Source organism: Grus americana, chromosome 6 (assembly GCF_028858705.1).
Source record: "Grus americana isolate bGruAme1 chromosome 6, bGruAme1.mat, whole genome shotgun sequence".
Classification (NCBI taxonomy): domain Eukaryota; kingdom Metazoa; phylum Chordata; class Aves; order Gruiformes; family Gruidae; genus Grus; species Grus americana.
The window spans coordinates 17,085,224-17,157,312 of record NC_072857.1 but is presented as its reverse complement, the minus strand read 5'-3'; positions in this window follow the sequence as shown (position 1 = coordinate 17,157,312).

Here is a 72,089-nt window from a genome sequence, read left to right as displayed (position 1 = left end):
CCCATCCAACAGTTCATGTCAGCTTGAAGTGACAAGCTGAAATTGAAAAACAGCATATGGAAGACCTTAATGTGTGGAGATTTATGGAGCTGCCTCGGAAACAAAGAAAGAAACACATCCCCCTCACCCACCTCTTCCTTTCAACAGTTTCCCTCTTGCGTGGTCTGAAGGTCTGATCCAGCCAGGAGACAGGTTCTTGGGAGGCAAGCTAATTGGGACTCGGCCCCTGCAGCACCCTCAGCACCTACCAGGATGTGCTCACTGCCTCTTCCTCAATCTAGGAATAAGATAAATGATCCATCTCATGGGGCAACTTTGAGACACTTGTTGCTTCCATGGGAAACATTTCACTTGCTTCTTTCTCTCATAGGCCTCCAATGAAAAGCAAAGCAATAAAGTGTAATTAATGAACAACAAAGAAGTATGGGACAGGTGTAGAAAAGGGCGGGCTTTGAAGACGTTCAGTATAAATCACATGGGGCCAACTTTCCTGACCTTACAAGCCACGTACTAAAACACTCACACACATAGGAGCCCCAAGGCATGCACAACTTGGATCAGAAAGCTGGAGGCTGCGGAGCATCACTGATGGTGAGGCTGGTGAGACATGACCAGAGTTCCACAGGGATCCATCATTCCTTGGAGAAGCAAGACCATGGACCCAGAGAGCTAAGATGTTGTGGGCCAGGATCAGCAGCTCATTTCCTTTATTGGCTGGAGGATCCCATTACCCAATAGCACCAGCACAGCCATATCACGAGAATGTTAGCTCCCACACAGGAGCTGCTCAGATATGTGTGTCCTGGTAAGAAAAGGTTTCCCTTCCTTTTCTATCCGCCCCCTGCCTGCCACACACCCATTTCATAGAGTCTTGATTAGACAGAGTTTAGTTTCCATCTTCCACTTAGGTACCAGGAGTCATTCTTTTCAATTTCTCCAGTAGCTTCTTTCATTTAAAAAAACACACACATATCAAGAAAGCAAAGCATATGTTTTCTGTCTTTTCAGGGCTCCAGTTGCATAAGAGAGACCTCAGCCTCTAACTTTCTCCATATTTTTTTTTTTAGAGCACTGATATGTAATGCTTTTTTTTTTGGTGTGGAGCAGCTCTAACTGTCTAAGGACCCTAATGTTGAAGGAGATGAGCAGGCATTTCAGTTGTAATGTTTTGCTTTTCTGCTCTCATATTTTCCCAGTTCTTTTTGGGAAGGGGAGTATTGACTTCTTGTTCATTTAAAATCAAACTTATTCAAGTTGAAACTGTCTCTTCTGTTTGCAAAAGAAAGATAGGAAGCATTTGCATCCCGCTATGAAAGAGGAAGACTGCTCACATATACATGTCTGAATGCTCTATAATCTGATCATTTGGTCTTTTTTCTGAAATACGTTTTTGTCTTAGCCAAAACCATCCCTGCCTCATAATTTTTCCTCCTTAAGCTTTGACTATTTTCAGCCTCATCTGTGTTTACTCTTGTAGCCTGAACTGAGCCCTTTCCACTAATTACTCATAGTGATTAAGGTTAAATTTCAGCTGATTTGCACCCCAGGATGTGCCACTGAATAATCCTGAGCTCTTTTAAAGTGCAGCCACCGCCTCTATGCAGTACAAGTGGGATTTGAAGCTTGCAGGTCTTTTGTAGGTGTTTTTAGTTTGCAACAAAGACATCTGGAACAATTACAGGAGAACAAACGATGCTGAAGCACAATCCTACCTGTCTGGTTTAACTGTGCAGTAAGTCTTTAAACTTCTGCTTCTTCCCTGTGTTTATCCTCCTTCCCCATCCCCCCATTAGGTCTGTGCTAGTCAGAATTAACCCCATGAATGAATTTCCAGCACTCCACACTTTCCACTGAAAAAGCCCTTGAGACTTAGTGACAGAACAGTCAACAACACTATTAAAACATATAAAATATCTGTAAAACTTTGTCCTCCTAGGAGCTGACAAGGTGAGCTCTCCTCATCTTACTCTATTTGAGGCCATGTTGCAGTACTATATTAGCCTGGGAAAGTGGGTGTCTCCATGCACTTGAAACTTAATTTCTAACCCATTTGTGCTCAGGTATACCCTTGGAGATATATATAGATATATATATATATAGAGAGAGAGAGAGAGAGATAACACACACCCTGGGGTGGGGCCAATACTCAGCATAACTAGGAAATGTGTTCACTCCTTACCTTCAGGATTTTGGTGGTCTCAGTTAACCAAGTTGTCAGTACTTTGTGATATTTAACGCATTTTCTTGCTCATTAAGTAGCTTTTGTGGGTGAGAAAATTATAGGCAGCTCCTTATGCCTGCTGTTGGAGGCAAGATCCTTTCCTGGATGGGCCTTTGATCTTTCATTAATCCTGATGCTGAGAGCTCACAGTATGCGGTGGTGGCAGGTGAGGTCAAACAAGGCTGAGGACACTGAGTGAGCGGTGGGATACTTGGATGGGTCTGTCTTGTGGGACTGCAGCCTTCTCTTTTCTCCCCCATCCCACCAAGGCAGTGATCCTTTCTTAGTGTCGTTTTTCCAATGGCTCCAGTTGCTGCAGCCTCAAGAATAGAGGGGAGCTAATTCTGGGTGCTGAAGAGTGGAAAGAGAAACAAGCACTGGACAAAGGTGCCTCTATTAAGAGAAGACCCATAGGTGATAGGGAAACTTGAATATGGCAGGAGATACTTGTATACACTGGTGTATCTCCTCTGATTTCTGTGTATAACTTACATCAGGAGAGGACCAGGGCAAAGACTAGGGGGGAGAGGGAAGGTAGGGGCAGACATGATTGAGTCCATATTCATAGCTGAGAGGCAGAAGTAGAACCCAGGGCTCCCAATCGTGACAGCCCCCCGCTGCCTTCCCTTGAGTTATTGCCTTGATTAGCATGATGTCTTGCCCCTTGGCAACCATGTGGCACTGAGTCTATGGAGGAAAATATATGAGTGTTGAGAATAATTGGTTCTTTGATATTAGATTGCACAAAGGTCAAAGTGTACTGGGGAGAGTGAGACAGCTGAAAAGTCACATTCCCTGCAGGCGCTGTGGCACTGACCTCTTGTGCCTGCAAAAGCCGGGAATCACAGATAATCTGTTGCGAAGCCATGGCTTCTTGTGCTGGGGGACTGCGAGATCTCAGTGCAAACACTGTGGTTTGTCAGCTGGCAACACTGGAGCTCTTTGTAGTGCCAGCTCAGGTTGTGTACCGGGGGCAGTTAGATAAGGTTTTCATGTTATGCGATCTGTCTTGTTGCATTATTCTAACAAATTAGACACTAGAAAGCCATGCTGTTGTCTGTCTGTCTATGCACCACCCTGAGGACATCCCTCTCTTCCCCTGAACTCTGGCAGCTCTGATTTACTTGGGAAAAACCTGGTAGCTGTGAAGGATCTTGCTGTTTATGTTTGTGGGCTCTGTGGAAACCCTGTGGTTCAGTGCCCCTTGCTCATGTCTCCATCAGCCATGATAGAATTTCTTAAAAATCTGAAGACCTTTTCAAACTGCTGACCCCAAGCCTCCCAGCCTGGAGCTTCATCCAACATGAAGTGATTTGCATCCACAATTTCCCTCTTTTCTTAACACCTCCCATCCTCAGAAGGGCTCAGGACCCTTTCCAGAGGGTCCTACAGTAACAAAAGTAACAAAACAATGAGAATTCAGAATTGTGCCCAGAAGACTCTGAATTTACATGAAAAGTGGGCAGCAGAGGTATGCAGAATCCATCCATCCAGAAGGAGGTGTTGCTACATGCAGTACCTGACATACTGCAGCCAGTAGCTAATCATAAGTAACTGAGGTCCTTTCTAATAAGAGGACTTGCTGGCAAAAGCCTTACTGTGGGCTGTAGGCAGGTTGTTGCATCTCAGCAAGCTCCTCCCTGATACACTAAGAAGCTAAATGACTTACCCAATGTATTTGCCCCATTTGTGCTGTGGTGATGGTGAAGTGGAAGATGGATGGTGAAGATGCATTGCTTCTGCATCGAAGTGACAAGGAGAATTAATGTTCAGGCACTCAGATCCTACAAAGCAATGGCTAAAAAGCAGCCAGATGTTCTAGTGTGAGATAGAGCCTCTCCAGTGCCACTTCTCTTGTGCAGACCTGTTATGTCCCAAAGCCTCCATACAATTATTGTAGCACTTTCCTTCACAGACAAGCTCAGAGATCATGGATTTACAGCACTGTTTCACAACACTTATCAATTGGCCCTGGCTCACTGGACTCAGCTTTAAGATGCTAACCTGCAGTGAAAGTCAGATAGGATCTCAAAGCAGTGGGGAGATTGGAGAATTTATTGACAATTCTTATCCTATCCTATCCTATCCTATCCTATCCTATCCTATCCTATCCTCATTCCTTTATCATGCTCTTTCCCTCATGAATCAATGTTTAGGTATATTGGAGAACAGATAACCTTCATGGTGAAGTGGGTTAAGACCAAGGTCTGCAGTGAGAAAGTGTCCTTATTTCCCTCCTCCTTTCCTTGACTGTCCTCTTGCCCTGCTGGAGTACTGACCTCATCTCATCTCTTCTTGAGGTGCTACAGGTCATTCTTGGCAGTGTTTTAATTGAAGCTGAAATTTTCCAAATAATTCTTTAGGGAAAAGACTGGGGTTTGAAATGAAAATGCTCTTCACTGAAAGAGAAATCCTTGGCCTGGCTGCACCTAGCCATGGGGCTCAGGTTGTCATTACCCATCTCCCAGTCACCACAGGGTGTTATGAGGAGGTATCAAGGCTATGACTTCCTGGCTGTAGTTATTTCTTCAGAAAAAAAATCACGTGAAGAGGAAAGCAAAGGCATCCTGGCTGTTCAGCTGCTTCCCAAGTCAATGCCACACAGCACTCCAGGGAACACTGCCTTGCAAGGTTCCCTTCCCAAGGCCATCGGTTGATGGCTGAATGAGAAGCCTGGACATGAAGAGCCATTTCCTCCTGCTGCAGTGATCTCTGTTCAGGTCCGCTGGCCACCAACGCATTACAGTCAAGATCGTGCAAAACTTCGCCCGGTGTAGTGTGAAATTTGCTCCAGAAGAGCAGAAACATCTGGTTAGAGCCAGGAAGTGGTTGCTGGCTGGGTTTGGCAACAAGGGAACATGTAGTTAATACACTCTTACCTCATCAGTAGGTGTCACTGCAGCAAAAGACAGGGTCCAGTGGAAAGTTTCAGAGGGGAATAGAGAGGGGTACTTCAGCCAACCAACCAGATGCAGAGTCAGTTCAGTGCTTCCTGACTACAGCCAGAGAACAGCTATGGATCTGGGTTTATGAATTGCTTGTAATAAGGCTATAGGAAATGAGAGATTAAGGAAATGAGTCATTAAGTGATTACAAAGACATGTGGAGCGCACGCAGTTGTGGCCGCCAGTAACAGAGCGTTGAGCAACCGTAAATTTCTTCTACGGGGGTTTTGGGAATGTTCCTGCTGAACTTGTATGCAGTAGTGAGTTACGGTTCGGTGGATGTAGTTGAAATGAACCGGTAGCAAGTTTCAGTCACTCTTAGCACAAAACCCGCAAAAGAGTTTTCTACAACTCAAAATCACCCTTTTGATGCCAGGCCTGGTGACCAGTCCCAGAAGAAATATTGCAACAATTAAGAAACAGTCACTCTCTGACATGGTAGGATTTAGGTCTGGACTTCAGTACGGATACAGAAACTTTAACCAAGGCTCAGTTAAAACCTCTTTGTCAGGGTCAACATCTGAAAGCTGACAATGTAGCCCTGTGCTAGAACAAGCTTCTGAGTTGATTTCCATACAGAACCCCCCAAGCAGCTGCTGTTCCTCCTGCAAGGTGTTTCTCCGGTGTGCTGGGACTGGCATTCAGCAACGGCACACAGGGAAGCGTGGATAACCAGGTCTTGGGGCTGCAGAAAGCATGGTGGGGAGGGGAGCAGCACGGCTGCACTTGTTCAGCAGGTGCACTACCCTCAGCTGGTGAGCAGATGCTCTCTGGTGTGCCTGGAGGCCTTTGTTCACACCACGGTGAACGTGCTTCCGTTCCCAGTCTCTTGGACAGCAACCTTTCTGGAGGGGCAGGCCCCCTCCCTCTTCCCCTGCAAAGCCAGCGCTGAAGATGCGTAAACGAGCTCTGCTCATGTTAAGAGTCCAGCACTTCAGAGGTAATATAGGAAGCAGGATTCAGAAGCCGTCACTCCAGGCAGCTGTGATAAGTCAGAATGCATCGAAATGAACCCTCCATGTGGTTTGGCATCAAAACCCATCTTTTTAATCCTGTTTCCTGGGAAGCACAGTCAGGAAAAAAGGACCTGAAACACAAGGCAGGTCAGGCCTTCTGCCTGCTATCAAACCCAGATTCTCCTGATCTGCATGACCTTCCTTCAGGTTCTTGCTAAGACATCCTGCTCCAGAGCACATTACACAGCAGGTCCAAACCCTTCCACAAACATGTTGCCAAGCAGTCAAATACTACGGAAGGAGGAAATGAGGCAGTCGAGTATCATTGATGCTATCCTAATGGCTTTACTAAGGACATACATAAAGTCCTGGTGCTCCAGATGCAGAAGAAAATTAAACCATATGAGGCAGGTTCTTTGAGTCCTTTCTGAGACTTTTTCCACATCATTTTGCCTCCAAACTATGTTGGTTCTCTACCAGCACCTCTGCAGGCTGCAAGTCCTGCTTTCAAACTGGCTCTAATGCTCTGTGCCTTGTTTACTGCTGGTTCCCTCTCCCACATATCTGACTCCCCAACCTTCTCCCTAGTCAGGAACATAGTGATAGTTGCAGGGAAAAAAAGTGCAGGTGGTCCTTCCGTCTACCCCAGTAATAGGCTGTCATGTAATAAGGCCTCTCAAAACAGGCATCCCGGTTTAAAAAAAAAAAAAAGGCCCCATTTTCATTTCCCTTCTCTCAGTTTTATTTCATATTTACATTCAGCCTCCTCAGATCCTTGCTGGTCTTCCCTGTAAACAGTATTTTGGGTGTATACTATATTGTTTCACACAGAAGTTAATCACACCTGAACAAAGATTGGCTGCAGTTCTTATAGTCACAGTTTGGTTTCACTCTCTCCCCAAACTAACAACTCAATCTCTGCATATAGAATGCAAACAAAAAACATTTCCTATTTGATTTTGCTCCCTCAGTTTCCCTTCTGTTGTGGACCTAGCTGTCTTAGGAGGCTGAGACACTTTCAAATTCTCTGTAATTGGCTGGTAGATGGGAGAGGATGGAGCAGAAAATCCACCATTCATGCTACTGCAGCAGAAGCAGCAATCCAAGCATCTGTGTGTACATAAGAGGGTCAGTATATGAGAGTTCCCGACCCTATGACTTTAAATCTGACGCGATAAGAGCCAAAGAGTGGGAGGTGAAACAGAAGCCCAGAGAGTTGAAAAGATTTGTCATAGCAGATCTGGGACTGGTGCCCAGGCCTTCTAAGCACAGCTGGGTGATGATATTATGGTTAATAATAATAATAATAATAATGATAATAGTTAATGTGCCAAAAACTAGTGTTAGGGTAGGACTAAAAGTGATCACCAAACTTAGCAGAGTGTGGTGAATATTTTTGGCCAAGGAACATATCGGTGTTGAGATCTTTCAAAATCTCTCAGGCATTTTCAAAACAAAACTTTTAAAGAAGTTTTGAAATGGTACTTTACAATTAAAAATAGGCATTGCATTTAAAAGCAACAAAAGAAAATAAATGGTGAAAGTAACTAATAAGTGTAAAAAGCCTTTTCATTTCAGTCCAATGAAATAGTTCATTCAGATCCAAAATCAACCTTTTCTTTTCATCCAAAAACTCAAAAGATTATCATGTTGGTTGAGCCTTTTTTTCCCTTCTGATTTTCCATTTTGGTGACCAGACCAAAATATGTATCACTCACCAAGCTCCACTCATAAATCCTAAGAAAAAAATGTGTCCCATGGACTACATTAAACTTTATTATGTAGACTTTTCAACAATGAAAATCTCTCTCCCAGGCATTTTAACTACATCACCACAGTAACTATCCTACCATGCTACAACTTCTACTACAATATTTCTTTGTTGCACAGATAACTGTGACCAAGCCCTTGCTAACGTAATTCATGAGAGGGAGCAGCATGATTGAAACAATACTCACGCTTCAGGGTTGACCTCTAAACCTATCATAAGTCACAAGTGTCAAAATCAAGCAAGGTTATACAGGGGAGGTTATGAAATTTCATCACTTATACAGATGTTGGATTTTCTGTGCCATAATGACAGAGTCTGGCAACTTACTTGATTGTGTATGTCCCAATGAAAAGAACAAATTGACTTTATTTTGACTGTTTTTCACTTTTAGATGATGCTCGCTATTTCTACAGCAGTTTATTTTCTGTACTGTCTTTAGAGAAGTTCCTTTTTGTTTCATTTGTTAGTATTGCTTGGTATGAGACAATGCATCAACACCTTTCATTCTGAGCAAATCCAGCCAAGAGACATATTGGGGAGATATTTGCTCCCTGATGAAATGTAGAGAGGAGTGGAAGTAGCTGTTTCACAGCACAATGTTTACAAAACCTCAGGAAAGGAAGGAGAAAAGGCATGTGCCTGCAGCTGACAGTGAAAGCAGAAAATTAAAGCAGAAGCAAAGTAACTGATCTAACAAGAATCCTAAGCAGACATCGGTCATCTACTCTTATTGCAGAAGTGCCAAGGGATCTTAAATGATCAGGAGCAACTGGAGCTCTCTGCTGAACATCCCCCCGTCCTGGGAATACTTTCTGTTCTCACAAACACATCAAGATCCACAGGCAGGACAGCGTAACACCCTGTTGTGTCTGATGTTGTCTGAGGGAAAAGTAATCCCCGCTAATGACTAAGCCTCTTCTGTTGGTCCTTTCCTTCCCTCCAAACACTCACTGTACTCAAACCCCTAGATCTGTAGAGAAGAGAGGTCGGTATGAATTTTTGGATATATCCAAGCCCAGGTTAGAAGAACATGCCTGGACAGCCCCAACAGAGTTCTCTAACTCCTTGGATTTTCCTGGAGTCACCTAATTACTTCCAGGGTTTCTCAGAAATAGCTGGAGTTTCCCAGACAAAGTGGCCTTTGAGAAGCTGCATTGTGACTCTACCAGGAGCCCATTAATTGTGCCCTGTATGAAGTCATGTTGTCCAGAGAGTGATAACACGCTGAAGATATAAATCAGTTTGGCAGAGCCTTGCCTTCAGCTTGCACACACAACAGTGTAATCCTGGGAGCCCTCCGAAAAACACATGTGTATATTGAAAGCAGGATTTTCTTTTTCCTTTCTTTCCTTCAAGGAGAACTAAAATGAGCATCAATAAATTTGGGTGTCAGAGCACAAAGAGGAAGAGAAAGCAATAATGCTAGAAACAGCATCAGCAGGAGACCTAACTATGGCTCAGGAGACCTACCAGAGGAATAAAGATCAAGAGCTATCTCCAGACTGGCTACAATAGATGCCCTAACATATAGGCAGCAGCTACTGTTCTCCACTGATTCCAGAGGGAGCCAGGCTCTGACAGTCCATCACTGTAACTCGCTAAATATGATCCCAAACTGACTGATGACAAAGCTGCCTGCAATGTTTGCCATCTGAGAGCAGCAGCATGGCATGTATGAGATAAGATGGATGGTCAGTCTTACAGTACTTTGATCTTGAGATGCCAATAAGACCTCTGAAGATTGACTACCCTCTGCAGTGCATGCAGTTCCCATCAGGACAGTGTAGGACCGCACTAGGGTGGCAGAGGAAGGGAACCAGTGTTCACCAGCTTAAGTGGAATAAAGCACCACACAAAGCACTTCATTTCCCATCTCCCGGCTGCTTTTCCAGAATAAAATATTCGGGCTCAGTAGAGAAGTAATAAGCTGAAATTTGATGGCCTGTGTTTGTACAGGAGGTGAAACATGATATTTGGATGTCCTCTTCTGCCTTTACAAATCTGGATGATCTGCAGAAGATTTCTATGCACAAGGTTGATGTTCGAACAAATGACAGAAATTTGCTTTGAAAGTTACTAACTTTGGTACATCAAAAATAAAAATACGCAAGTAACCCCATCATGCAAATGAGTGCCTGTGTTTGGAGGCATTCAGGCAAGAGGAGAAAGGGTGAGTGGCCAGTGGTGTGGAGGAACAAAGAAAAACCTCTGGCCGTTGCCAGGATTAATGAAAGACCAGTCCTAGGAGTTTGCTCCGGCAGTTTTAGAAACAATATTAACAGTCCTCCCCCTCCCAACATGCTAAATCTGATCCTTGCTAATGTGAATTAATACCAGGTTTCAGTGCAGCCACTGGGGTAATGTGATGCTCTGGAGTGCTGTAATCCTAAACAGAGCATTAGGAGAGCAGCTCGCACCACAGCTGTGGCTCCTTGCAGGTGTTTCTTCCCCAGGCAGCCCCTTCAGCAGCAAGTCTCTGGCTCTGCACGAGAGGCATAGGGGGAACTCTGTCGCGGTCGGACAATAGGCTTCCCTGGAAGAAACGGGCTGGTCCAGTGCTGACAGTACCAGGAGGGGTGAGGAGGGGGAAATCTGAAGTGATATGGGTCTCTGTTTACTGTGCACAAAAGGAGAGAGAAGCAGGTGAATGAACGAAACAGATACCTCCGCGTGACCCCCTTCCCCTGTGGACTGGGCACACAGTGCCTGGGTACACATGTGCTCTTTGTTCCTGCGAGTGGTGTCCCCATTGCCCCTGTCCTTGCCCCACCGCTTTCCCTTATCCTCCCCCTTAAACAAGCCCTGGCTCACACATTTCATCAACAATCCCCACTATTCATTTTTCAGGGGCGCCAAAGGGAAACCGAAGTCTCCTAAGTGAGGTTCTGCCTCCTTTGGGACTGCCCTGCTTTCCCCCGACCCATCCTTCAGCACCCTCCTCCCCCAAAGCTTGCATCATGCCTGTCTGTAGTCACAACTCGATATTGGGTTACAGCAGGCCTCCAGCTGACCTGGTGGGTTCATCCTGTAAAAATACCGCTTGTGCCATTCGTCTCTCTGATTACTCCTGGCTCATAACAGGTGGGGCTGCCAGCTCAAAGGGGGAGGGCAGGATGGAAAGCCGCTCTTTAGCTGCGTGCCCCCCTCCTCGGAGGGGACAAAAAAGCCCTATTTGTTCACTCCCCCAGCTTTGTCTCCAAGGTCTTGGGTTTTTCAGAAAAGAGTTTTGTGTAAGTGCATTTTTTTAAGTTCAGTATTACTGGAGTCAATGGAGGGACACCAACAGCACTTGCCTAGCTTAATTTCCAGCACAGCCTCTTTCTGTTTAGATGCAGGTCCCTGTCAAATTCCCAGCTGGCTTCTGTGATCCTCTCACCACTGTAGAAACAGGTTGGAAATTTAATTAGTCTCACAACAAATTCAGTGCTTCCTGATTGTCACTTGGGCCAAGAACTGCCCCTTTTGGCTGTTGGCTCTTGGGCTTTCAGTCTTTGTTGCACTCGGGGAGTGGAGAAAGAGGATGGAAACAAATACAAACTAATAAAATAATTTGAGTTCCAGAAATAGATATTGGAGGGAAGGACTTCAATTTAACTCAAAAAGTAGGTCAGATTTGAACAGTTTGCAGTGTAGGTGTGTTTTAGTTGTAGATCTTAACTCAATGGCTTGTTCCACTTCTGTGGTGATGTAACCCAGGGAGCATTGTTCGAAAGTGCAAAGAGTTTCCTCTTGCTCTTGATAACAACTTCACATTCCTCCTAGAATCAGGTGGTCGTGGACTGCTTGGTGGCCCAGGGTTGCCTAGGTAAATAAGGAAATGCATAAAATGTTTCTACAAAAAACAGGAGGGATTTAATGGCACAAAGCTCATAGAAGTTCTTGAAGAAACAAGAATGAAGCAGCTCCAGGGATGGAAAATGGTCACAATCTTTCTGAAGAGCAGTCAGTAGCACAAGAATTAATTTTAGAGTTACATTGGAGAACAGCTGAACAAAAAACTACATTTGGAAGTAGAACACTTATTTCCAACCCCTCTTCCCATCCATCAAAAAAAAAGACTATGAAAAAAAGCATGCATACAAGAAAAGTGAATGTTTCAGGGGGAGGTGGGGGTGGTGGTGGTGCCTTCATCAGCCTGTAAATCTCTAATCAATATCCAGAGAGGAAAAGAGACTTTGTATAGCAGGTTATGCCGACTGAAAGTAGCCTGACTCTTCTTTGTTGCCTTCCACATACTTGTCATTTCCTGATGCATTGTTCCAGCTGAGACTTATCCAGTGTAGAAACACTGGGTTCATTAAAATGATCAGAGATGACCAGGTACTTGGCTGGTGATTTCCTAACCCCATAATAGCCAGCACTATATCTGATCTATGAAATCCAAGAGACCTGGGATGGAGACACTGAGAGCTGGGTTTTTCTCCTTCTTCCTTGCAAAGCTGTAATGAGGAATAATTTAAGGATGCTCCCACCAAGCTGGATGTATCTTGCACAGCAGGGGGAGGCTGGTGATAAGCATTGACTTTGTCTCCGAGAAGACGCAGCAATCCTCAAAGCCAAGTGACAGGAAGAGAGAGATCACTGCACCAGCCAGATTGAAGGAGGGCTTCAGAGCCATTTTTTCAAAAGGGGACGTTTTCTGTGTCCCCATCAAACAACCTAAATACTGATATTTTCACTTTTTAGCTAACAATGGTCTCTGTCGTCCCTTCTGCATTTTGTTCTATTTTGCAATGAAAACTAGCAAAAAGATTTAACTTCCCAGTTCTCATTTTTCTGCTCAAGCAGTTCTACTTGGGAACTGTGGGCAATAGGAATTCATGTATTTTTCAAGAAACACAGAGTTGCTGATGAAGTCTGAAATATAATTCTAGGTCATTTCTACATATGGATAGTTGCAGACTCTTTTGGAAGAAGAAACTCCTTTCTTGTCTTGTACTTATCCCTGTTTTCATCAGTGTCCTTTAAGTTACACTGTCCTTCACCTAAAAATAATAATCTGCAAATTAGAAAAGGACAATGGTTTGTCTGTCTTTAACTTCCATAGTGCCTAAATGAAGCACAAAAGACTTTAAATAATATATTATACTGTATGATATTTGTTTCTACTTTGCAGACTCAGGAACACTGTGTCTCGTTATTCTTTTATGTCTCTCTTGCCTGTATTTCTTGGAAAAGAGAATTGGAGTTGTTGCTGAGAATTTAATAGGTTTTGTGTTTAAAATGGACACATTTTCACAAAATTTCATCAGTCCAAAGAGATCTAAGCATCTGAAAATAAATGTATTTTCCCTTCACTAGTAGGCATCACTTTTCTAATACCTTCATTGTCATAATCTTGCCAGTTTTCCATTTCTGAGAGAAAAGTAGACCAGAAGGAACATGTGTTTATAAATTACAAACATGTTGATAAATAAAACTTTTTATAAAAAGAAACAACTAAGTCCATTTCTCCAAGTACTATAGAGATCCCAAAATGACCAAAGCCAGTGATGTTTTCCCTTTGCAAGTCATTTTTAAAGAGCAAATAACCTTGTTACAACTGGAAGTATCATCATGATGACTACTTTGAAATCATAAAGCAGGTGATATGATCTACTGTGTTTTTTTCTTGCTGTGCCTGCTTGTCATAAGCTTCCCAAAAGCCTCAGGAGTTGCTCTGGGGATGAATTTGGCCCGCAGGGGTCTTCCATTTACTTTGATTTATTGTGATCATTCAAAGTGTATTCTCATTTGGATGGTCAGGGATTTACACACATAGCTTCCATTAACACTAAAGGGTGAGACCATTAAGACAAATGTACAGTTAATCTCTGGCACTGTGGGATAAAAATATACTTTGGAGAGTGCTCTGGCTGGGCTGGAAATGTTCATTATCTGAGTTTCATTTCACAGCACGGACCAGCTTTAAAAGGTAGCTTTATAATTTTACCACCCCTACCCTGTATTTCTTAGGGGATAGGAGAGGAGAGGAAAGGGGGAGCTATCCATGGGAGAGCTGAAGGAAAATTAGATTGCTTCCTTCAAGCCCCAGTGTGCAGACAGTGTTTCACATGAATAGCAGGGAGGATCAGATGATTTTTGATCTCTTCCCTGGATCACCATCATTGCAGGATTGCTTCTCAACACCAGGGCACTTGCTGCTTTTATTTTAGTAGTGTCACAGTAGTCCTCAGAGAGGGAGCTTCCTAATCTTTCCCCAAATTCATGCAACCAATAGACTTACATGAAACAAGAGATGATCCTTACCCAGAAGAGTTTACAATAGACAAAAGAGTAGGGTCAGATGGGAATCCGAATCTTAAGAGGAAGGAAGCATCTTTTCATCTCTCTTCGCCTACCTACAGTCCAGCAGGATTTAACATCGCTGATGTTGCATACTGCAGGTTTTTTTCCCCAGGTAAATGTCTAAACAAAGAAAGAGTAGGGAGGTAAATCATCCAGGACATTCAGATGAAGATCACATTAAGACAAGTAACAGAGGAGTGAAGACTCTTACTCCAGGGGTATTTAGCCTGATAGTTTGTTTCATATTTGCTAAGGTCTGGGCACAAGAATTGAGTGCCAGTCCCTTCCAAAAGGGCATCTGACAGTGACAAGCTCTATGCCAGCCTTTGTCCCATCCTGACAAGCCTCTCTTGAGGATACAAACTGACTGGTTTCTGGAAATAAAACACTGGCTCATAGACTAAGACATCACCCTCAGATGTCTTTGTCACCAGCTGAAACAGCTCATTGAGCCATCGGCACAGTAAAATCAGAATTTGAAAAGCACATTCATAATCTAGTCCTATTCACCCAGTGCCCCCATGGTGTTCAAAACTCCCAGCACCTTGGGTTGTGACCACTGGGTAGTTGCTTCACCACTAGCAAGAGAAAGTACGCCCAGCCTCATCCAGCAAATCGTGGGCAGGGAGGTAATCAGAATACAAAGGTCTGTCTCACAGGTCTTTTCTCCAAGTCTGAAAATGAGTCCCTGCATGATGCAGTCCCTTCCCATGCTCTCCTAACTGAAGAGATGTTATTTCTGATCTGTGGACCACCCTGCTGCGGAGCACCCATAGCATGGTAAGACACCCAAAGGAATCATTGAGGTGGACCTGTCCTGTTAGACCATCACAAGCAACAGGAAACTGAGGTAGTGCAATGCAGCGGCCATAACACAGAATAGTAACTTAATCCCTGAGCTTGAGTAAGGTACTTCATCTTTTTAATACCTTTCTTTCTCCCTTCACACTTTGTGTGTCTTTTATAGCCAGTATAATTCATTGAAGCTAAACCACAAGAAAACAACTTGTATGTCTCTACATTAGAGGGTGGTACTATTTTTTTCCTCAGCTACTTTAGTGAAGCCATTTACATCATCAGCATAGGCCGAGAGACACTTTGATTTGGGCAGGGACTGTGCCTTTGGGTTTATTCTGTCTGTGACTTTATTATTACATCGGACACCACAACACATTTTAAGTGGTTCCCTGTCTTCAGCTGTAACTGAATATTGTGTTTAGATAGCCCATTAGGCTCTCTTGCTATGGTAATATGGATTCTATATTTCAAACACCACTAAACAGTTTTCCATTCTTGTGGGTGAATCCAAGTTTGTAAATTTTGCTTTGCTGCACAATGTCATTCAGCAACCTGACCCAGCAAAACTCCTACAGATCTCACAAGACCCCTGGCAAAATGCAGAAGAGAAAATGTTCTGTGTAAACAGCAAATGCAAGCAGTGAGGAGGAGGAGGTGGAGAATGAATGTGGTTCTCATTTAATTGCTTTTAAAGCTTTTTGTCATCTTTTTCTCATTCCCCCCCCCCCCCCCCCGCCCCAGACCAGAATATCATGCATGTAACGGAATCTGTTCCGATTAGAAGGTTTTGTTACAGCTGTAATAAGCTTTCACACAGGGAAAGTCCCCCGAGACCTATATTTCTTCTCAACTTTCCCCACCGCATTAAACAGAGAGTTTGATTATGGAAAACAGAGATCGAAATTCTCTCCTCCCGCACTCAACACTGGGAAGTAATGAGAATTGACAATTCCAAGGCTCGATGTGAAACTAGCATGGTCTGGACTGAAACTGCTTGTGTGATAACAGGTTTTGGGAATGTTTCCACTTTCATCTGTTTATTTATTATTCTTATTAATTATTCTTAGGCTTGTTATTTGGGGGAGAGAGGGTGGGAAGAAGAAAAAGGGAAGAAAAAAGGGAGTCAGTAGCTTGGCAGCACACAGCCTAAATCTAAACACCACACACACTCGCTATACCCTGGAAAAACCTGGATCTTATACAACAATTTCTGTAACAGCATCACTTGGATAAACCAGCAACTTACTTGGAAGGAATCTTTGCTTTCCTAGAATTCCTGTAACTAAGAGATAAAATGACCTTGAGGGATGGCAGCTTTCCTTGTAAAATACATTAACTCTTGCAGAGCAAGCCTCGCTGAAGATCCTCCTTTATCCATTCTGTGGAGAATCAGACAGGAGAGCAGGATCTGGCCAAAGCCTGCCAATGGGTCTCATTACTCTAACATCACCAGCTTTCACGTCCAGCCTCAGTTCTCATGATTTAGAAGGGAGACTTCAAAAACGTCCGGTCAGCCTCATCTGTGAGTGCTGACAAACAATGCAAACAAATGACTTGACCCATCTTTACACCTCCCCATTAAAATGACCTCAGAGCTGATGACTTTGATCCACTTCGTTGTCCTTTGAAATGAACTGGCAGCCAGGTTAGCACAAGATCTCTCCTAAAGTGGTAGTAGGATTGCTCTCTTGAACTATTTCCTGTTCCCATTGTCCTGCAACAGTGATTTTTTAAGAGGAAAATTAGGAATGAGACACTCAGGCAGCAACCAGTCAAATCTGCTGTGCAACTGCTTCAAAAGTGATCAGTCCTGTAAAGAGCAGAACTGACTGAGTGTGGACTCTGGGGCATAATGTTATTTGGCTGGATTTTCTGGTGTTTAAAAATAGTGTTTTCCCTGCTGTAACTTTTCCGTTCAGAAGGTTTCTCTTCCCTCTACCCTAGTTGCCTATTTTCACAATAATAGTAGGAACACAATACTTCTTTTCACTCTCTGTCAATTTTGATCAGTGGACAGATTCAAGGTTATTAGTGGGTGACTGACAGACAGACTGAATGGTAATTCCAGTTTGCTTGAGAAACAGTAAGGAAAAAAATTCAAAGTGATCATGGAAGCAGCTCACTGGGATCGTTTAGAGGGGATAGATAAAAAGTGGGCACTTGGGAGGGAGAAGCAGCAGGAGCTGAGGGCTGGATACTTTTTACTGGTTACTCTACACCCAGATGTTGTGTCTGTAAGGAAGACTGTTTCATACTTCAGCTTATTTCTACAAAGAGTGATTCTGACAGCTTCCACTTTTCTCTCATTTTTAGGTGATGCTCCAAGACTAGGTGCTGCAAATCTTTCAAAAGACTCCTTTCCCAGAGCAGAGGTACCCCAGCTGTGCTCAGGCAACACTGACATCCACCTTCCCTTAAATTTGTCACCCCTTTTGCTCAGAAATTAGGACTTTCCTCCCTTCCTTGTATACAGTCCTAGGTTTCACTCGGAGTTGGCTGCATTTCACTGCCAACTGAGCTTCATCAAGAAAAAGGAGCTTTAAGCCATCAGAAGCTGGCTGTGGAAGAACTCCGTCCTTTCTGTGTATTCCTCAGCTGCCATTGCTCTGCAAAAGACCATTTAACCAAGCTCCAGCAAGACCTTTGAAATGACAGGAGGGAAGGGTCCACCTGCTCAGCCCTTGTCCCCTGCTGAGCCTGTAGCTCTTGGTGAACAGTTCCCCAAGCTGCTGCAGCTTCATGTATTTCTCTGCAAAGAGAGAGGCGTGTTAAAGTCAGAGCTGCTGATGGAAAAGCAGCAAAGAGCTAGATGTGCGGGGAAGAGGGGACAGATGGGGTTCTCCCATCACTTCTGTGTCAGGGGTTTGCATGGCTGTGAAATGGAGAGAGAAACAGATGGACTGTATACTGCTTTCCCCACTCCCCCAGTTCTAGCAGAAAGGTGAAAGAAAGAGGTCTACAAAGCAACAAAGTAGTGATTTAGCCAGGCCAGAAGTTTATGCAGCAGCTCTGCAAGGGCTCATACAAACACACACACCTTTGGCTGCTGGAACCTGTTTGACTGCCAGAGGGCCAGAGCCAGAAGACCAGGTCACCCAAAAAACCCCCAAAATAAAAAAGAACCCAAAATCACCAACAACAAAAAGAAAGAAATAGCACACAGCCCTCCTCCAAAATAACAACAGAATCAGCCCCATGACAGCCCCACTGAAGCTAAGGGAGCCTCCACCAGGGATGAATTTGCCCTGGTGTAATTAATTCCCCTTTGGAAGAGTTGCCAGCAGGGATCTCAGATTAAAATCTCTCTCTCCTCCAATAGGAAGCACCTCCAGGAGCTCAGCATCTCTCCTCCCTTCCCCACAGTGTGAAGCACCAGTCCAAGTCCCAGTGTGAGACTTGAACCTACAGTGACCTCCTGAGCCCTGCAGTGAAGGATGTATTAGCCAATGAGTCATGTTGACTCTGGCTTGAATCTAAATGGGCCTCTTCTCTCATACCAGAGAAACCACGTTCACACAGCCACGGACATTGCTTGTATCGGATAACCCTTAATGCGAGAGTTAGGTGGTGCTTGTTGCTGTCATCCTTGCCTGGAGGAAAGGGGTGAGCAACGGGGTGGGGATGTCAAAATCCAGTTACTCCAGAAGTTACATCCTCTCTGTAATTTAGGATGCAGAAGAAATTGTCATCCAATTTGAACAGTAAAGACTAAACTAGCCCTCTGGTTAATGAAAATTATGACTTCTGTTTCTCTGTGGGTGGCCTTTTCTTTGTAGGAAGAGAACAAGTGATTGTTGCTCATGTTACATCTTTTTGAGAGGTCACTTTCTACATCCTTGGGTGCCTATTTTGTACAGAGCCAACTCGCTTTCTGTTTTTTGATGTGCCACCATGAAGGTACCTTCCAAATCTCCTCCTGCTGTGGGTTAGCTAGTAGATTTGGTGGCCACTCCTGGGTCAAGTTCTCCATGCTCCTTCAGAGACACCGGTCTCTTCAGAACTCCTCTGCAGCTATTGGCTGAGTGAAGCTGGAGCAAGGTGTGAGCAGACAACCAGGCAACTCTTCACGGAAATCCTAGAGAGTAAGAGTAGGAGTTTATGACCGAATCAGCTGGTGACATTCCTGGACCACAGCTGGGAGGCAGCAGCTTTCAGGTGAGAAGCAAGACCAAGTGAGCCTCCCAGCCATAGATGCTGTGAGAGGGTCTGTGAGTCACTGAGCAGAAGGAAGGATGATTACCTTCAGCTTCCTGGCAGGACACCAACTTGACATTACATAGAAAGGATTTTACCCACTACTGAAAAACAGGCTACTCTCAGCTGGATGGAGCAGCTGGTCAGCAGGACACTTAATCACACTTCACTTGAGGTACTCAGGTGGTTGAGAGTTTAATGCAAGATAACACTCCATGTCTGAGTACAGCATTCTGTATCCAATTGTAAGTACAGGCTGATGAACTCCAGTTACTCATGCTGATATTTGCCAGGACACTGACCATTTCAAACAGAAGTTATCCTCTGCCTGATTCTCTCTCTATCTGCCTGATAACCAGCAGGATATTTGTCCTAGAATATTTTGCTTTTGCCTCCCTGCTTGTCCTTCTTTTGCAGCTGAACAAAGAGAGCATTGTTTTCAGGATATCAAAACTGATTTCACTTTGATGGGCTTAAATTACCAGCTATATATCAAGGGAAATATATATCAGCCAGACCAACACCTCCTTTCTCAGCTCCTGCATCCACCCACCTCTTGCCCCCCAGAAATATGTCAGCATCTATTCACAAGCCCTCATGCAATTCTGAACCCTCACAGATGCTGTCTGTTACCTATTGACATCCCTAATGGTCTGCTAGGAAATGCAAGTTGGCATTGATAGGAAACCTGAGAAAGCAACAGAGAGATTTACTGGTCAGGAAAACACTAGTTTTTCCTTTCCTTATTCATACTGTGGTTCACTGGGCTGTCATGTAATGCAAATAACATTCATGGCATTAGCCTGTACTTAAAATAAATGCTTCCTGTGGTTCTTACATACCTCCATTTCATCATATAGCACCCGAAAGAAAAAAAAAAAAAAGGAAGGTGTGCTGGTTTTGCCTGGCATAGAGTTAATTTTCTTCACAGTAGCTAGTGTGGGGCTATGTTTTGGATTTGTGCTGAAAACAGTGTCGATAACAGAGATGTTTTCGTTACTGCTGAGCAGTGCTTACACAGAGCCAAGGGCTTTTCTGCCTCTCATCCCACTACACCAGCGAGTAGGCTGGGGGTACACAAGGAGTTGGGAGGGGACACAGCTGGGACAGCTGACCCCGACTGACCAAAGGGACATTCCGTATCATAAGACGTCATGCTCAGCATATAAAAAGCTGGTGGAGAAAGACGGAAGGGGGGGACATTAGGAGTTATGGTGTTTGTCTTCCCAAGTAACCATTATGTGTGATGGAGCCCTGCTTTCCTGGAGATGGCTGAACACCCGCCTGCCCATGGGAAGTGGTGAATGACTTCCTTGTTTTGCTTTGCTTGAGTGCACGGCTTTTGCTGTACCTATTAAACTGTCTTTATCTCAACCCACCAGTTTTCTCACTTTTGCTCTTCCGATTCTCTCCCCCATCCTGCCGGGGGGGAAGTGAGCAAGCGGCTGCGTGGTACTTAGTTGCCAGCTGGGGTTAAACCACGACAGAAGGAAAAAGTTGTTCACTGCCTCCTGTACTCTACTGATGCACGTTTGTCCTGCAGACATGAGTGTGTGGGCTGCACAGCTGTAATTCTGGTTTCTGTGTACTATGCCTTTAAATATGAGTCGGCAGCCTGCCTGTAGGGCTGGGAGGGTGTAAATCTGGAAAGGCATTTAAGGGAGAGGAGAAAGAGGTACCTTTTACAGTGTCATTCCTGTAGAAAAGCACAAGACAGAACAAATTCAATGGGAAACAAGTCCTCCAACCTGAAACCCAGGTTCAGTGTTTATCCAGAATGAGAAAATCAGATAAACGGCCCCAGCCAGGGATGTTCTCTGAGGAAACCTCTGCTCCAAGAGCTGGCTGTGCTGAATAGCCAGTTGGATGACCCTGCCTAAGGCCGGCTGTTTCTGTGGCCAGCAGCCCCATGGTGGAGCAGCGTGACTAACACCAGGCACAGATCCTTCTGAGAATGACCACTGACAGCCCAGCTGGTGGGTCTCCAACACACGTTGCAGCCACGTTCGCCACGCTGACCCGAAGGAAGCGCCAGTCTGGCCAGGGTTGCACTGCTGCTCCCCTGTCACACACACACACACACACACACACACACCCCTCCTGTGTTTTGTAATTTCTTCATCCCGTCGGTGCCGGGGAGTCTCCTGCAGATGGTCTGAAACAGCAGCCTCTAAGGAGGTTAGGTCTACCCCACAGGGCAAAGAGCGGTTTGAGAACAGAACGAAGCATGCTGTAGCTTATAGTTTCATCACGCTGTTGTCTGCAGCTTAAGCTTAAAATGCTTGTGCTTGGGTTTAGGACAGGCTAAACTTGGAATAAGTCTTGATGACATGGACTGTAGCCTAAGGTATCACCTACAACTCCCATTTGTGCAGACTCACGTGGATGAGAGCTCAGGCCCAATTTAAGGCAACAAAGTTCCTTCCCTGGCAGTCAGCCTATGTCCATGCCCACGCGCATGGGCCTGGGCCCATGCAAACATACCACAGTGGTTCCATAGACACTGCTGTGTAGCAGTTACACTCAGCTCCATTTACTTTATATGATTTCCAAGCTCTTCATACCCATGCTATTATTTTCCTTTTTCTTTTTCTTTCCAAATGGTGAAGAAGGACTTGTCCAGAATCCAGCAGCAAGCCAACACCAGAACTAGGAGAGCAACCCAGCCCTTCTGACTCCAATGCTGCAGGCTTTGTCTGCTAGACAGAAGTGCTGGTTATGTTTGAATAATGACATTATCTCTGCTAGACTAGTCAAAGTCCAAAAGTGAGTCATTTTTTTCCATCATCCCCTCCATGACTTTCAATGGATTGCTGCATATGTCTCCAGGTGACTGGAACAGTTGCCTATAACATGGGATTTTTTTTTTTTTTGGTTTCGTGAAGACAGGCAGAAAGAGTTGGGATTGTTCAGCCCAGGAGAAGAGAAGGGTCCAGGGACGCCTTGTAGTAGCCTTACAGTACCTAAGGGGGCCTACAAGAAAGCTGGAGAGGGACTGTTTACAAGGGCATGTGATAGGACAAGGGGTAATGGCTTTAAGCTGAAGGAGGGTAGATTTAGATGAGATTTTAGGAAGAAATTCTTTACTGTGAGGGTGGTGAGACATTGAACAGGTTGCCCAGAGAAGTTGTGGACGCCCCATCCCTGGAAGTGTTCAAGGCCAGGTTGGATGGGGCTTTGGGCAACCTGGTCTAGTGGAGGGTGTCCCTGCCCATGGCAGGGGGGTTGGAACTAGATGGGCTTTAAGGTCCCTTCCAACCCAAACCATTCTGTGATTCTATGATTTGTTGGGACATTGGGGTATTTTTTTTTTTTTTTTTTGAGATCACAGTTATAAAAACCCCATTTATCAGATCCTTTGGGGCAGGAGGTGGACTACAAACATCTTGTTGTCACTGTTCCCTGGGTTTTTTGTTGCATCCACACATGGTTATTTTAAAGAATTGTTGGCAATAAAGGTAGAGCATATGGATCATACGCATACAGGTTAGTAATGAATTGCTGAGGTGTGCTCTACATAACCAGGAATGACATCAAGAGACTGCCTGGTCATATTCGTTTTATGAGATTTGGGCATGTTTGGAATCAATATTCATACAGAGGTCAATGAGGGACAGAAGACGCTAGCTGGTCTTGGTTACTCAAAAAATTGTTTGTTAATATGGTTTAGGCTTGTCCACAGGAGAAGACACAGCCATACTAGATTATTTAGTTGACTCGGTCAAAGCAGTATCCACATGTAAATCTCTCTGCTGCTTTCATCTCACGAAGGGGGAATCAGAGTTGTGTGTTTGTCAACAGAGGACCGAAGCCATGAGTCAGCATTCAGCAAACACTTCCAGTTCTGCACAGAAGTTTACTTTACCACTTGGCAGTTTTACATAACCTGCGTGGAGGCAGAGAAGTACCAGAAGGATTTTATCCTGAAGCTTGAGGCTCCAGGAACAGTGGTGGTCATAAACTTTTGGTGTCCCTTACCTTCCAATAGGATGTTTCCCATGCACATGGCAGCATTTTATGGCTTGTCCTCTTCAGATGAACCTGTCATACCATTGAGACAGAAAGATGTATTATGAGCCTGCCGTGTTCCTCAAAAGGCTCCTGAATGTCCCAGGTGAATTCATGTTAGTTGTCCTGGTGGAAGAGCTGCTATATCAGCCATTGCAGACGACACAAATGCAGGCTATGTTTGTCAGCGGTTGTGACTTTGCAGAAGCTGCACCATGTTGGCTCCAAAACAGTTTGAGGGTGGAAGGCTTAGAGATCTTCTCTCTACCTTGCAGCTTCTAGATCTCACATGGGACAGAACAGAATCTCTTTATTAAATTTTCATGGTTTTATGACTCTGATTTCTATTTCTTTGTGTACGTAAACAGAGTCACACTTGGACTGGTCTCTTGGCAGAGCTGAATGCCACATATCCACGTCATGACTTATGGATGGGTTATCTAATAGGTTCTCCAACATATCTTTCTAGAGAAGTATACTCTAGGTGTCTACCTTTGTTTCCTTGCTGAGAGGGCTCAAAGGCCGACACATTTCAGAAGTGATAAGAGCTCCATCCAATGCTTTTGATCATGAATTCCCTCTCTTCAGCCAGATTTCCCAACTGCCTTGTTTATCTACTGTAAGCCACACTGGAACCCCCTCTGGTTCAACACTAGGCCTGGATCTTTCACTAGGTCTTGTACCCCTTGGAAAGAAATTTTGCAAAGGATTATTGTTTCATCCACTGCAAAAAAAGCAGATCAACACCTCTGTATGTGCCTGGAGTCTAGTTTTCCTTGTGATGAGGGGAAGAAGAACTCACATGGAAAATTCTGCATTGTATGGCACTTGCTCTGGAAGGGAACACTGCTTAGAAAAGCAGTCTCCAAAAAATTGCACCAATGTTTTTTCAAATCCATGAAAAGACATTTGCCAGACTACAGTGAATGATGGATTAGGAAGAGATAAAAGAGAGAAATGACACCTCAGTTTCACTTGTTTTCACAGACAAGGACCTTGTGGACAAAACAATTTGCCCCTAGGATAAATCCTGGAAAAAAAGAAAGCACTTAGATATCCTTTTTGCTAGTCCCCTGTCAAATTCATGGAGACAATCCAAGAACTCGGCACTATCAGACTTGTCATGACTCTGAAATGGCAGCCCCTTCTTGCATGTCATGCGGTTGGTCTGTCATATGGTGTTGCACCTCCAGTTGACTTTTATTGGTGGGACTGTGAAGAGAGGAGGTAATGGGTTTTGGAGTGCTTTACTTCAAAAATTGCCAGACTAAATCCAGTTCATACCTAGAGGTGCTGAAAGTGGTTAGCATCTGAGGGCTGCTCAGCAAATCACTTGTCTCCGGTCCCCTTCCTTTGAGATGGATGTCCAAAAAACCACCTTTGTTACTGGCACTAATTTGGATCTTTTCTGCCAGTGTTAGGCCTGGGCTGCACGACCCATTGTGCCAGTAAAAGCTGCCTTCTGTCAGCACAGCCTGTGTCCACACCCAGTACTGAGGCCTGGGAGGGAGTAAAACTTTGTCTCTCTCAAGTACCACCGAAAAAAACCTTTCCTGGCACCATGTGCAGATGGAGGATGCTGCATTTCCCCTGCCAGTCCAAACAGTGCTGGAGCAACTCTCCCAGAATCCCGTTGAGTCCCAAACATTTTCAAGATCTGATCACATCTTTAAATATCACTGCTTGGAGCAATTGGAAACCTAGACACAAAGCTCTCATCCATGCAGAGCCTGACCCCAGGTCCTTCTATGTTCCTGTGCTTCCTCAGCAAGGGAAGCATTTAGCACGACACAGAGGGGAGCCTGGGTCCCAAGTAAAATGTTTGTGTCATGGAAATAGCCCTACAGACCTGGCATGCCCCAGTGTGAGTGCAGAAATAAATACTTTCAAAGGGACTGGGGCTGATCAGGTGATGGAGATAGAACTCCAGGCCAGGGCTGTGTAGGTGCAAAGTGGGTACTGCTAACAACCATACTCTGTCAGCCCACTGAAGAAAGACCAGCCTTCTCTCTTTAACACTCTTGTTAACCTATTGCCAGAGGCACTCACTGACACTGAAATTCAGGAACTATTTGCAAGCCTTCAGAAACACCTTGTGCAAAATTAATCCCCTGTCGAGTTCACAGACGGCAATTGTTCTAGCTACTTGTGGAACCTCAAAGTCCTGCCTGTGCTCAAAGCTGAGGAAAAAATATAGTCATGGGATGGTCCTTCATTCTTCATTCCTCCCCTCCAGTGAAAAAATTACAGGTGGACAGGGGAAAAAAGAGCCTGCCAAAAGCTTCTGGTGCAGGGTTCCCAGATCAGTGGGAAATGCTGTGAAGGGGAAAATGGAAACCCACTTCCCAAGATACTGAAAACATGACTGGACAATGTACAAGAGTAGTTATTTAGGAGCAAGCTTTCACTGGGGTTTCATCAGATGTTTTTCTCCTTTAAGGGATGATGTCTAAATAAGCAAGGCTGAAATTCATTTACCACCAGATGTCCAAGGCTGGCTCTAACACAAAAGGCCAATTTAGCAAACTAGAACTGAGATCTGAGTTAGATGTCCCAGCGGCTCCAAAATGTGGGTATTGACCCATCTTGAGAACACCAGCCTTTCCTCTTAAAACGTTTTCACATCCTGATGCAACTTTAAAAGCCTAGGTAAGGAAAGGAATATCTTTTAAAAATATAACAATACTTCCCTCTACCCATACGTTGGAAGAAATTTCCTTTTCTTGAACACTTGCCACATCAGAGGATGGAAACTTGTGTATGCACTGTTGGGTTAGCAAATCCCCCTGGGAGTCTTTTGTATTTCCAATGGGTTTGCAGGTAGCAGCAGATAGTTTGTCTTTTTCCCTTTCCTCTAACTTTGAATGTTTGTTAACTTTTTCTTCTTTATTACTGTTACCCCATGTTGTATCTATAAGTTGTATACAGGGAAGCAACATGTGGAAGAAAAAAGTGGATTAAATGTTCAGATTACTGGGTAAACAGCCAATTCACCTCACCTGTGTCATGTTTTCTTTTCTGCCTGGATCTGTCAAGAGCTTATTCTGAGGTCTCACCATGGTACCAAGCTTGCTTAAACACATATGTATGAGGTGATTCCTTTAGTATATGTGCATGTGCATAACTGAACGTTTAGAAGAGAGGCCATAAAGTGAGCACCATTTCAAAAGCCCCTGTTTGTCTTGGCATCTTTCTCCTCTCCATTTTTGTTAATTATTTGACGAACTCTCACTTGTGCCTGATGTCCTTCCAAATGAGAGGAGCCTTTAGCCAGCTGCACACCATTATTCAAACCTTCAGTTATTGCTCTGCAAAAGCCTCTTCAAAGCCCAGCCTGCTGCCCCTGTTTCTGTTTATCAAACAGCTGTGTTGAGGTTGGCTGCATTTGGTCAAGTTCAAGAAGAGCTGCCAAAATTATGAGAGAGGGAGCAGGGGAGAGTGAAAATGCCTCTCACCTCACAGGGAGCGAGAAAAGGGAAAATGGCAGCCTCTGGTCCAGGATGCTATAAATAACCAGTTTGGCACAGCTGCACAAGAAACAGCTTGGCTAGCCCTCTCTTCTCTTCTCCTTCCCTACTGGGTTTATTATGTATTTAACCCTCTGCAGCATTTACTGAGGGAGGAGGCTGTGTCAGCCAGAAGACCTCTCTCTAGGTAACCCTTTGCTCACCACATAGATCTCCACCATAACCAAAAAGGGCAATGGACCTAGTCTGGGTCAAGGCTTCTTGGCTTTCAAATGTTTACTCATGTGACAAGCTCTCAAACAGCATCACAGCAAGTGCAAAATTAAGTATATGTTGAAAAGTCATGTTTTTCAGTCCCTTGATAGTAATAAACCTATTGAGATAATTGAGAGGAGAGGAGGAGAAAGCATCCATTTTCTACTAAAGGAAATGTATATTGACCAAGATGATAGACAGGCCTTATGGCAAGAGGTGTGAAGGTATTCCTTCAGGTTGGTTGCTGCAGGAATTGTGCAAAACCCCTGAGAGTCTTTCTCCAGAAGCATGGACATTAGGAAGGGGCAGTAGCTCAAAGGGGAATGGGATTAACATTTAGAAGAATGCTGGGAAAGGGCCCAGGAAAACACTTCAAGCTCTCTGGAGGTTTTGGCAAAATAAAGATTGCCTGTTTTAAGATGCTCCAATGTTTTCTCCAGTCTGCAGAGTGTTTCTTAGTTTTGACAAAATGCACTCACCTCCGCCACAGTGTAAAGAATTTTAAATCAAAAGGGATTAGTGTCAAATCCAACAGTCCTTCTGAGCACAGATCAATGCGTTGTGTTTATTTGCCATTGGCACCAAGCTGGGCCAGGCAGAGTGATTAATACCCACCTGAGGCTGAGGGATAAGCCCCTATTACAAAGTCTCTACACTCTGTCCTCCAGTCTCTGCCTCAGCTGTGTGTTGGGGAACAGAGGCACAGAACATGTGAAAATACAGAGACATGGCTGGTTTGAAGAGAGCTTCCTAGGCAGAACACACTTTGTAGGAATCCAGGAGAGAAAAAAAATTATTTGGAGACCTTTCTAAAAATTTTTTCCAATAAACCTTTTTCACAGTTCTCTTGTCCTCTCAGAACAGTTTTCTTCCATCTCTTCAAATAAACTGGACATCATTTGTATCCTCACTGCAGGGTCCAAGGCAAGGATCCCAGCAGTGTCTCCATTTACTGATCTCTCCCTCCTTGTCAGCACTTTGGAGGTGTCTTCCCTGAGTCCCTTTGTTCCAGGTCTCCCTGACCTTGGCTGCCTTTTAACAAAGTCCTTGGATCATCAGTCGCACACTCTCTTTGTTACTTGAATTGGCCAACTCTCTTGTTTTCCATCCCCCCGGCATCCTTGTCAGTCTCCCAGATAGCATTCTTCCCCTCTCCATTTGTCTTTATTCAGAGCCTCTCCCAATACCTTTTTCCTAATCTCTCCAAAATTTATTTTGGTCTGTTATTTTGTTTTGTGCAAGATCTAATTGGAATTATTTCCACCATTGGAAATAATCATCTGCTCAGCTTACACTTGCATTGCTCTTAGTAAAGGCTCTATACAAGTGATCATATTTATCCTGGATGTGAACCCTGACCAGCAGAGAAAAACAGTCCAAAATTTTAGGCTCTTCCTTGGGCTCAAGGAGGAAGAGATATGTTTCAGGGAATCTTTCAATTAATACCTATGTAAAAACATCTCAACTAGAAATACTCCCTGAATATAGCCCTAGATGAGAAATCCCAGCAGAGGTGTGTCGCGGTTCAGCCCCAGCCGCAGCTGAGCACCACACCGCTCGCTCACCCCCCTCCCCCGGCGCTGTGGGGAGGAGAACGGGAAGCCAAAGGCAAAGCCTCGTGGGTTGGGGTAAGGACAGGTTACTGGGACGGCACGGGAGAGGGGAACAACGACAGTACTTAACAGAATACACAAAACTGGTGACACATGACTCAACCGAAGCCAGACCATCCCCAAAACACACACCCTGGAGCAGCAGCACCCCTCCCTGACTAGCCCCTCTTTTATACTGAGCATGATGTCACATGGTATGGAATACTCCCGTGAAAATTAACTCTATCCTAGCCAAATCCAGGACAAGGTGCTTTCCTTCTCTGCCATCCTCAACAAGAACTTATTCATAAAAACATAAGATTGGCTGACTTAAAGATCCATGACCCCTAAATCCTGTCTCTGAAGTTGGTCATAAGGTGAGATTTACCAAAGGAGTAAAAGAAAGAGAGGCCACATGGAGTGTCTGTGTCTTTGGATGTGCCCTTTCAGCCACTGGCAGCATAGGGACTGACTAAATAGTGATCTTGGCGAGCCCACTTCAGTGGACTAAGTAGTGGAAAGCAACCAACCACCAAAAATACCCTCAGAATAAATACTGCTCTCCTAAATTAAAAATGTCCAGAGAACGTTTTCTTTTTTTGGGTGGGGCATCTTTTGGTAGTAGTTCATGAAGATAAATTTATCTAAAAAAGTGCTTGGTTGAAAAGGGCTCATATATCTCTACCTGGGAGACTTGAAGCTGACATGTTCAGCTGGTGCAGGAATGAGATATTCATGCTAGCTCAGGTGCCTGAGAGCAAGAGTGTAAATTATCACACCAAATTTCTTATAGCTCCTGCAATAATTCTCCCAGTATCTGGTCAGATTTCCTCAGAAATAGCTTGTTTGCCTCAGATACAGACATGATGACAGCTGATAATTCAGGACATAAACTTATCATGCCAGCATAATATCTAAAGCACACTCTTTCTTGACTAAGCCATTTTATCTTTAAAAGTGTTTCATATCCCCAGTTTGGCCTAGCTGGAGTGAAGACGACCGTTAAGCTCAGTAATTTGGCATTGAAATTTTCCCAGAGCAGAAAATCAGAAGGTGGCCATGCAAGGGGCAGCTTTTGCACAGTGCCTCACCAGAGCATCCAGTCTTTTCCTTTTGGGATATTCCCTCAGTTTCTGGTTTCCTTGGGAGTTTTCAGTAGCAAGCAGACTGCCTTATTTCAGATGTTTGTGGAATCGAACAGCAGAGAGAAAAATGCCAGGGCTGAGACCTTTTGCTTGAGAAACGTGAAACTTCCTATTGATATATTTCCCCTCAAAACGTGGTATTTATTTAACAGGCTCCCTGACAGACTCTGGAAACCTGCTATTTTGACTTAAGAATTTTTCTCAGTGAATTATATTAGATAAATATAACCAAAGTGTGTGATTATGCTGGGTCGATTAACTCCTGATGTTAAAACAGAACCATTCCTTTGGCTCTGTTCTCACCAGCGATTTGTCACTGGTTTATGTTAAAAAAAACAACCCTCCTTATGACCGAGTGATGGCAACTTTAAAAAGCCATTAAATCTTTCCTCTGCAGTTAATTGTTCCCGATGTTGCATATTGCATCTATTCACAATCACGTTGTTTTCCCCTCTGCAGACAAGGTGCTTTCTGCAAGACCTAGAATTAGCACAGAACTGCACTTTCCTCAGCGCTTTTCCTGCAGTGGTAGGACACATATTACAAATCTCAAATTCAATCCACTTTGCTGGAAGAGAGAGTCTGAGCTAAATCCTGCAATGTGCTGACATCCTCAGCTCCTGCTGTCGGCAGGAGATCCCAGAGGAAGAGTGCATGTGTGGATCATGCCTTTTCCTATATTTCATGAGTTCTAAACTGTGATTTCTAAGCCCTGTTTCAGACATCTTATATCACATTCCTGTCTTGTTTGCCCGTCTATGAGATTAAAATACCATTTTTGTCTCTCTTCTCCCTATTTTCCCCAGCGTGTCTAGTAAGACAACTCCTGCACAGTGAATGGTTTCTGACTCTAAATACATCCTAGTGCCACAGTGGGATAGTTGTCATACAGTCTTGGTTATACCAAGTGGCTTACAAGCACTGATATGTACCACCACTGCCAAACCCCCGTAAAAGTGTCAAACAGCACCACACCCAATCAGTTACATTTCATATGTGGAGAAGAAGAAAAATGCAATTTTGTGCTTTTATATCTTTTTTTCTTTTCAGAAAAACTGTAGAGCTAAGACATTTGCAACAAGGAAAATGTACTGGGGCTAGGAGGGGTGGGAAATCCCTTTGATTCAGTATTATGGCAACCAGAAAATTCCGAAGAATGGTAAAATTGACTTAATAATCACCCTGGCTCTGTTTATTTCTAATCATTAACTGGCTCTGATCCCTATATTTTTGGCTTGATGATAAAAGTCCACCTAAGCAAGAATTAATTTAATTTAAGGAAGGTTCCTGGAAAATGAGCAGGACATGGGTTAGCTGTTGGAGGTTTGCCAGGCATGAGGCAACCAACCTGCAGTGTTTGTAGACATTTTATTCTACAAAGAAACTGCATCAAAATGTTTGTATTGGGGAACAGAAGAGTGACAGCAGTAATACAAGATTGTGCCTAAAGCTAAAAGAATTAAATGGACTTGGGTGAACAGGTCTTGGAGGAACCAATTGCTCACCCAAATTCCAAAACCTTCTCACATGGAGTCCCAGCAGTAGACAGCAACCACCTTCTGGGGAAAAGTTAAGGGTCTTTGCAGACAGTGTCACTTTTTGACACTGGCTGATGGAGACAGAGAAAGTATATTGTGGCACAAGGGAGTGAGAAAGGAATAATACTTTGTCTCAGTCCTTTGACGTCAGAGATTTCCATGTAGTTAAACCAGGAACACGGTTCCCAGGGATTTTGGGAAATGAATGGTTGTCAAAACAAATACCACCCTCATGACACCCTCCCTCATTGTAAACAGTCTTTAATCGCTTCATAATAGGCTGCATGGATGGGAAATGGTGATTAATACTGTTTACCACTAAGAAACTCCCATTTCTTTTTTACCAAGGAGTCATTAGAGCTGGGTTGTACTATGGATATGGGGCTACCTTCCTTTGAAATCACAGCTCAGGGAGCATACTGCCCTCAGTTATTGCTCTGTGATGGGATTAAGATGAATGAAATGAGGAAGAGGAGGTCTCCTGCTCTCTGTGGCCCTTCTCTGCATAGCTCCACAAAGCTCCTTAGAGATTAGTAAGCATTTATGGCCTCATTTGCAGGAACAGAAGCGTGGGGCAGATAGAGCTGTTTCATTTGTTCAGTGCTCACCAGTGAAGAGTCCATCTCTTCTGGTGCCTGTTGAAAACACTGACACAAAACATTTCATAAATTGAAATTGTAAGCTGGGTAGCTGGGACTAAAAGCTGCTTCTTTGGTAAAATATTTGAGTTAAAGAATGTAATGGATTCAAGGGGATTTTTCTTTTAATTTTTTCTGGTGGGATTTAGTCCAGGTTAACTGGGCAACTTAGAGTCTGTGACTAGACACTTGTGAAACATAATCTTGGTGCCCTGAACAGATAGAAGGCAAATTTGCTCAAAGATCCCTTATGGTGCCCGTGCTCCTCCAGGTATGCAAACTCCTGTTTCTGTGTGTCATATCAGTACTTATGAAACACTCCCAAGCTGGGCCGTTCGCTCCGGCTCATTTTTCCAAATCAGTAGGATTCAGGCTGAGCTCATGGAGACAACCAAACAAGTATGTTGTTGGAAACATCACTGCAGACTCAAACTGGTTCCAGTCTGAGGCAGGAATCAGGAGCCCAAGTCTTGATTTTTGCCCAAGCAAATGTGAAGCCAATGGAAATTATCCATCTGCTGGGATGCAAGTTGTAGTTGCCTCCTCAGTGAAACTCCTGTGAGTGTATCTTGCAAGAATGCTGAAAACATCTTTAAAGCTTTCAGTGACCATTAAGACTCATAATGTCTTACTTCCTGCATAATACAAACAGCAACAATTCATTGGGAAATCACCTCTTCAGTCCCATAACTTCTGGCTGAGAATGAATAAATCTAATGATGGCAGCATTTCACCCTTGCAGCAACACATCTTAGTGGAAATGGCTCACAGGATACCATGTGCCACCTCGTCCCTCTCTCTCTCTCTCTCTCTCTTTCTTTTCTCTTTTTTCTTACTTTGTGTGTGTGTGCGTGAGTGTGAGTGTGAACCAAAGATGGTCATTTTCCCCACACCTTCCGTAGCACTTTTCTTAAATGATGTAATCGACCTGAGCCACAATTGGGAACCAGTGGTGTGTGACTTGATGAAATATACACAAGATCAAAGCTGAGATCGTTCCGAGCCAGAGAGTGGGAATGTGGGTCTGAACTTTCCCAGAGTCTGAAGGAGCTGGTTCAGCCCATTGTGAAAGCCCTGGGTAGATTCCAGGTGCACATTTTCCTAAAATGTGGAGGTATTTAGATCATTATCTGTCATTTTAGCTTATTACAACAAATCAGCTTCTCTGTTCACTACCTTTATAACTGGTGTGATGATTTTTTTTTTTTTTTAAGAAACTTTTATGGCAGTATGGTTTTTGCTTGAATGTGAACTGGAACATCATGTTTAAAGATTGATGATGCATAACACAAGGTAAAAAGGGGTTCATAACCTTCCATGGGATCTTACTCCTTTCTTGCAGTTCCAAACAACACAGCAGTGTCTGCCCAGCAGATAGCATTTTTTCCAGCAGCTGCTGTGAGAGAGGGAATTCCTGAGGGGCAGTAAGTGCAGTACTGGCCAAATGCTCCTCTGTGAATAATAACCCCTACCCATTTATTAATGCATTATGTAATTAACATTGAGAATAACAATATAAGTATTAAACTTTTCTTAACGCTCAATAGTGTAAGTTCTTCTTTTCTGGATTTATAGCTTTGTCGAATTTTAATAATTTGGACTGAAACTTTACGTGTTCATGCTATGCCTCAGGCTGGCTTTTTTCCTGGTTTGGGGGGGTTTTCTGGGTTTTTATTTTTTTTGTAATTAATGTTTTAACAGTCTGGCCATTTCTGAAAAAGAGATGGAGGAAAATAAATTACTCGTCTAAACCAGACATTTTTTCCCTAACTATTTTTCTTGAAACAGTCTGAAATCTTAATGCTTTTAGGAAGAAACTTGAGAGGGAATGAATTGGGGAAGAAGAAGGTGCTGTTATGTTGGGGTTAAACCCCTGGACATGGCAATGTGCATGTGGTCCTTAGAGCTCGTCAAAGTTGAATGTGGTCCAGCCACCACAGTCTCTGCATGTTGTGTCTGAAAATTGCCAGTCTGTACTATTAAGTTTTTACATGGCAGGCAGATGAGTTTAAATCCTAAATAGAAGGGCATAACTGCAAAAACCAGCAATATAGGTGGTCACAACAGTGTTTGTTCTTTGAGCTACAGAAAAGTGCAGTGAGCTGCCAACCTCACGGAAGGTCATGGTTATTAGTCTCAACTTCTCATTTTTTCAGTTTTCCATTTAAGTCAGCCCTATATCACTGCCTGCGGAGACAGATAAGGACCATTTATACATTTTAAAAATAGGTTTGTGGAAAAGTTTTATAAGAGATGTATACAGAGCTAAGATCCCTTTTATGACAATCTGCCTTTTAGAAAGATTACACACTAAATCTAAGTGATTGATTGTGTTGAGTGTACTGGCTTAGGCCACATTTCCTCCCAGAATCAGGAAGAGGAGCCAGGAGTTTGAATATCCATATATTTTTGCTGGCTAGCAGAGACATAAAGGTATCACATCTCCCTTTAACCATCTGTTCTTGTACAGTAACAACATACTACCTGTGTCAGTTGCTCCTTCAGTTCACGCAGCAGACAGCAATGTGCATTCAAAGGCAGTGGGCTCTGACTGATGCACAAGGATCATGCCTCCCCTGCTTTTCCCTCACTAGCGTGCCCTTACCCAGAGTAATTAAAGACCTGAGTCTACTGCAGAATTCAGTCCAGCTTGTTGAGTCTGCCAGCCAGTATGGAAGAGGAGTCTCTGAATGTGGTCTCACATCCATCCCGGATTAGTTCCTCAGCATGTTATTCATGGGCTCCTCCCTTTCAAGCCACTGGTTGCCCACAGCCACTGTCTGAAAACCATGAGGAAGCCACTCCCAATACAGGCTTGTTCCCTCTAGTGTGTTTTCTCATAGGAAGACATGAAAGAGGAGAGGGAAGGAGATAATCCAGACTACTTCAAAAGCACTTTTGTTAAGATGTTTATTTTAGAAACGTCTCTTCCCTTGAACATCCTAAATTCTTCAAATCTTACTCTCTGCTGAAGCAAATGTTCAGAGTAGCTGAAGTCAATAGCACTATGCAGAGTTTAAAGACTGGGGCTAGAAAGGATGACACTTGATTCTTCCCATGCTTTTCTGTCGCACTCCCCAGTCAGTGGAGATGGAAGCCTCATGAAAGACCTTGTACTTCTGCAGATCTCCAGTGACAAATGACTGAGCAGCTCTGGAGAGATGGCTGAACATTCAAGGTGTTTGCTTTCCCCATGAACTTCAGGACCTCTCTTTGTTTCTGCCTGAATCAAGGCCTCTTACCAACCAGGATGTTGTATTTTCTAAATGGTAGGTTCTGCTCTCCAAATTCTGCTGAGAGCAAAACAGGTGCAGCTTTTTCTTTTTTTTTCCAAATTGATTACCCCAATTATTCACTTTATTATATGAAACCTAAGGAAAAGATGAAGTGCACTAATTCCTGGCCACCTGCCAGTTGCAGCTCAATCATTAGAAATAACAAATTGATGATGGTTGTTTTGCACTGTTCCATGGGAAAATTTATGTCTTTATGTAGCCAATGCTGATGGAATAAATTAAACTGGGCATGAAAAAGGAATAAAGATTTACTCAGCATTTGAAAGCCTGGCTTCAATGCCTCATGGAAGAGTGTGGCAAATATTCCGTAGACATGCAAATATATCACATATCCGTAACAAAGAAAGCCTGGGTAACTTGCCATTAAAGTTGTGACATTTCACCCCAATGCCCTTATTCCCAGAAAAGTCCTCTAAGATGCTGGGAAAAAAACATTGCATTCTCCCAGTGCAGAAAAAAAGCATACTGGTCTTCACAGTGACCATCAGATTTCAGAAACGGACCTGAAATGAGACCCCGACTCAGCCCCATCCTTCTTTCAAGCTGAACTATGTTGCCCCTGCCAGAGGATTGCCTCCTTAAAAAGGAACTGAAAAGGAGAAATTGATTTTGAATTGCTCCACATTTTGTTTTTTCGGGAGAAATGTGTTTGGTTGAAATCTAAACTGGAGGTTTTCAGGTCATTAGGGCATTACTACAGGAGCACAATAGACTGCAGAGGTACAGAGACTCTAGAAGAGGAGCGTGCAGGCGGCGTGTGGTGTTGGAAAAGCCTGCCATGCCTGTCCGTGCAGACTCTCTGGCAGATAGTCACCTGGACCGCACAGTGCTTGCGCCATGCAGGGCTTTTCAGTAAACATATTGGCACTCTGATATTATTTTAGTTTTTATTTTGAGCAGAGGACTGCCCAAGGAAAGAGACTAGACTTAAACAGATCATCTTTCCTCCAAGCTTGCCGCCAGCAGGAACTGAAGTTGGTTTTCATTCGTGTCCTTTTGGCAAGCCAGCTCTGTGACTTAGCCTAGATTATGTGTTCAGAGCTATGTACAGGATTTTAGTCATTCTGCTTTCACTGCTTGCACCGCATTGGCCACCCTTGCCCAGGCCTTCCCCAGGAAGAAAAAAGGACATCGATTTTGCACAATTGTCAACATTTCAAAAAAGTCACCAGACAGATCAAGGAAAGGAATGAGTTAATACTCATGTCTTGTCCAAAATATAAAACTGCCAAAGGTGCGGGAGGTTTTTTTCTGTGTTTTACATTAAGGGTCCATTCAGAAGCCTTGGTCCCATGTAAGACTTGAACCTGAAACAAGCTGCCTCATGCAAGAAATTTTGCTATTTGAGATTTCTTGTTGCAAATGCATTTCTTTGTCAATGATTCATAGCAGGTTGTTTCTTGGATGACTTGTGTTTCATTTTTTGCTTTCAAATGTACATATTGTGTGAATTCAGCTGTGAAGTCATTCAAATAAATCACCCTTTTCCCTTGACTGTTCATGGGCAATTTGTTGCTGGGATTTATCCATTCTGATTGGGCAGCTTGGCCACACAGTTCATTTTAAATTCACTCTTTGTAAGTGTTCTCTCTAAATTCACTTGTTTCCAGCCTGAAATGGGTTTCATCCTTTCACCAAAGAAGAGAATGCCAAAACTTGTGGGATTGGATAAGCACAGGACTGAACATAAAGACATGTTCCAATTTAATGAGGAGTGAACAGAAAGAGAGTGAGTCAAAGTGAAATTGCTGATTAATCCAAAAGTGTATGCACAAAAATCCATGTGTATGACTCATCCAAGAGAGAGAGAAGCCCCAAATAAATCCAACTTGCACACTGTAAAGTGAAAATTAGGAGGAATCTCTTGGAAAATAATCTCACAATCATCTTTCTCTTGATGTATCTAGAGCAATCTGACTCCTGCCATCAGCTGAGGCTTTGTGGGAAATGTTTGAAACTCTCCTTCCTTACACTACTTAATTTTACAACCTTCTGCTCAGGTAGTTACTCCTGTTTAGGTATGTCAAAAGAATGTAACCTGTGGAGTGCTCAAAGACCAGGATCTGCCAATGCCCAGATCACCCATTCAGTGTCCTTGCTGAAGCAATCATAGAGACAGATCAACATGAGACAGACTTCAGTCCTGCTGTATAACATGGTTTTCAAACACTGTTGAAGACCACAGGAACATTAGAGGCAGCATCAGATGCTATAGCATGGATGCACTAGAAACAGTGGGCTTACAGTGCTGAAAGGAACATGTCATTTACAAACTTTCCCATGAATAACAAAGGGAAAATGTACTAAAAGAGGAGACAGAGACCTTAGATTCTACCTAGACTCTGGTTTTAGGCCCATTTAAGCAGCAATGGTGCCCACTACGATACAGAAAATTATCTGAATCACGTAATCATTTCTTAGGACAACCTTTAGAGTACCTGAGGAGAAAGAGGGCAGCTGGTCTCACTAGCCACTTGACCACTTGGTGAGCTTGGTAGTTTTGATCCAAATGGGAATTTCTTAGCCTTCTGCTGTCAGCCATGGTTACATCAAAGTCAAAGTACTATAAAAGGTGATGCAAAAGTGTGGAGACAGGAACATGGTCTTGTTTACACGAGAAGAAAATCCTAAATGTCATGAGGACCTGAAGTGTCCATGACAGAACCTTTCTCAGAAAGTCAACTTATTGACCATAATAGAGCCATCCACTGGTAATAATGCAGTGTTTACTCCAAAGCTATTTAAACAAAATCCTCACATCCGAGTTCCTCAGCATGGGCAGAATTTGTGTTTATATCAGATGAACTGATTCCTCATTTGGGTCTGTCTTTTCTTGACCAAAGTCCTCAGTGAACTCTCAGAACTGCAATTACTATGGGTATTTGAATGAAAGATTTACATGGAGGCTTAATCTCCTGTTATGGCAGAATATAGAGAAATCTGGTCCAGTCAGTTAGTCATCTCAGAAAAAATTGAAGGAATGCATAGCATATATGGCAAAGGGCAGGTTTTGATATTTGTCCCAAGGATAAGCCTCACAAGACTGCTAAGTGTCACTTTTCCTGTAATTTGCTTAGTTTTGACATTATTCCATTTTCCCTTGAGCCATCCTTGAGCTGACATTAACAGGATTCACTCCATTAACCTCAATGAAGTCAAGGCCTTCAAAGCTCTTAGTCTGACAGTATTTTACTTTACTCTGGGGTGTAAATCAGCTTTAACGCCAGGACTGCAGGCACTGTAATCTAAGCCTGGAAAAGTTAAAAGGGTGTTGCAATGCATGTAAAATCTATATGAAATAGAAGGATGATTTTGTTTCCCCTGAAGGAAAGAAAATGCTTTATTGGTTAAGCACTCTGGTGTTCCCTTGGAAAGGCAGTGGTTTTTCCTTTTTTTTAAAAGGGGAAAAAACAAGTACAAATTACCTCTGCTAGGAAATACCAGCCAATAATCGGTAGATGTAATTCTGCAAAGTGTTAGTGGCGAAATCTTTCTGCAAGAAGCATAGGGCCAGTTTTGAGGCCAATTCCTTCCGGGTAACCCAACCAAATCCCACAGCACGATGCTGCAAAACATCCAACCCATCTCCTGACTCCTGCCTGAGAGGCTGGCTTTCATAGGAAAGTGTTTTACTTCTCACACCCACCCCAGAAACTCAGCTCCTGCCACTAAATAGCAAAAAATGGTTTTGAGATATTCCGTTAAGGCCCCAAGCCACCAACCTCAGTGCTACCGAATTTCAGGCAAGATGTCCCTTCTGGTTTCACTTCTCTCAAGCGGCCTGAGGTCAGAGGCTGTAATTGTGGGTTACAAGCACAGAAACAGAGAGAGAAAGACCAGATACTTGCAGAAGGGAGGCCTTGAATGTGATATGAAGGGAAATATCTGGATTGAACTGGATTAATTTTTATAGCTGGCACCAAAGAATACTTTGATTCTTTTCTTCTCTTTTAAAGACTCTATTTGTCCACTGGGGGAAAAAGAAAGAGAGATAATGAGTAACTTGGAAAATCAGCACTAGGAGGTGGAAAGAAATGGTGTTCAGCCCTTTTTTAGAAGCCCTGCTCTGAAGAAATGCTGCAAAGGATTGGCTTTGATACTTCAGACTGCCAGGGAGGAAACCAAATTAGCATCAGAAAGGAAGATGTGTGGGTTGCCCCAAGTACAATTGATGGGTTTAATGTTAACATTATGAGGGTCATGTCAGCGATTTTCACTGCCACAGAAACCCAACAGTGGAGATAGGTAAGATGCCCAGGAAAATGGCACTGAAAATATGAAGTGGAGTCCAGATGGCTCTCCTGAAAGACAGTTTGAGAAATCTTCCTGGCGAAAAACAATCCCTGTCTTTGCTGCCTCTACAAACAGGGCTACAGTTGAAAATTAATGCAATTAGCTGGATGACCCAGAAAAAGGCAGAGAGAGTGTCTCTTTTCAGAGAGTTTCTTGTGGTTGGACCAAAGTCCCATTCATGAGAAGAATCCAGCAAGAATCTCACAGCTTACTGCAAAGTGGTTCAATGAAATCTGGTTGAATTGAATGCAATGTTTCACATTAGTCCTGTGCTCAATGTGAGCCAATTGCATTTCCACCCACGGACTCCAGGGAGTCCTCAACACAACAAGGTAGCGAATCTTGATTGGGTTCCTAAGGGATGGGTAACCACATAACACAAAGTATCATTCAAAATGCTGAATTTCTTAAAATCTGGGTCATGAATGTTAATGTCACACTACAACAGAATAACTTCCCACTACCTGTGGTCACAGAAAGCAAGGAACCACAGTTCAGCTGGGTGTTTCCAATGATGACAGCACCCACAGGGTTAACACGCCAGTCATCCCAGAGTTATTTGTAGTCCTAATTAATTTCCCTCTTTTAAGAACTATTCTTTCTCTCCCATAGTCTGGCATAAAAAGCCCAGCGTCTAGAGCCTGATCTCTGCTGCCCAGAAAAAACCTAGTTCCTTGCCCTAATTTTCCTTCATGGCCTCATCCACTCATGGCGTTCTCCCCAGCCAGGAAGGCACACAAATGAGACATAAGGGAGCCTACTGTAACAAGACCCCATGAATCTCCTATCCCTGAAGAACTTTACAGGCATTTTCCCTCCTCCAGGGACTCAAACACAGCATCTCCAAATGCACTTACCCTCTGCCAGCTTAGGTCCTGGGAACTTGAGTTTATTCCCAAACTCAGATGTTCCAGTTGACAGCATTAAGCAGTGGCTGCCAAGCCAACAGGCCAGTGATTGAATGGGTTTTATTAAAATTAAATAATATTTTTTAAGCAAAGCTGACTGAACTTTATCTTCACCTTTGAAATAGAATGGATATCAGATCTCTGGGTTGGACTTTAGTCTTTACCTGTTGGCTCTTCCAAAATTGACATAAATCACCCCTCTGCTTTAATTTCTTTGATGCTTTTTGATTTTTCTCTCCTAACTGGTATGGAAGAGAAAACTTTTTCGCATTTACATAAACTCTAGGGAATTATTGTTAAGCTCAAGTACAGTAATACAAACAGGTTTCTGAGATGCGCACTTCAAATAGGCATACATGTCCATATTTGAATGCCTACAGTAGTTGGCCTGACATACAAAGACACAACAGCCACTGATATATGTGCCAGTTGTGTTCGATATGAATCTAGAAACCAAGCTGCAAGCATTTTGTTTTGAACCTCTGGGCCAAAATGTAAAGACCTCATATCTAGGTGCAAATGAAGCCTGTTTCTGTTCAAGTCTTTTTTTAGTACTTCTTTTTATTAAGCCATTAGAATATCCCGAGAAAATGAAAAAAAGATTAATTTAACTAAATAGAGATTTGCAGTGGTACCATAAGAATCTGATCCAAACTTCAACAGAAGAACAGGAAAAAGAATGGGTTTTACTTGAATTGAGGCTTTTTGGTTAGTTTTACACTCAAAATTGGAACTGGAGGTCAGTATTTTTTCTTAAAAAAATAAAATAAAACTTACCAATTAATTATTATTAATAATGTTTGAAAAATACTTTAAGGGTAGTTTCTGGTCATTCAAAACGTTTTATTTAAAAAGAATCTGAATTATTTTTTTATTTGGAACCAAGCAGGTTCCTGATGAGAAAGGATGTCTGTCTGTTCCTTCCCGTGAGTTTCTGGCCCAGTCTTTCCCAGGCCAGAGAGGGTTAATATGTGAGAAAGGGGGTCCTGGTAATGGCAAGAAGGAGAGGAAAAGCTTGAAAAAAAGTTTCTGCAACCTTGTCTTGCTGACTGTTTCTAACATGTAATAGAGTTTGCAAAGGGCTTTTAAATGAAGTCATTTTCAGCCAGCTTTGCTGTGTCACTCTCCACTTCACAAGTTTTTCTTAAAAGTCTGGGAACAGCTCTGGAAAATGTAGGAGTGAGCACTGAAGGATGTATAATGGACCACAAGAAGGAAACCTCTTTGCCATCCAGTTCTGAGCTCAGAATTTACCTAATCTCGCCCCATTTGGAAGTTTCCAGATGAGGTGTAAATGTAGCCAAGTTTCACCTGCAAAGCCCTGAGAGGTGCAGGTCACAGTGATCTCTGCATCCTGTACCAGTACAAAACCTAAACAACTCTTGTACGTCCAGCAATCCTCCCAGGAGGTTAGGAATACGTATCACAGGTGGGGAAACAGATCCTTGTAGATTAAACTGTTTTTCTGAGGTCATTTGCTAAAACTGCAGTGGAGCTGGAGACTGATGTAGGATTTCTGGAGTTCAAGGGCTAAATTTAAAGGGCAGAATCATTGGTGCTACAGAAGATGTGCTGGAGAAGATGAACTGATATTGTCAAGAACAGATTGGTGTTCTGGTTTTTAACTTCTAATCAAAGGTAACTGAATGTATTGTGTGTATATAACTGTATGAATTTAATGCATATGCATACATATGATGGATTTCTAAAGACTAACTTCTCCACTTATTTCAAACAGTCTGAGATAATTCACTGTGAAGAATAGGGACAGAGTTTAAAGCCAAGTTAGGTTTTCCTCAGCAGAAGCTAATATGACTGAGTACGGTTTTCTAGCTACAGAGCTGGGATAATACCCAGGAGCTACACCAACAGTGCCGAACCAAATACAGGGGCCTTTTAAAAAGACAGAGAAGTATCTGCCAAGGTGTAATAAAGCCACTCCAGCCAGTAAGTCAGCTTCATTAAGGACCCAACTGAAATGACTCTGTGCAAATGCATGTAGCATGTGGAATAAACAAGAGGAGTTAGAGACGTGCACATGCCTGCAGGGCTGAGATGTGTGTGGCATCACAGAGACATGGTGGGACGGCTCCTGTGACTGGTGTATTGGAATGGAAGGATACAGGGTCTTTAGGAAGGACAAGCAGGGGAGACAAGGAGCGGGTGTTGCCCTCTACATCAATGCCCTACTGGAGTGCATGGAGCTCCACCTGAGGATGGATGAGGAGCCGACCGAGAACTTATGGGTCAGGATTAAAGGGAGGGCAAGGACAGGGGACACTATAGTGGGGTTCTGCTACAGGCCACCTGACCAGGAAGACTGAGAGGATGAGGCCCTCTGTAGACAGATAGGAGCAGCTTCACGTTCACAAGTGCCGGTCCTCATGAGGGACTTCAGCCACCCCAATATCTGTTGGAGGGACAACACAGCAGGGCGTAAGAACTCCAGGAGGTTCCTGGAATGCATTGATGATAACTTCCTTCTCCAAGTGATAGAAGAGTCAACAAGGAGAATCATTGGAGGGAGATGCTGTATTGATCAATGTCCTTGCTGATAACCCAGAGAAGCTATAAGTCTTTTGCCAGATAGGAGCTAAAGAACTAGAACAGCTTTGAGCAGTGTCAGACAGCTCAAGTCTAAATATCTGCAGATATGCCTTGGCTTTCCAAGTAAATACCGTCTAGTCTCTGCAGCTTCTGAGGATTGTTCAACTCACATTCTGACCTTAGGCTATGTTCTCTTCAGTCCAGATCAAAAATAACTCTGCTGATTTCAGTGAACTGACTCTGGATTTGTGCCACTCAGGGCAAAATTGGAATTTGTCCTTTCAGAGACTGGATGTCCCAGCAGAGTTTATGTGTGGTGCTCATTCAAGTCACTAAGAATAAAGCACAGCAAGTTGGGGGTGCAGTGACCTTCTTACTGCCTCCCTTGTGTCACCAAAAAACGAGAGGTCCTGCAAAGTCAGCCATCGAAAGCACAGAGCTGGCTATAAACAATCCAAAGGGCCCTGTTTCCCAATGCAAGGGAAAGAGCTCATTGGGCAGCTCTGAGATGTATGGATTGTGTTTAGTCTACATGCTTAAAAATAATAATAATAAAAATATTGTTCAAGCCAGAAGGAATTTACAGGCTTAGAGCATCATGGAAAGCAACTACCTTAGTGTGCAGAGTGAAAATATTCCAGAGAGACTCAAATAAGCTCCTCATCATCCTATTAATTCATCAAACTTGGCCATGCATCGTTGGCCCAACACTGCACCCTTTCCTAGGCAATAATCTTCCTCTTCAGAGTCAGTCATGAGCTGTGCCAGATTCCTCCCAGCCTGTGTGAACTTGATTGGCATTGGACATCAGCCAAAGAGCCAACTTTTCCTCATGGGATTCAAGTTCTCAGATACTGAAGAACCTCTTCCAGCAGCTTTAGGCATAGGGTGCTACACTGTTACTTATATGAGGCTCAGATCCTCGGTAGTCCTTTCATGGGGAAGGGGATATGTCTGAGATCACACCCTTAGGAGGAACAGATCGCTCTGGAGCTAGGAATGTTGGTCTCAAGATAATTAGGCCAGATGCATTTAAATGGCAAATTGTATTTTTCACAGTCCGAGCAGCCAGACATGTTTACCTCAATTCGCAGGATAAGCAAAAGTTAGAACACTGAGACACTCACCATCGTTCAGCTTAGAGGTTTAAACTCTTTGCTGGGAGCTAATTTGGGAACACTAAGCAGCATATCAAGGCCATCTCAGCACCGCCCTGTGCAGCTGCAAAAAAGCCATTCAGAATCACAGCTGGACGCCTTTTGCCTTATCTTAACAGCTGCCATAAATATTCCCATCCGACTTCCCTCGTGTTGGGACAGGAGGCTGGAGATTTAACAATATTGATGGCAAGATGTGGTCTGGAATGGTGGATAATCACTATAAGAATGATAACTTTGATTCTCTAGTATTTATCTATTGAATCTTTGGTTTGTTTGGAAAAGGAAATTTCTGGATGAAAATTTCAATTTGTGATTCCAAATAACCTTAACATTCGACAGCATCTGTCAAACTGTTACTAGGCAGACAGCATTAAGGTCTTGTCATGTCTTTGAATCCTTTGAGTGAAAGGACCTAATTATTTATTCTGGACAGAAAAATGTACTGACTCCTCTAAATTCACTTTATGGATGCTCATGTAAGAGCAATGAAAGTCAAGGTGAATTCAGGCAACTCTGGGGTTTGTAACTCTATATGCATAGAAAGAGAAAGCCAAGCTTACCGCTGAAGTAAATGCAAAAAACTCCACCGAGGTCGATGGTTCCACCATCACTGATTCTAGCAACAGAGCCTGGCTGGGTATGTGCAGAAAAAACGTCAATCATTTTCATCTTAGAAACCTATACTCATTCCATAGCCAAAAAGTATAAAGTCAGCCAGTCAAAGGAAATCCTGCACCGCAATGAGGGTGGGTTAAGTGGCTTTGCCAAAGAGGAAAGCATGGCTTATAGGACACAGGCCACTATTTTTAAATAATCTAAACATAGAGATTCTGTTTAAATGGATATATGTTAATAAACATTACAGGCTGCCATACAGCTTTTTGAAACACATGGAATGGGAACAAAGACCCTTTAAATCAGGGGCCTGTTGTGATCTCATTGGTCACATATTGTCTAGAGCCGCCACTGGTGAACATCCTCTAAGGTTATGCTGTTCAGTGCAAAATAGCTTCCTGCTTCTCTGTCCTCAGTAGACCTCGAGACTACCGAGGCACAGAAGTGAGCAGTAGTGTTCCTCTGGGGAACATGTACAGCTCATTAGTCATTGATGTTCTGTCTGAAGATCAGAGGGGATTGCAGTCAGCGGAGAAGAGAGTAATGCAAGCAAATAAATCATAACATTCACCAGCAACATGGTGGGTAGAGAAGTAAGGTGGAATCCTATGTTTCCTCTTTACTCTCAGCTCAGCTCCATTGACTACTCATGCTTTCTGTTCCAGACCCAGAGCTATGACCAGTGAACAGGGCAGGGCTTGATTTCATTTTATCATGTTGAGTATTTGACCTAGGCACCAACTGTGGAGATGTTTCTGAGCTCTTTAGATCTGCTGCACAAGCCTGGGCTAAGCAAGGCATGGATCATATACATAGGAACTAGAGTTATTTGCATTTTCTATGAAAATATGCATCTGTTTTTAACTTCTTTAGAAGAAGAGGCCAGAACACTACATCTGAGGATTGGTATCCTCATAGCACATACAACCAGAGTACACATTTCCTTGGCTGACTCTTGATTTGCTTCATGCTGGGCAAAAAAACCCAACACTTCTATGAGGGTCAAAGATCCATGGTGCATGGAGTCCTGGGGCTTTCAACCAGCAGTGTGATGTGGAGGAAGGCATTAGAAATGTGTTCACCTGGAAAAAGCTGTGCTCACTATAAGATTGGAGACAGAAAATGCTTCATTTTTACTCCTAAATCATCTGAAGGTCTCTAATTGTCTATGCTGGAGTAAAAGAAATTCCAACCACCCACCAAAGCCAGTCTTCTCACAGAAAAACTATCTCATCTTGTCCTAGATTTTGCTCCTCTGGAACTGAAGCCCAAGATCATTTCCAAGGAAGGTGTAGGTGTGGTTGTAGATGTCTGAATGTGGAGGGAGGTAGCCACAACTCAGAGCTGTAATCTCAGCAACTAAGATACTGATATTTTTGTTAAACATGGGGCCTTGCATATACATATCAGAACCAGCTCAAGCAGCTTAACTTCAGTACACAGAGCTGCCAGGAGACTTGCTGTGACTAAATCCAGAAGATTGTGCTCTAAGGACTTCTTTTGACCCCGGAATGGTGGCAGAAGATTATTTTGACCTCTTTCTTTGTCCCAGCCTTGATACTGTAGAGCACATAAATAATCCTTTGCTACAGATTATAGTTTCAGACTATTTGATAAACATGAGTCTATTTTTAGGCAATAGATTTGCCTAGGGAAGTTGTGGAATCTCCATCTCCGAATGGTTTTAATAGCAGGTTAGAGAAATCATTTACGCAAAGGCAATCTTGCCTTGAGGCAGGCAGATTCTCCTAGCTGTTTTCCATGACTCAGTGTATTATGAAGAGAGAGGAAGAAAATAAACTTAAGCATAAAGTGGCAATACTTGCATCTTTTTTGCAGCAGGCAAACAGTACGGTTTGGGGATAGATGGTGAGAAAGGAAACAGGAGAGGAGCTGAAGGGGAAGTGAGGCGCCACAGAAAAAAAACTGAGGAAGAAGAAATAGGTGGAAATTAGATTCCTGACTAGAATTTGGAAGCAAAGCAGTGGTGCCTCTCCCCACAACTAAGAGTCTCAGCAAACCCGGGATCTAATGAATACTGAATTTTAACACACTGAATCAAGAAACTTTTTAGATCCCCCTCATTTGAGCCAGCTACCTCCATGGAAGAGTGAACAGCTAATGCTGGATTGGCACAGTCAGTGTACCTTGAACAGACAATTCATGTACACATTGAGAATTTATGCTCCCATCTCCATCCCCAGTTCAGTTCACTTAAGCTTTTTATTGAAGTTGAATTTCAGTAAAACCATATCCACAAAACCAGCTGCAATCCTTGTGTCCTATTTCTGTATACATCTGTCTGCTATGTCTAATATTTACCTCTTGGTATATGATCCCTTTTTTTGATCTGTGCCTGTGCAGCCCTTGGGACAAATGGGAGGGGAGCCCAGCAGAGGGCTGATCATGACCTGAAAGTCATACTAACAGTTCCTCTTTTAGCAGGTAGTATTCACCTTGATCTGCAGCTCTTTCTAAGACACTTTCGGAGCCTAATCTAGGGAGACACTCATATTTTGCAAAACGGAGAGCGGGATTTGGAGCCAGGGATTTCTCAGACTGCTCTGATTATGCTGGGGAGTGTGGAGATGGGACTCTATTTTAGCTGCTTTGTCTTCCTCCAGGTTTGGCTGCATTGTCTGAACTGTCTTTGGTGAGGGCTTTACCAGCAGTCTCCTGTTCTGTCTCACTGTGTCAATAGACCCTGCTGCACTTAATTTAGAGCTGGATACTTCAGACAGCAGCATAGCAGACCCCAGCAGTATTATGGAGGAGCACGTGTATAAGGAAAAAGAGAGCATTTCCCATGCAAACCAGGGTTTGCATGCTCTGCCAGGCCAATTACAAGCTTTTGCAGCCACAGAGGAAACAGTTCTTTTTCCCTTTTATTAAAATGGCTGTTCCATCCCGTTGTGGATTGAAAGAGCTACTTGACTGCCCTTGGATCCCAGCCGACCTCCAGCCACAAGCCTTGGCCTTTAGCAGAAAGGAGGGGGAGCCATCGATCTGTAAATGAAGACTTTGTCTTCCTGATTATCTCTTTGTTGCCATTGGTGTGTGAGGCCACAGAAAGGAAAAGAGCAGTTCCAAGATGGCTGCAGGTGAAGGAGTATGTCCCAGCCTTGATGAGGCTTTTATTCTGTCTGGTGCTGCACAAACTGCTCTGTCAGCAAGAGATGTCTCTATACATTAGGCATGAATTTTCTGCAAAGACTAATACTGTTCCCCCCATCCCCTCCTGCCAACACCACTCAGTGTAGCACACCACTCCAGCCCAAGTGTCACGGCACCATGCTGTATCTGGAGGCTCTACCAGTTTCTTTCCTTGTCTAGGCTTGGACTAACCTGGCCCTAAACATCTAGAGAGTCAGTTCAGAGAAGATTTTGGCAGATATGGGCAGGGAACAGGCATCAGTCACTGAGGCTCACTAAAGGAAGGAGGAGATAGGACATTTATGGGTATCTGAGCCAGGATAATAAAGGTGTCCCAATAGGAAAGAAGTCATAGATTACATGGCCTGTTCTTTTGCTTAGTTGTCTGCAATGATCCAAAAAACATTGGTGGAATGGTTTGCATGGAAGGGTTTTGTGTTGGATTGCAGGAGGAACTGCCTGGAGCAAGGTCCGGATCGACAGCAAGACTAAAAATCTTGCACCAATGAAGTCTATGGGAAAGTTCCCGCTGATCTCACTGAGGGTTGGGCATTGGTTTTGGTCTTTCCTTGTCCCTGGAAAAAAAGGTATTTGCCTAATGAAAGACGTTCTCACCCTCATCTACTGACTTACCTACCAGCTGGGGATTCAGTGCTAACTTTTTGGAGAACCAGTTCACCCAAAGAAGTATCCTCTGTCTTGTTGGAACTCTTGACCCTGATGTATAAGATTTCTGTTTGTGAAGGCTAGAGGATGGGCTTTATGCACCATGTTCTGAGAAAATAACACAAAAGGATTCCAGTGATGTCAAGAGGAAAGTGATGGTTTATTAGGAGAATGCAGCCTGGAGGTATCACAGGCAAAGCTACCATTCAAGCCAGGTGTTCACAGACTAACTTTCTTGTTATCTTCTCCACATCTTTTCCCCTGTTCTCCAACCTGCACTTCACCTGCAAAGCTTCACACAGATTGCTCCATCTTTCCTTTTTAACTGTTATTGTTGTGCTTCCTGCCAGTATTTGCTTATATACAAGAGTCATCCTTACCAGCACCAGGTCTAGAAGATGGAGACAAGCCCAGTCTATATTGTCTTGTTGTGAATGGTTCAGCTTCAAATGTCCTAGATTTTTTTTTTCACTATCTTCTAGTGGCTGTCTGCTTTGTCACTGTAGGTGAAGAATTTGTTTCCATCCGGTTCCTGCCTTCACACCTTTGATTAGCATTCTGGTCTCTTGTATCTCAGCATCCAGCATCTCTTGTATCTGACTCCTCCATCTACTTGGTGTCCTCCTGATTTTGGTGTTGGCCACATGTTGTTTCATTTTATGTGTGTGTTTTCATCTTCATCACCGTCTCCCTGTAATTTGTCCTGACTTTGGCGCCTTCATTGCAGCAGCCTGTCCATTTAGCTTGGCACCCTCTTAAATGGGTGGTGTACCCATATCTCTTCAGGCTGGGACAGCCTGCTTTTCGTGCAATGCAGAATGCTGGCTCTCTGGCTCAGCAATCCCTGAGTTAGCAGATCACCTGGTCCTCATGAAAGTGTACTGCAATGTTGGACCATATCAATTTTTCTATTGATGTATCCTCAGAAATAGAGCTCTCTTTCTGTCACTTCTAACCTTCCTGAATTTGAGAATACTTGGGGGAAGATATCGTGGGCGCAAATTCCTTTTTGCTGTCAAATTGCATACATTCTGCCAACGCGTACTATCACTCACTGTCCAAGCATAGTGAATCATATCCTGCAAAATGCCCTTTCAGTTTCCAATTAGCACATTCTGGCTAAACAGCCTCAAGATTTTCAATGTATCTTGTAGAAAACAAGTTGGTGTTAATGAGGCAGACACTCTATCTGGGGACCAAAGCTGCAAGAAAGGGCCTCCACTCTGCAAACTGCTAAGTAATGTGACCTTAAGAGGGCAATAAACTTGTTATAGGTTCTGTGATGATTTGACTGTTTGGGGCTATCCAAAGTGTAATTTATTACACAAAGTGTAATTTATGGTTTTGCTTGGATGTGATGCTTCTTGTTCCTCCCCTACAGAAGTTTAATGTGCTGTTCAGGCCACCTTTTCCCCACTAGGTATTTCCTGCAACTGCTTCCATTGCCAGAAACATGATGGTATTACAGTTGCATAGGTTCAGCAGGAGCAAAGGAGAATTCTGCAGCAAACTACTTGTCTCCTGCTGGGTGTCAGCTGCTGAGGCACACGAGCGTCCTTCCTCATCTACACTCAAAAAATCACTGCAATGGTGTTTCACCACCCTTGCGTGCCTGGGGCATCACCTGATTGAAAGTATTTAGGCATTTCTGAAGGTGAGCTGTGGTCCACTGAAATCTTACAGACTTTCACCCTGGAACTGTCACTGAGAAAGGAGGTTACATGACACAGACTCATTCCAAGTTAGACTGATGGGGTGGGTGGCTGCCTCTGCTGCCCATGGTGGTTGAACACAATCACAATCCAGGAATTTTCCCTTGTGATGTTGCCTCCTGACTCAGTGGCCTTTCCCCCAAATCATCACTTTTGAGAAGAGCAGGACATTTATTAGGCAATTATTCCATTCATTGCCCATCTGTTCTTCCTCATGATGAGCAGGGATGTTCCCTACCGCACCAAAACACAGGCTTGGCTTTTAGGACATCAATCTGAGCGCAATATAATAAAGCATCCTTTTCTCCCTCCACTATTCCAGGCCCATACTGAAATGCAATTTGCGTTGGAGGACAATATCTGAAGCAAAGATTCCCCAGTGAGTAATTCAAAGAAGCTTGGATGTACTCCTTGAAAGACAGCAGTGGTTCCTCCAGGGCCTTCCAGCCTCTGCACTGGAACTGCTCTACACATACAACAACCAGGTCCAGAAGCATGGAGTTAATTGAACATGTTAGTTTCCATGTGTCCACAACATGGAGGGACCCAGTGTCTGTCATATTGATGACGCCCGAGAGCTTGCATGTATTAAGCTCCTGTCATTACAAACACAAGCTTTTTACTGCAGTGTCACTCTGACATTCCAGCAGCCACTCAGTTTCCATTAGGGCAGGCCTATCTATTGTTTTCCACTGCTATTTCATCTCCGGTCTTGCCTGTGGGAGGGATGAGTAAGTGATGGGGAGGAGGTGGGCAGTGACAGCTCTGAGACAGGCATGTTTATGCTGGACTTTCATGTTGTTCCTCTGTATCTGATGGAGAACAGTCCATCTCCCCTGCACAGTGAGTGGTGCATAAAGCATCTCCGTGTGTTCAGAGGGAAGGGCTGAGTTGTGCCGATATTGCCAGTGGCTTGTCATGTGCAATTGGGAGGCTCTAATGTAGTCATTCCTTTCTACCACCCTCACTGACTCAGATCTCCTGCTTGCCTCTGATGGGACTGAGCTGTCTTGGCTCAGCTGTGTCCCAGGAACCATCTGCAGGCCTGAATCTCCTCTCAGTACTTCAGCACCTCCGTGGTATTGTCCATGTTATGACAGAGCACTGGCTCCAAATCTAAAGAAATTCCTCTGTTGGATTTATCTCCTCTCAGCGTGGCTAGGAAAATTGTTTTTTGTGGCACCCAAAAAGGGAAAAAATAGTGGTGCCTACACCCACTTTTCCAGATATACAAAGAAGGACTGAAACACTCTGTCCATAACTTTTTCATTTTTTAACTGTGGAAATGTAGTAATTTTTTTTCCCCAGAGAAAAGAGCTCCTTCTTTTTCACATGGGATTTTTTTGCAAGTTTACAGATTTCTTCTTGGCTTTACCACACTGTTCATTTGTGCTCGTTGTGTATTAATGAAAAATCTGAGAAGATAAGAATGAACATTCTTTGAAACATTTATATTCTCCTGTTCAAAGAGCTCTTCAATTTGAATTTTCCAGCTTTTTTTATGCTTTAAAGCACTTAGGAATGACACAAGTTGGCCTATTTCAGAACAGATGAAGTATTTAATTGATACAAAGTATGTTTTCCCATGTTTTGCACAGAAACCTGCATGTGGTTCTCCTCCTTCTTTCCTCAATTGTTTTCCCATTTCTCAGAACCTCCAGGAAATAAGAAAATCCCCAGAGCCTTTGCCGCAGACACACACATGTTTACTAGACTGCAGTGCATTTCAAGACCCAACTGAAAACTGCCTCTTTTCTGAACACTTGATGCACTCCAGCCCACATCATGGCTTCTTCCCCATCTCTCCCACCCCAGCTCGCCTTCTGGCCTCTTCTCTGCTGCTGTTACCACTCTGAAAGGGAGCTGCCCAAACGGCAGATTTTCTGTCCTCTCTCCAGCAGGGTTGCTGCTGGAGAGAGTTCCCAGTCCCTTTGGTTTCTTGTCTTTACCCACAATGGAGGGTGGGAAGTATCTTGTATTATGTTCAACAGGGTGTGGAGGAATAAAGGGAAGAAACCAGTCACTTCTGGTCACAAGGGATGGTCTGATTTGCCAAAAACAACCAGCTCACCCGGGATTCCCATTCCAAGCTGGATGTGATGACTCAGAAAATCGAGTAGATAATGAGCTGTTTATGAGCAGGTCCTGTTTGTTTACTTTTCTGCAAAGCTGTGAATGGCTTGTTCATGACAAGCATCCTGGACTCTGACCTCATAGAGGGAACCTGCGTGAGGTAAGCAAAGAAGAACTCGAACCTCCACCTCAGCAAAGGAAAACACTGTTTTCTGAAAAGGCCACCTGAGAGTTGACCATCCCACAAAGGTCGCACAGAGGACACTTGCTGCACAGCAGTCCAATGAGCACATGTCCTTGTTGCTAGGCCAGGAGAACACTACATGGAATACCAACAGCCCTATCACATCAACTGACCCAACACCGAGCTTGGTGAAAGGCAGAGCAGCTATTTTCCTCGAAACCAGATTTCTAATTAGAGTGAAGGAAAAAGAACATGTTTTTCCTTTCCTCCTCTGTGCTGGCATCTAGCCAGACAGCAGCCAAAGCAAGCTGAAAGTCATGATGTAGTTCTGGGAAACGGGAATACTTCCTACATGAGATGTTGGAAGAGGCTACTCTTTCCTAACACAGCCTGTAGGAGTCTTGTCATCTAATTCCAGTTTGAAATACTCCTTATTCTTCAGGCAAACATCCAGCCTCGAATCAAACCTTCCCAATGACATAGATACCATCCCAGCACTTAAATGTTCTTCTTTTGCTGTGAAAAAATGTGCATCTTCTCTTTTAGATTATTCCCTATTATCTCCTTATTATACCTTGTCATGCTTGTGGCTACTTGACTGCAAAGTCCTCCATTACCACATTAGCATATGGAGTTTATTGTCACAGAATACCAGAAAGGACAAGCACTCAGCACGATTCAAACATGGGCAATACGGCAAGGCTTCCAGAATTGCTTTGTCTCCAGTGGTACATTCCAGGGAGCTCTTTCCTTGGAGGGGCACAGTTCATCTCCCTCAAAAGCTGGAGTCAGGGGAGTTCTGGCTTTTTCAGAGGATAATTCTTCATCATTGCGGGAAAGAAGGGAAGGGGAATTGTTTGCCTTTTATAAAAAGAAAAAAAAAAACGTTGGCAGATCTTAGAGTTTTGACATTGTTTGTGAGATTCTGCAGAAACATTTAGGGAGTTTTGCTCTTTGTTTGGGGTATTGGGAAAAGGGGGAGGAGAAGGGAACCAGCAGTAAAATAGATAGGAAAAAAAAAAGATGACAAAAAAAGGAAGAATTCTGGAGAAAAGTCAAGTGGGGATGGTTTAGTGGCAAAGCAAGGGGGTTGGCTCTGAAGACTGAGGGTTCTGTTTTATACTTGTGAGAGTTGATGAAACAGAGCCCAATCCTGAGATATTATGGAACTGATTATTGAACTTATATAATAAAAGAGTGGATTTACAAGAAATTTTTCATTAATTATCGTGTTCACAGGTGATACCTAAAAGTACACCCACAACTACCTGCAGGCAATATGTTTTACAGTAATTTCATTTTGTTTGTTTTTATACTGTAAGATTTGCATGTGCAAAAAAATCCAAGCATGCATGCTTTGTTTGCATAGGCAATGTAGGAAATATATAAGCTTACTAAGTGTTTTGCTATTTGATTTTGCATGTGGCACTCCAGGCACTCCAATCAGCACACCAGGGATTCCACCAGGCACTCCAATCACTCAGGAATCACAGGAAAACATCAGGCAAACCATATTCCCACCATACAACCAACAGTTGGCATTTTTTTAACTTGTAAAATCTTGCTCTTTTATCATGATGGGAATGATCGATTCCTCTGATTTTCCTATGAATGATCTCTAAGATAATACATTTGTGGACAACTTGGAAATGGAAGACATCAGTTTATGTTAAAATATAGAACATGCATTGACTACTGCTCACAATGGAATATTCCATGTTTTTGTCAACACTGCTTTTCAAAATTAATTGATAGGTCCTTGGAGGTGGATCAAAGCCAAACAATTTGGACACTGGCTTGAATGCACCGAGAGGCAGAGCTGAGATATTTATTCATTCTATTACAGAGAAGCAGCTCAAGTACAAACTGCAGCACAGGGTATAGGCTCTAGTGTCTGCAGGTAATGAATCACATCCACATACACACAGACAGTGCTATGGGAACAAAACCTGGCAGCTGTGACAGCAAAAACACAAGCCCTTGTTACACAAACTAAAACAGTAACTCTATTAGCTGTGCGTAGAAGGTCTTTCTCTTCTCCAGTGCTGGCCACAAGGGGAGAAAATGGAGTTACAGGATAAATCACGGCAGTACAAGAACATCTCCAGGGGTCAAAGTTTTGGGGTTTACCTAGTATAGGAGAAGTTGGTGACAATGATAAGCTGGCAATGACAATGATGACAGAACGGTGAGCAGTCAGGAGTGCCTCTCCCATAGAAAGCATTGGCACAAGAGCTATTCCAAGGTCTCTAGGTAAACAAGACCTTTCCTGTCTGATTCATGGCTCTTTCTGACAATAACCATAGTGGAACAAGGCAGCTGATAGCAAAGGTGGAAAATTCATCACTTCTTAAATTCTTTACATTTCAAGCCCTCTATCTTTCAAGAAGAGATACTTTAGCTTGACTGAAAGACTGGGTGAAGTTCTTTGGTGTAAGAAATGCATAAAGTCAGTCTGGACAGTTCCTGGTCAGCAGGAAATAAAACTTTAGCAAGCAGGATCCTAAGAACAAATTCTAAAACTACTTTTTCTTAAGATTTGTATTCCAGTAATACCTACAGGTTCATACTGGCACCAGAATGCTAAATGAAATATAAACGTAATCAGAACATAGTCTTTGTACCAAAGCAGGTACCGTCTACATAGGCTATGGCAGGACAACCTAGGTCATGTGCCACCAGGAGCTGCCTTAATGCTCTGCCACATTCTGATCCAAATTCCCGGCCTGGAGTTATGCTTTTCAACAAAAGCAAATATCTCCCTATATATCACTGTCATTATGGATCAGTTATGTCAACATTCCCCTATCAAAGCTCACAATTAGAATGTGCAAGAGACCTCAAAGCAACTCAGCTTTGACTCATAAAAGACAAACAGACAAACAAATAAAAGGAAAAGAGCATGAATACACTCCATGATTTCTTCTAAGCCTCTTAACCCTTGAAGGGTTATAGGAATAATCAAAGCAGGTGGATAACCTGACACATACAAAGGAGCTTATTAGAGGGTATTGCATTTGTTGTTCAGCAGAGAACACATGATTCTGTGGTTTAGAAGATGAAGCAAGAAAGGACTCAGGGTACAAAGCTGGTGTGGATCATTAACTTACAGATGTGGTCACGCAACAATCACTTGACTCTGGAGTTCTTGTGCCACTGCTATGCTTAGCTGGGGAGTTGGGGTAACAGTAACAGGGATTTCTGTCAAAAGGAAAAGAAAAAAAGAACAAGGATGACCCATAGATGTTTCATCTGTGAGGAGTTTTTCTCTGAGTTAGATAAGATGGAAAGAGCAGTAGAAAAAAGAAAAAGGAAAAGAGACAGAGGAAAAAAGGAATTTATAACTATTCTCAGTCAAGTGAGAACTGCTTGGTGTGACCAACATCCCCCAAGGGAGAAGGGCAAGACTCTTACTGTGACACCGGATGAGTCACAGATAACTTTACCCTTGTGTTGCCCAAGGCAACTCCCATGACTTCAACAAAAAACTGTGGAGGGAAGGAAATAAAATGGTGCTTCAGCTGTAGGGTGGCCAGCTTAGCCTGAGGTCTGGTTTTAGCCTCCTTTCCTGGAGAAACAAGGACAAGCATGCCATCTTTGTTTGTGCATGCATTCAGTCTGTTTGTCTTCCTCTACTGGCCATTTTCAATCCCTTTTGGCAAAGACTTCACTTTCCACAGTGTGTGTGGACCTGGTGAGGAAGAGAGACACCACAAGTTTATAGGAAAAGCTGTGTTAAGAGCTTTAGATCTCCCCAAAAATCACTGCTGGATAACCAGCCTTGCAAAAAAACCCCAAAACAAACCTTCCTTGGTTATTCTTGCTGAAGTGCATGTCAAGATACAAGGCACAGCTTGATTTCTCGTGCAGTGCATCTGCATGGAGAACTAAGCAGCTGCTGCAGCTCAGGACTAACTGTTGTGAATTCCTCCCCCTGGCCTCATTCATCTCCAGCCCCAGAGATTTCCTGGCAGAGGTGCTCTGCTTGCCACAGGAGACAAGTATCTTACAGCACAGAGCCAACCTAGGGGATCTTTGCTAAGAGGAGTGCTAGCTAGCTTTCAAGACGCAGCTGAACGGGAAAGTACAAAGAAGGACTCTTCTGCACAGCTTTGAGGTCTCAAAGGAAGCCACGAGAAAGGATTAGTGCAGAAAGCCCTCCTGGAACTCGAATAACCTCCTCCTGGCATTCACACACATCCCCCTGCTTTGTGTGAGAAGCCCATGCTCTGTTCTAGCCATCTGGGACAGCATCACCCGCATTCATGCTCTGACATTCAAGAGTGATTAAATATATTCCACGAAAGGCAAAACCGAAAAAGAAGCCAGTGAAACAGCAGGGATAAATAGATGCATTTCTGATCTCACCCAGCAGTGCATCTATAAAGTATCCCCCTTCTAATTTTTGTTCCGACTTTTTCACCCGCTGTTCCTTCTCACTAGGACTCCTTTTAAAGCTGCTGTAGAAGGAAACATGTTTCATTAATGCTAAAAATCAGTGGGATTTAAGTTAACTTAGTGCTGAGTGTCAAAAGCTTTAGGATCCTGTTTCCCAACAGAAATGCTTTGCAGAATATGATCGCATCATGCCTCAGAATGGGGCGGAGATTTCCAAGTCACCTAAGCACACTTTGAAAATGCTATTTTCCAACACACTGGGGATTTGCCACCACTGTATGCAATTCCCAAGAGCTGGCCCACCATGATTCTCTAACCACCAATTTCATACCCACCACACGCCCCAAATATATGGAAATTGCTCCAACGCAAAGCTCAGCTGCTGGTGGTCCTTGCACCCAGAGTTCAGACTGGTGCAGCTGCAGAGCTGGCTGGTCACGCTCTTTGAAATCCCCTGTGTCCTGAACTGCAGTGTACCCTGCATCTGGTCCCTTCCTCAGAGCAGCAAGAAAAACATGTCCCTAGCCCAGTCACCAGTACCTTGAACACAAGCACCGTAAATCTTGGTGAGGCCTCGACCTTAATTTTTTTACATAATCTCAGCTTGGCTGCTGACTCGTGCACCTCTCTCATCAACCCTGGGTGCACTCCGAGCTCACTGCGATGCCCTGTATTGGGAAAGGCCATGGCTCCGGCTGCTGGCAGCACACAGAGGAGATCACTGAAAATAAACAGAAAGCAAGCAGCTTGGTTTTCATAACCTCGGTTAAACGCAGGGGGTGAAGGATCCGAAGCGGCAAAGTCATGCAAGTTCAAGAAAGGCGGAGGGTAACCTCGAGGGGCTCTTTTCTTTGGCAGCCAGAGGGGAGGATGGTGCACAGAGGAAGAAGAAAGGAAAAATTATGGAAATTTTTGGCCCTCTGTGCACAGCAAGTCTGTCTTTACCTCCTTCTGGGGCTGTTACAACAGAGCTGACATTCATTACTTATACCAACAAAACTGCTTTCCTAGGCTCATGTGACAAAATGGTGTATCATAGCCGACCCTACCCCCAGAGCAGAGGCAAATTAAAATTGAACTTATCCCATGTGCTAGCTCACTTCTTCTTGCCTGCAGAGGCCTCGAAGCATCCTCCTTACTCTCTTCACCTGAGGTATAATTTAGCTTATTTCTGTTTGTGGTGGCAGTGAGAGATTTCCCTTCCCCGAGTCACGCGGGGATGGTGGGAGGTCTGCCTTCCTCCGCTGCCTGTGGCAGGGAGGGGGGAGCAGCCGGTCACTGCAGCCTGTGGCACGCAGTCTAAATGGGGGAATGCTCCTTTGGGCAGAGGTGGGACACAGCTAGGTCCTTCTATTGCGACCACTGTGCCTGCTGGGGAACAGAAAGACTCCATAAATCACAGGAGAAGCTGAGCCCCTCCAGAGTTTTTGGGTGTTGATGGGAGTGAGCACCAGACTCAAAGAGGGTGGAAAGAACCTTCTTGGAGACCTACAGCTTCCCATGACTCAGAAAAAGATTCGATAACTAAACCCAAACCTGCCACCAAGGACCTGCCTCCAAGTCACAGCAGTCCTGAAAAGTCTCCAGCTTGCATTTGAATGGTTTTTATATAAGATACGTCATTACATGCAATATATCAACGAAGATTATTTTTGTGGAGTAAATCAAATGAATACCCAGACTAGAAGCCTAGATATTGATTTTAGTAGTTCCTCTCTAACTCGTTGGATTTTTTTTAGCCCAGAGGTGAATGCAGGCTACCATAACTGTGTTCAATGCTGAGAACCTGTGCGTGTTTCAGGATCCTGTCCATAGCCTGGTGACTTTTCCAATGTTAGCAACCATAGGGTATGAACTTATGAAGGTCTCTCCCAAAATTCAGAAAATACATTTTCTATCCACAGATTTTTTTTGCACTGTTTCATTCTGTCTCCTTATTCCTACTAGAACTTAGTATCATGAAAATTCAGTAAAATTTTTTTTTCAGATAGCAAAAGAAATTCAGGTTGTGTTGAGGCAAAGTTTTGGATTAAGGTCCAGATAAAGTTACTGCTTTGCTGAATGTCTCATTTATCCAAGCATAGAAGGAAGCTCTTTGGCCACTTGTATGTGACTTTACTTACTTTTGGACTAAGTTTGGAGACCTGAGAATGTGTCTAAGTTTGGTGTTATGACTATCACATTTGATTGTTTGTACAGGAGGGCAAAATTTTGTTGCCCAGCAGCCTGAATTACCCATTACTCCTCTGAACTTATGTAACACAGTGATCGTCATACCTTAGCAAGAACTTGTTATAGTTGATTGTAGACATTGCACAAAATAGAGCTGGAGGTGACTTTCTTCAGTGCCATCAGCTCTGCCTGCACACAGACAAAACCTGTCCTCCCCCGTCATTCCTGAGACATGCTGTGTCCAACCTGTCTTTAAAAATCTCCAGTGAAGTGCAAATCTCAGGCTATTCCAGGGCTTCATTATCTTTCCTATTAGGAAGGGGTTTTTTTCATGATATCTAACCTACATGTCCCTTGCTATACTTTAAGCCTTGTCCTCTGTACCCTGGACATAAAGAACAAATTGTTCTCTTCCTCTTCATCTATCTTTTATGTATTTAGAGAATGCTATCATATCCCTTCTCAGTCTGATCTTCTTCAGACTAAACAACCCCCCTATTTCAAACTCTCCTGATTAGTCATGTTCCGTGGACTTCTGATCATCCTTGCTGGTCTCTTCTGGACATTGTCCAAACAGTTCCATCTTTCTTGAACCATGGTGCCCAAAATTGGAGAGAAGAGAGTAGAGCAGAAAAATCACATCATATCATACAGACGGTAGTCCAGTTTATATATCCCAGTATGGTGTTTGCTTTTCTCAAGGCAATCTTAACTCTTCTGACTTCTCTTCAGCTTGCAATTCAAAATTACCCCAGATCCTTCTCTGCTGGTTATTTCACATCCCATATTTGTACATCTGATTGTTCTTGCCTAAGTATAGAACTGTGTATCTTGCATTCGTCTTTACTGAATTTTTTCCTTTCCCTTCCCAAACCCCCAGATTATTCTTCCACTTATATTTGATAATTCTAAGTTCATGACTGTCTTCTTTTGTGCTTGTAGCTCTTTTCAAATTTATGTCATCTTCTAATTTAATTAGAACATTCTTCGTTCATTCCATCTAAGTGATTAATAAAAATCCTGAATACTAACAGGTTCAGAGAATATCACTGCAGAAGCTTACCAGCTGTGTTCCTGAAATATGATGATGATGATGATGATGATGATGATGATCTGAACCCAGTTTGTTGATACCTGAATTTGGACATGAACCTACAGCTACACACTGATTCTCAGCATGCTTCAGCACCTGAAGTTCTTTCTGACATTGGTATGAACTGAAGTAAGCTCAAAAGTGCCAAAGATCAAGCCATCAGCATCATTGCCAATGAAGACATATGCACTATATTTGTCGATCAATGAGTGTATTCGGTGTCATTGTACTTCGCCTTTGTAACACAGTAATGCAAGTGAAGACAGACTGCACACTGGTGCAGGTACTATACGTGAATTAAAATGCCATAATTAACCCTGATGAAAGGAAGGCAGCAGATCTTTAACCTTTGGAGAGGACATAAACCAACTCCTAGTGTCTAAAGCACTTGTTCAGTATGTCCTGATGAATTCATCCCTACCTTTCTCCTCCTGTAGCTAGTCCAATTTCAGCAAATGTACCCTTTACTCACCACTGTTTCCTGAATAGTTTTGAAATGTGGCTATATCTTTCTATTGCACTCCCTTTCTGTATACCATTCCACTTTCCTGTAGATGGGAAGTTTTCCTCCTCCCTGTTTACAGGGCATCTGGTCAGAAACCTTTTCTGTCCTACTGGGGACATGAAGAGTGCTTCCCCATAACATTTTTTCAAGACTCTTAAACTGAGACTTCATGAGCTAGACCTTTATGCTCATGATTGATCACGATAACTGAGTGCTCTTCAGCTGACACTTCATCTGTGAATGTTTATGTCACAGGTTGCTGTCTAGGGATAGGTCTGGACACATGCTCCACCTGTTAAATGGGAAAACAAGAAATAGTTACTCAGAGAGATCCTCACTGGCAACATGGCCCATGTGTGTGTTTTTATTCAGAGTAGCTTTTTCCTAAGCCCTGGAGAGACTCAAGACCCATTTGTGTAAACACAGATGGAGAAAGCTGAGATGCCTGGGAAATGGAGCCCTTTCAAATTCAAGCAAATCTTGATGAAATCCTGTTTTGCAGGATATGATCAGTAAACTCTTGAGTCAGGAGCAGGGTGAGACATCACCTTCCTCTTGTGTCTGTGAGTCCAGAGATGAACACTTTTTGCGGCTTAGTCCCCAAGGCCAAAAGTCTTGCAATCTGCCTCAATTTAATTTTTTTACTTTTCCTCCCACATCTCCTCCTTCTAGAAGTCACTTATCATTACCTCAGGATTGTTGCCAAATTCCCTTCTGGCATCACTTCTCTCCCTCTTTTCTGCAATCTTTGCTTATAAGGTACCTTAATCACTTCCCATGTCAACTGCCGCAAAGGTTTTTTTTAGTAACTCTTGTAAATACTTACAGGCTTTATATATACTTCCTCTCCAAACTTCAAGGGATGCAGATCATTGCTTAGAACTGAAGAGGTGGGAAGGAGGGCAGCCTGATTCAGATTTCCATATGACCCAGGCATGGCAAAGTTTCCTGCAAACTGAGATGAGATTTGCTTTTGTATAAGGATGCAAAAAGGATGGTTTGCAGCCCTGGCTCTGGGTTACCTCCCCACACCCAGGTATCTCATTCTGCTCAATGATCAATCCTTTCCCAAAGCATAAAGCCATCAGGTTAACCAGAAATGTGGCTTTACTCTTCTTCTTTTCTTTTTAAGTTTGAACATTCTGGTTATAATGTTGTCACTCACTAAAGCTGAGGTTTTCAACTTTTTTCAAACTGCTATATTTTTTCCTGTAGAGTACTTCTAATCCTCCTGGCAGTCAGATGATTCGTCTTCTTTTTGTTCAATAGCTTCCTACAAGAAGTAGTGCACAAACCCCACAGATCCAGGCACCACAGGTCAAAAACGACCAGCTAGATGTCTTAGTGACATCTTCTGCTATTTTTCATCATGTATGGGATACAGGTTGAAGTCTCAGGCTAATGGGAAAGGAATTTCTTTTTCTCATGGCTTGAAAAGAAGAACTGTGTTTTATTTTTCTCCATGTTTGGGCTTTATATCAGCTGTCTGTTGGGTGTTTCAAAAGTAATTGTCTTGTCTCAGCACAGTAAACTCACAAGCTAATTCCCATAACGCTGGTGATACAAAGCAGTGAGGCCAGCCAAGATATTTGTGTTTCAACATTCCAAATACACTCTTGACTGCCTTCAAGCAACAATAATTTTATAGGGTTTTCCTTCCTGAAAAATTGTTCAGTGATGACCTAGAAGTGAAAAGTTCCCTGTCTCATTACCATTTCCATCCAATTCCGCATGAAATTTACTCAAAAAGCTGGCTTTGTCTAAGCCAGGAGTCAAATATAAGAGCTGCAAGGCCCTGATTAAGAAAGCACTTAATCACTTTCTGTGCTTTCAGTTGGACAGATGCTTTCCCCCCGTCAAGGACCATATCAGTAGCTGGGGGAGGATTGGGGAAAAGAGCTTGGCTTAAAGCCTATGAGAATTCACAACCCAGAGATACAGCTGCAGGACCTTACTAAAAGTACTGGTATTCTAGGACTATCAGCTGTCTCTCATTTTGCTTAGGACTTTCCAGGATACTTGCTCAATAAAATTCAGTGGCTTGGGTTGCATCTGAAAACAGAAGCCACAGAAAGCCCTGGGAATCGTCCCAGGAGTACCTACCTTTCATGGAAAACGGAGAGGGGCCCAGAACAGCTTCTGCTTAGATTAGATTGCCCTTACTAAAAATAGGAAGCCCTTTAGTCCTCCATCTCTCTTGATAAAGCTTTATTTTTAAGCTTATGTTTTGTTTGACCTTGAGGGTTTTTCGAAAAATAAAAGGAAAGAAGGAAAGAAAGAAAGAAAGAGAAGAGGGAGCAAAAAAAAGCCTCCTTGACACAATTCCAAGTAACACTGAAGATAAAGCTGTGCTGTGGTTAGCTGGGATTCAGTGAGTGAGAGGTTTTATAAAGTCTCACAGTGTCCCATCTGCATTGTTCAAGTCATTATTTCTTGGCTCCAAAGGGATGTCAAACAACACTTCATCCAGAATGTGTCTAGTTCTGGTCCACAAGGTATCCTTTCTCTGGCTTCCCAATGTGTTTTCCCTGTTCTTCCTAACCCTCACAGCTATGGCCAAGAAAAAACAGCAGTGAAAATGGTCATCAGCACCTTCATATCAGTAATTTGATATACTGGCTCTAGCACTATCCCATTGGGCTGTAGGCACTACTGTTCCTTGTAAAGATTTAGCAAGTTCTCTCAATAGTCCATCAACCAAAGCAACCCAAATCACCAGAGTCCATGGCTCTCTTGGGGTAACAGGAAACAAATCTCCTTTCCTAACCTAAAAGGAAGCCTTTTTGGGCACACTGTCATATGTGTATACTGAAAACTCATACTGTCATTTGCAAAATGTGAATTTTATTTCAGGTGCCAAGAAGCCTGCTGAGACAAAATTTGTGACAGAGCCCAAAGAAGCTGCTGTAGATAACTTTTATCTAGAAAAATCACATAAGCGGCACTAGACATACCCAGCTTTTAAAGAAAAAGAACCCAAGCAGAAAATGCACCTCTAATTGCAAAAGTAATTCCAGTTGAGTATTGACACTTGCTTATAAAACAATTGAAAATGAGCACAGACACAGCAACAGAAGCACAGAGTTAATATGTAGTTTCAAGACCAGCAGGCAAGAAGGATGTGAGTGAACCTTGCACAACCTTGAGAAAAACAAACTCTCTAGTGACTCTGGGACTCCAGCTAGTGCTGTTTGTCAATGCAAAGCTGGTGTGAGCCATGCAACCCGATTTACCTTCCATCCCAGGGGGATGTTAATTTCCACTCCCTCCCCTCAGTACCAGCTGGGTCCCCTTTGCTCGCACATTCAGGGTCCAGGAAACCCGTGCAGATGTTTTCATGGACATAGCAAAAGCTCTTTCTTTCTGCCAAGACTCACACTGGGCTTTCCGTAGGAGCAAATGTATCTGTCGCTTCTAAAGCAATGTGGTTTTGGAGCAGCTCTAATTTAATCTGAAGTTGAGAAATAAAATCCTTCTGACCTAGTTGTTGTATTCTCCTTGCCCTAAACAATCCTGACAGTAAAATGGCTATTATTTGTCTCTAAACTTGGAATCTCAACCTGAGGCAACCAATCTCTATAGTTAATTTCACTCCTGAATATGGTTTTGAAAAGTTATTCTTGTTCTTTTCCAAACCAGAAATGCACAGACTCTTCTGATTGTTATGAAATATCTCAACTCTCAGGCTACTTATAGTTCAAAATAAATAATTTCAGATTTCCAGACTTGTTGGCAGAAAGTCTTTTGCCACATACACACATTCTGGGGCTTCAAATTTCCAACTCTGCACCACAACCAGTTGAATTTGATAGTCAAACTGAGATTTAGGTGCCATGCTTTGAGGGGCATATGGAGTCCTGCAAGTGAAAAAGTTACTGGGGGTACTTACAGATGTTGGGGATTTTGTAGTTCAGATTTGCACAGCACTTGTATATGTCTATGCATTCTGGCAGGTTTCCAGCAGGTCTGTGCTGCAGTGTCGGCTCTTTGAGTGAAATTCATGACCCTTTGAATGCTTCTTTTTAACACTCCAGAGCAAATCACCTTAACAAAGCAATGAAAGAGTTTTTCTGTGCAGAAGGGTTTTCTTAAGCTGAAAGGCCAATGCAGCACCTCCCAGAACGATACCTACTTTCTGGTCATCAGCAATAGCAGTCACCTATGAAGGTGGGAAAAGGCGACCAAGTCCTTCTGCACCCACCTGTGAGCATCAGCCCCTGCAGCAGCAAACAGCAGCCAGGAAAGAGGAGGGTATGTGAACAGATATTTCTTCAGAGGTGGAGGCAGAAGCTTGAGCTCTGAGTTCTGGGATCCAAAGGGGATGAATATCTTTTTTGCAAAACTTGTACCAGGATCAGATCTGCCTGTCCTGACTATCCTTAACTTTTTAAAGTGTCATAGTGTTGTTCATCTCCATGCATGTGTCTATTCTCAACTCCACTCCCATTCTTCATCTATGTAATTGCACTAGGTTTTAAGTGGTTTGAAAGAAACAGTATCCTGTATTGGGTATAACATTTCAACAGGAGCCCAAGTTTTGTTTGGAAAGTGACAATCTTTCTAATAAATATTATTACTAAAAAGAGTCAACAAGTTTTATTTCAGTGTTTAGTTCTGGATTTTGGTGACCAGTCCTGGAAATATACCTTTTGAAAGATTCAGCACAATCTTCCTTTCTGAATGCCCAAAGGCTGCAGAAATTAAAAATTAAGGCAACTAAAGCAAATTTTTGCAACCAGATCCACCATCTTATATTGCAAATTTGTTTCTCTTTAGAGTCCTAGATACAAACCCAGGAAATCATTCTGTTTCTTCGTGATTAAAATTCAGTGCAAGGTTGTGCATTTTGTATATTTTTGTTCATACTTTTTAAAAAAAAAGCATCAGTCCCCTTTTTTTCAGTTAAAAATTATCTTCAACAGTCAAACTGAAATTCCCCAACCTTGGAAATCACTATGCCATTCTGGTGACTTTTATTTTTTCCCTTGTCAATGGTGATTTTCCTTTGAATTTGTGCTTTTGCTTTCTCTGGTGCAGATTTATTCAGTCCCATCACAGAGGCAGGCCCGTTTTAGAGAGCTCTAATCCACAATTTCTCATAGAGATAGAGCAGAATCAGATCAAATTTGGATCTGCTGTTATTCATGGAGCTGTCAAAAGGGCTAAGAGAAGTCACCAAAACTTACCATCATGAGCTTCTACATCATGGTGATATGTATCATGCACGGATCCTGATGCCTACCAACAGATACAGAAAGGTTCTTTTAGTGTCGCCTTTTCCAAATCACATCTTCAGCCACTCCTCAGTCTTCCAGTGCTGCTAACTTCACCTGAAGAATTTGACTAGTATGGTAGGTCCTCCCCTCTGTCTTGTGAAGAATTGCCAGAGAGCAGAAAAGAAAGGGTTAAATAATATGCCTATGTGCAAAGTTAGGAATATGGTGCGGTTATGTAGAAAATACCTGACTAATAATTTATTGTCTATTTATAGCTCAGAATAGTTATAACAGAAAAAATTCCTGTAGCAGCTTTTGCTCTAAAGGGAGCCTGCACTTTGCAAACAGCTCATTGAACAGACCATCTTAGCTATTCATTATGGAATGTGCCATCCTTACAAGAAAGGAATTTGCTGGGCTCGGCAATGGACTAGTCAACTGTTCATTCCTGTACAAAGTTGATTTGCCAACTTATGAGGAAGACAATTCTTCAGTGGTTTTGGGCAATAACTTGGGATGGGCAAGAATAGTGCTTAGGGTTAAAAAAGAAAATTATAATTATCTTTCCACCTCTAGCTGCTATTACACACATCACTGTAATATGCAGAGGCCAAATCACCTATATATAGCTCGTACCTCTTGACTCTATTGAGAGATCATACCTTTCTTTAGCTTCCAAAAACATCAGTTATCTCCTTTCTCACGCATCTCTGAACTGCCTGGGTTTGTCCCACACAGCAATGGCAAGTCATCTTCGCAAAATTTGGATCAGTCTTTGACTGGAACCTGAACTTCTCTAAAGATCAGCAAGCTTTGGATTTGTTTGGGTTTGTTATGGAGAGAGGCCCAGCATATGATGTTCTAGTCCTGACTCCATCCCCATCTCTCTTTCTGACCTGCACAGGTCTAAACAGGACAAGAACTCAGGCTCCTGTTTGGGTCTTAGTCCAACACCAACCTTACTGCAGAGGCACGTGGTGTAGATGCTCGGGAATGAGAAGCTTGGCCGCCTGTGTGCTGGATCACGCAGAGGACAGTCTGCCAAACTTTTCAGCAGCCCAGTCCACAGTAGCAAAAAGACAGAGTAGCCAATCTGAAGAGTGGTGATGACGGAAGCAAAATTACCAGAGTTGAAAGAAGCATTATCAAGAATAGTTTAGGTGGATTTGAACCTGCTGCACATGAGTTTGTACCAAAATGAAAACTCCAGCTTCCTCAGATGCACAAAATACCATGAGGCAAAGCATTTGCCTAAGAGCTATCAAATGAAAGAGCTATCAAATGAAGGAGTGCTCATTCCGTCCTACAAAAACAGGCAACAACAGACATGAGCACTAATGGTTAGAGAGGAATAGACATTTCACTCATTATCCTTGCTATTGCAAATTGCACTGCATCCCTGGCTTGTACCCATCTCTTTGCACAGCGCTTCTCTCTAAAATATGCTTTAGTCGCTACCCTTAAAATACAAGGTTATGTTCTTCCCTTCTCTTGACAGCACCTTGTTTGCTTTAGAAGGGGGTGATGTTGTAACTCAGGGCTGGACTGGGGGAGGGTGTGACAAGACTGGAGGGTGTCACCAGACTGACATGTGGGTGGGGGGAGATATCTCATAGCTGGATAGATTCAGGTCAATGTAAAGTGTCTTCAGAGTGTAAACTATGAAATGTGATCTGATCCTCTTGTAACCAATAGTTCTGTGCTCAGCTTGGCAGTGACTGCCAGGCAGACATCCTGCTCTTCTCTGAAGTTTGCTGCTTTGCCTGCTATTCCATGTTCTTCACAATTACAGTTCCTGTCAGAGAACTTTTAACCTCAGTTTGCAGAGGACACTGCAAATACTGTTTCGCTGTATCAGTGGAGCGGTGTGAGATCCAGGATAGCAGGTTCTGGTTGTAGGTGTGTGGAACAAGATAGCAAACGCACAAAAAAGCATGTATGGGGCTGAGCTGTCCCTTAGAAAGCTGGCACAAGACAGCTGAGAAGCAGAGCAAAGGTACTTTTGGAGTGGTATGTTTGGGAAACTCGCCCAGCATTTGACTACACAACTTTAATTGTGCATCAAGTTAACTACAAATACTTTACTATATGCAAATGAACAAATAAACAACCAAAAAAATCCCAACAGTAACAACAACAAAATCCAGGCTAAATTCCCCAGAAGGAGTGGATGGAAATTTGGAAATGACATTATTTTCACTCTTCTTAAAGAAACTGCCAGACTTTTCTTTCTGGAACCTCTCCTCTGGCTTTTGGGAGGTGGTGGGAGTATTATCCATCACTTCAGATCCTTCTCTCACATTAAAGAATCTGTCACTGAGCTGAGCATTGGCAAGTAGAAATATAGGTAGCAGAAAAGACCAAGCCTTTGACCTTCCCTGTAAAGGCTGGACACTGCAGACAGTTTTACAAGGTGTTTCCAATGATCTCATTCTGCTGGCTCCCTCTTCTCTCTGTTTTATTTACCAGGATAAATTTTTACCTCTCACTGTTTCCTTTCTCACTCCAGAGAAAGATGCTTCTTTTCAGGGACTGGAAAACATAGAGTCCTTTTTGCTTATCCCTTCGTCTTCTATTCCAGTGGAATGCACTCCTGCAATAGCCCAGAGGCCCTCAGTCCTTCCTACAGCATGCTTAAAGCATGCATCTGCTTTGCCAATGTACCTCAGCCTGAAGTACACCCCAGGAACCATCCAACTGCATCAAGGTCCACTTTATCTCCATCAGAGCGAAGCCAGCACCTGCTCCCAACTAACAGCATCACCGTGCACAGTAGAAGGATTACTTGGTCAAGAAATCCTTGACCTCTTGCACCTAGATTTTTAGTCCAGATGTTAATCTAAATGTGTGCAAAGTAGTGACAGATGCTTTAGAAACCAACATATTTAAAAAAAAAAAAAAAGCAAAGTCGACTGCTTATAGCTAGTTTGCTTTCAATGAGCTGTGGGACAGAGAGAAGGGAAGGTATCTAGGGAGCAGACAGTGTATTCCCCTCTTTGTACTACTGGTGAGGAGGCATCAGGTGATGGTCACTCCTCCCCATTCATAGTTATCAGGAAAGAACTCAGCTCTGTAGAGCTATACAGGCAGCTGGTCATGAGCTTGGTGAACAGAGCCATGGTGTGCCTCATTCTATGCCTTCTGAGTTTTCCAGCCCCTGCACTGCAAGTGCATCTGGTTTTGAGAAAGGCTTGGGCAGCTGCTTACTGACAACAGCAGATCCATAAGACACTGTCCTGGTTCTGGCTAGGATAGAGTTAATCTTCCCAAGGAGCCAGGAGAGGTGAGCCAAGCTGGCCAGGGGCTGTCCCATGCCATGTGACGTCATGCTCACCACGAAAGGGGGCTAGTCGGGGAGGGGCGGGTTCGCCCTGGCTCCGGGACGGGCTGAGCGTCCGGTGTCGGTCGTGGGATCGGTGAATTGCTTTCTGTTATCACCCGCTGTGACTATCTGTTATCAGTACTGCTGTCGTTGTTCCCCTCTCCCGTGCCGTCCCAGTAACCTGTCCTTACCCCAACCCACGAGGCTTTGCCTTTGGCTTCCCGTTCTCCTCCCCATCGCGCCGGGGGAGGGGGGTGAGCGAGCGGTGTGGTGCTGAACCGCGTCAGACACCCTGGACCCACCTGTGACTAGGGAACCGTGATCTTGAAAACAGTTTCCTGAAACAGAAAGATGCAGGAAGGAGAGGGAGATGGACAACTTCATCTTCTGAGCTTCATCACAGCAGCCTTCCAGCAGCACCCCTGCTGCTATCACTGACTAGTCATTGTTAAAGAGGCATAAGTGCACTATGCAGCAGGCTCAGCCCAGGGGAATGGCCAATGTTTGGGATGTGCTCTGCACCTGACTACTCTGGAACAGCACTCAACCACTCAGGGCTTAAAACACCTTTTCTATACTTCTCATGGTGTTACTATCCTCTGAAGCAGCCTTGCTGGTGGCCTTCGCACTGTTATTTTGGTCCCTTTGGTTTCACAGCTGCCATCACATTCATAAAAGTCATATATATAGACCAGGACAGACCATAAGGTCTCATTTCCAGCCTCCACAGTGGCATCATAACCCGTTTTCCTTTGTGAACAGATCAGTTTAAAATGCTTCAAAACCACAGAAAGGGACAAACTAAGAGATGAGCTTGCTGCACCCCTGGCTGTTTGGCTTGCTGCCTTGGGGGAGCCAGAGGTGTGGTTACAGTTCAAACCAGGACAGGCTCTTGGGTTTGTTTGGTTGGGGTTTTTTTTGTTTGTTTGTTTTTTGTTTTTCTTTCCTTCTTTCTGGTTCTTTTAAAGCACTAACAGAACCCATAACCTGAGGACCAAGGGGCAGTCATCCGTGCTGTAGCAGAGGATCAGAGTGGGGGATGCTGTGTTGTGTCTTCTTTTCTAATGTCCCTGTTAGAGCAAGGGAAAAGAGGCATACAGAAAGTGAGAAAATTGAAACTCAAACTTCATTGCTGCAAAGGAAAGCAGATGGTGGTAAAATTTTAAACTTGGAGATATGTTTACACTTTTTTTAATTGAAAACACTCTGTGATTCACATGCCTGCCAGACACCCCTGAAGACAGGTTTATGTGTATGGCTGTGCACTGGTGAACCTTATTGCACCATCTTGTTGAACCTGTTTCTGAAAATGTGCATCTGTGTAAGAGGTTGGTATTCTAAATGCCCAGTAAAGGTGAATAAAGTGACTGTCAGGCAATTATTGAAGCTCAAGGGCAAGATGGATGTTTCAGACCAAGCCTCTAGAGCACTGTTGGAAAGTGGCAATCATGACAGCAAAACCAGTCACCCACAATGGGTGCCTAAGGGTGGCATTCGGGAGGCCATCTGCCTGGCATAGAGGACTCCTGCCAGTAGTCTCTGGTCTGTATCAAGCCTTGTCAACTGTGACATTGCAGGAGGATATTTTGGAAAGAGTTAAGTGAGGCAGGAAATGTGTAAGATTTAGAGTGGGGAAAAGAAAAGAATTACAAAAAGATTAATTACAAGTTCTCCCCATGCTTTGGACCCATCCCAACAGTCTGCTTCTTCCTCAGAACATTTGGTCCAGAATTTGGGGCAAAAAATGAGTGTTCATAATGTCTTCGTGGATGACCTTTCACTGTTACAGGCTACAGTGACTCTTCATTGGCAGTCTCTGAACCAAGATTTGGCTCTATTATTACTTGCCTCCTTGCAAAACTCACTGTCGCCTAAAGTCTTTGGCAGAAGATATGAAAGATACTTTACAAAATAAAGCAGGAGGGGGTTCCCACTGCTACTAGAGAGACGTTGTTGCTAGCTCAGCATTAGCTTTTGTAATGTGCTTTACATGAGGTATGTCACCCTTCTGGCAACACCTCCAGGCCTGACTTTCCTCCTTTGTCTTCATGTGGATCTGGGATAGGGGTTCCTCAGGGAAAGGTTCTCACACTTCCCAGCAGAAAAGCTGCCTCCATGCTGTGACCTCCCATTCCTCTGGATATTTTTGGGTTCAGTCCCAACTAAGCCTGTACTCCCAAGTTTGGTAACCCATGTTGCATGGAGGACACCTGAAATTGTCTTCTTTCAGTGCTGTTGCTGAATTAGTCCATTGAACTCTGACTCTGATTTTTAATGCATTTGTTCAGGGTGATTCTTTACTGTTTTTACAGTACAAAGAGAAAGACACGAAATGTGTGAGTGTGAACCATGGCCTCCTATGGGGCATGGATGATGGCACATAATGCTCAGACTGTGATAGAGCATGAAGGTATTCATCATATCTGAAGCACAAAGAGAGGGTGCTAACATGCAGGTATTTCAAAAGGATAACTAAAACTTCTATCTTTAGAACCTTTTCTGAAGGCCAGTTTTGTGCTTAAAAAGCAGGACTGGGAGTAAAGATTTTAAGGTACTGATTCTTGCTTTACGTCTGACTTTCAGTCTTTGAAATTTTGCACTATCTTGTCCCTCCACCTGTAATATGTGACAATACCAACAGGCATGTTGATTTAGTCCTGACAGATCATCAAAAGCCTGTCTCCTTTATACCACCAGTCAGTACCTCTCACAAGAATTTCTTAAATACGGTCCAAACATTTTGGTTAGGCCAATTGTTTCAGATATTAAAAATACTGGGTGCTCCAGGAAGAAAACACAACCCAAAAGTTTGTCCACAGTACGGGGCTCTGTGGTAGCAGTGAGCAGATGAAGTGGGCTATGAAATAATGACTCTGCTTGTAGACCTACACCTTGTGCCAAAAAGGCAAAGCCCTTTAGAGCCTCTGCCACTGGAAATTAGGGAAAAGCTACCCTCATTT